Source organism: Lepidochelys kempii, chromosome 2, assembly GCF_965140285.1.
Source record: "Lepidochelys kempii isolate rLepKem1 chromosome 2, rLepKem1.hap1, whole genome shotgun sequence".
In the NCBI taxonomy this organism is placed as follows: Eukaryota; Metazoa; Chordata; order Testudines; family Cheloniidae; genus Lepidochelys; species Lepidochelys kempii.
This window is the reverse complement of record NC_136381.1, coordinates 187,402,971-187,456,839: the sequence shown is the minus strand read 5'-3', so window position 1 is coordinate 187,456,839 and position 53,869 is coordinate 187,402,971. Positions and strand designations below refer to the sequence as shown.

General features: G+C 45.2%; 2 protein-coding genes and 2 non-coding genes across 8 annotated transcripts; all 4 read right to left on the bottom strand.

Moving 5' to 3' along the window:
- Positions 1 to 24,408: 24,408 nt before the first annotated feature.
- On the bottom strand, positions 24,409 to 33,036 carry RPSA (ribosomal protein SA). The gene is made up of 7 exons (XM_073333101.2): positions 32,931 to 33,036; positions 29,985 to 30,153; positions 28,495 to 28,613; positions 26,639 to 26,884; positions 25,465 to 25,593; positions 25,065 to 25,257; positions 24,409 to 24,551 (listed from the first exon to the last, which is right to left on the bottom strand). The coding sequence occupies exons 2-7, from the start codon at positions 30,115 to 30,117 to the stop codon at positions 24,457 to 24,459; spliced, it is 915 nt and encodes a 304-aa protein (XP_073189202.1). The 5' UTR covers positions 30,118 to 30,153; positions 32,931 to 33,036; the 3' UTR covers positions 24,409 to 24,456.
- On the bottom strand, positions 26,281 to 26,440 carry LOC140907989 (small nucleolar RNA SNORA62/SNORA6 family). The gene has a single exon (XR_012157700.1). It is a non-coding gene; the product is annotated as a small nucleolar RNA SNORA62/SNORA6 family (small nucleolar RNA).
- On the bottom strand, positions 28,692 to 28,851 carry LOC140907990 (small nucleolar RNA SNORA62/SNORA6 family). The gene has a single exon (XR_012157701.1). It is a non-coding gene; the product is annotated as a small nucleolar RNA SNORA62/SNORA6 family (small nucleolar RNA).
- Positions 33,037 to 38,616: 5,580 nt separating the features above from the next.
- SLC25A38 (solute carrier family 25 member 38) lies at positions 38,617 to 53,259 on the bottom strand. 5 transcript variants are annotated; one of them, XM_073333096.2, is made up of 8 exons: positions 53,014 to 53,259; positions 52,172 to 52,248; positions 48,918 to 49,039; positions 48,148 to 48,232; positions 47,350 to 47,529; positions 46,271 to 46,439; positions 45,329 to 45,495; positions 38,617 to 39,832 (listed from the first exon to the last, which is right to left on the bottom strand). In XM_073333096.2, the coding sequence occupies exons 2-8, from the start codon at positions 52,238 to 52,240 to the stop codon at positions 39,710 to 39,712; spliced, it is 915 nt and encodes a 304-aa protein (XP_073189197.2). In that variant the 5' UTR covers positions 52,241 to 52,248; positions 53,014 to 53,259; the 3' UTR covers positions 38,617 to 39,709. The 5 variants fall into 5 exon arrangements, with proteins under 5 accessions (XP_073189197.2, XP_073189196.2, XP_073189200.2 ...); XM_073333095.2 differs by having other exon boundaries at positions 52,868 to 53,256; XM_073333099.2 differs by lacking the exons at positions 52,172 to 52,248; positions 53,014 to 53,259 and adding an exon at positions 50,681 to 50,739.
- Positions 53,260 to 53,869: the final 610 nt, after the last annotated feature.

Here is a 53,869-nt window from a genome sequence, read left to right as displayed (position 1 = left end):
TTCTGATGTTTGTTTTCCCAAAGTCCTTTCTGAATTCAGCATTGTGAGCTGTTGGCAAAAGTGAACACGCAAAACTCAAATGCTGAAGGTTTTCCTAATTGGTTGGAAAAGTGAGATGCACTGGGAGCTATCTGGTCACACACCACTGAGCATTTTTTCTGCTTAGAGTGAGCTTCAGGGGAGGCTTGGGATGGATTTGATTTTTCAACAAATACCAGGGCAGGGGGAGGAAATCAGTGCTGGATTCTTAGTCAAGCATTTATTGCCATTACTAAGAATATAAAAATGGGGACTAATCCAAACTCTGCAGAAGGATCTAATTATTTGTTGTTTAACCTCCAAGTGGCATTTGCATAAATGGCAAATAGATTTAAAAATAAATTTTTTGTTCAATAAACGTCGGTTATTTTTAAAAGGGGCTTTCCAAATGGCGAGATAAAATAAATGGCCCATCTTAGAATCAGATTACCAGACTGCTTGTGTTTGCTGCAATCATTGAACAGCTAATGCATCCAGTACAGCCTGAAGGCTCTGTGCTAGCTAAAGATATTGATCAATTAGTGATGGGCAAACCTCAAAAGATTAATTAGTTAATGTGAATCAGGTGCTTTGAAAATGATTAAAAGCTTTGTAACTGCTCTGTTTTTGTTAAAAGGGTTAGCGGCCTGACTCAGGTAAGCACTCAGACATTGGGATGGTTATTCAAACCTTAGCTGAAGTGCTCTAACCACTCAGGTCTGCAGAATTGGGCTGAACACTCAGGAGTTCAAGCATTCTCTTAATACTTCCTACTTCCAGCACTCGGAGAGAAGTGCTGGGGGAAGGAATTTGCCTGAACCTTAAGAAATGGGAGGCGGGGGAGAAGAGGGAGTCTTTCCATTTACTTCAGTGGGCTTTAAATCAAGTCCCTGGTGTCCATGCCACTTCCTTTCCTTATCAAGATTTCCCCGTGGTGAGCTAGCTGGCCACAAAAACTTTGAGCTTGAGACTAGCCTGGTTTAGCTGAATCTACACGGGGTTGAACATGCCATCATTCTATAAAGCAACATGCTGCTTTTCGGTGGGAGAGAGAGATGGGCTGCATTGCTGATTAAAAGAAAAGTGTATTTCTGCCTGGGTCAGAAACTGCCCCAATAAAAAGGAACTCGCTGCTGGCAGTGTAAGAGGAATATCAGAAGGAGAGGAGGAGTAAATAAATGTACGAGCGAGAGAGAGAATATATGAGGACATGCACAAGAGAGACTCCAATATTGCTGGCACAGTATTTGTTGGTTCCCGTGACTGATTTATTGACGACAATAAATCAAGTGGAGCCCCATGCTCTGCTACCATGATGCAGGTCAAACTTAGACCTTCACAGTCAACTTCACTGAATTTCTAGAGTATGTCCCTTCAGAGCAACTCTATTCCTTCTGAGCAGTGACTGGCATGAGAGAGTGGTCAATGGGTAGTTGAAATGGTGCTTGAAAGAGTGCTAGCATCCCTTCCTTTGATTCATGCTGCATTCCTCTGGCAGAGCATCCTGCAATGCTGGCTGGTCTCTGGACTGAAAGCTTAAGGGAATTCTCTCTAACTATGTCCACTTTTTTTGTCCCTTGTTTATATGCTGCAGGAGCTTGGCCTCTGGCAGGTGTTACCCCGTTTTCATCTATATGCCCTGACTCGTTATTCCACATTTGTCTATATTTAACATTCACTATTTCTTAGTCAAAAGGCAGAGCCCATGTGACTCAAGTCTTTCTAGATCACACTCTAACCTCTGCTATTCAGCCTTCTCCAATAATGTGGTCTGAAATATTTAATTTAAATTAAACAGATGTACTGTAAATAAAACATGTCAACCCAACCCTGTGCCCTATAATGCCCTGCTAATATCTGTAGGGTTTTGTTTTTTTTCCCAGATTTCCCACCCCCATCAGTTCTCAGTCGCGTGAACCACTTTCTTCCTACTCTTCTTTCTGCCAATTAGAAAAGATGAAATGATGGTGAAGGTTTCCTCTAAAATCTTGGAGCTGTCCAGTGTGTGAAGTCACATTATGTATCACATGTAGCCAAGATTCTCCATAAGATGATATGCCACATTTAGCCAAAAAAATGGATTGCATTAGGTCTCATGCAGAGAGGTTATTGTAGGTAGCATGATCCAACTCCACCAAAATAAGAGATTGGGTCCAGTATACGGAGTAAACTGCTTCTTTTGAGGAGCTGACCTAGCACCTGAACAATGATCTCACAAATTTCAGAAACTTCTGGAAATAATATTTTATGTGAGCAGACAAACACAAATTGGGTAAGTAAATGTTCAGTCAGAGAAGAAGAAAAAGGAAAAGAAAAGTTACTCTTCTTTCTTTAGCTCATTTAAACTCTCTCCCTCAATCCCTTCTTAGACTCAAATGTGTTTAATTTCATACACATGTAACCCTTCTGCCAGTCAGAGTTGGCAGCAACAAGGGCCAGGTTCAGTATCTAGGGGTTCCATTCCAATAACACAATACAAAACTGGCTCAAGCCCCCACCCAGTGACCTGGGACAAATATATACCACCCCCGCTGGGCGCCTCTAAGAGGCAATACTTCCCCTCTTGCAAGCACAGAGTCTGAGAGTAGCAAGTTCCCCCCCCATCATAACAAAAGGCCAAGTGCAGTTCCACTGTCCTTGATTCACATAATCAGGATAATAACAGTTTATTCTTCCTGCCCCAATAACAAAGAAACTGGGGCTCCTACAGCCCCTAAAGTGACCACCTAGGTGAGGTGGGTGTGCCTATGCAAATGAGATCAGCCCCTGAAGTTCTTTTCTACAACCCACCACAATTCATCACCAGATGTCAGGGTAGAGCTCATCCTGACTCTGCTTACACACACATCTAGATCTTTATTTATGAAAGTGTGAGTGTGAGTGTGAGCGACTGACTCTCTATGGATAGTGATTCCATGCTTGAATAATAAGAATATAGCTGTAAGACTATATTATCGGCCACCTGACCAGAATGTTGATAGTGACTATGAAATGCTCAGGGAGATTAGAGAGGCTATAAAAATAAAACACTCAGTAATAATGGGGGATTTCAACTATCCCTATACTGACTAGGTACATGTCACCTCAGGACAGGATGGAGAGATAACGTTTCTAGACACCATTAATGACCGCTTCTTGGAGCGGCTAGTCCTGGAACCCACAAGAGAGGCAATTCTTGATTTAGTGGAGCACAGGATCTGGTCCAAGAGTTGAATATAGCTGAACTGCTTGGTAATAGTGACCATAACATAATACAATTTAACATCCCTATGGGGGGTGGGAGGGGTAACAACACCACAGCAGCCCACCACAGTAGCATTTAACTTCAGAAGGGGGAACTACACAAAAAATGAGGAAGTTAGCTAAACAGAAATTAAAAGGTACAGTGCCAAAAGTGAAATCCCTGTGAGTATCCAATGGTTAAGGGACTGGATACCACAGGGGGAAGCCTTGGCAGTTGGAGCACGCCTCTCGCTAGCGTTGCCTGTGGCTGGGAGTGTCAGGGAGCCGACCCCTGGTAGGTACAGACAAGACTATCACACACTGAGCACAGGTGGTAGCTTGGTGCCTCACAACACTGGGAGGGGTCACAGAGGCCAAAAACAAACAAAGTTAGTGGACATTTCTATAAACTTTGACCTTAATCATCTTTTGCAGGGCTGTAACCAGAGCAAGGTGCACAGGGCAGAAAAAAAAAATGCCCCCCCTTTTCCTCCCCCCAATTTCTTCTGCCTTCCATTCAACACAGAAATTTTTAAACTATGTGGTGCACCTCACCTAGAGGGGCACAACCCACAGTTTGAAAACTGTGCCCTCCTACCAGGAGCCAGCAGATTGGAACCTGATGGGAGCTGCCCAGCCCTCTTGGGCCCCTGGCTCTCTGTACTGCGGGAGCTGAGGTGCTGGCTAGCTGCCCGGCAGCCCTCCCTGCCCTGCTTCCCGAACCAGGCCGCCTCTCCATGGTCAGGAGCTCCTCAGGCAGGGTGGGCGGCACAGCTCTGGACTGCGCCCCTGACGCGCTCTTGCCTCTTCCCTGAAGGAGCCCGTCACCAACTGGTGAGGCTCCCTGGAGCTGGCCCCTGCCTGCAGAGGCTGGCTGCCATGAAATACTCCCCAAGGCGCTCACTCTCCGCTGCCCTGGTGCTCATGGCTCTGCTGCTGCTCCACAAGTGCCTCAGGGAAAAGGCAAGAGCACGTCAGGGTCGCAGCTCAGAGCTGTGCCACCCACCCTGCCTCAGGGGTGCCCTGCTATGCAAAGGTGGCCTGGCTCAGGGAGCAAGGCAGGGAGGGAGGACAGTCGGGCAGCCAGCCAGCACCCCAGTTCCCACAGTGCAGAGAGTCAGGTGCCTGAGTGGGCCGAGCAGCACCCACCAGCTTTGGATCCCCTGGCTCCTGGCAAGAGGCAATTGTTTTCAAACTGTGGGGAGTGGCCTAAAGCGTCTGTGCTTAATGGAGACAGAAATCTCTTCATTACATTCAAGGGGCCCTAGAGAATTATTTTTCTGTTTTTATATAACAGTTTATAATTTTCTTGTATACAAGCTGTAACCCTAGATGCTTTACAGCGTTAAATACAAGCCAGTAGATGAGAGACCTCAGAAATTACGGAAAGTAGAGGTGTCATGATGACAAAAGCCTTAAGGCTGAGGGCCTGTGGGGAAATTAAAAAGGAACAGTTGAACGATGGTGTTAGCAAAGGGAAAACTGATTATGGATGACAGGAAGGCAAGAGATTTAGGTATTAAAAAACTACAGGTTAAAAAGGTAATCACTGAGAATGAAGAAACAGTCACTTTTCATCTAGTCAAGCAGCAGCAAATGTGACCTAGCTGCTTGCAAACTCTCTTCAGTATGTGTTTGTAAGGGTCTGGTACAATGAGACCTCAATCCCTGTTTGGGGTCTTATGCACTATTATAATATGAATTATTATTAAAAATGAAATACTTTCCCTGGGAAATGAGTGGTAAGCATAGCAAGCTGGAATTCAATGCATGGCTGAAAGTCAATTTTAGGGCTTGAGAGAGAGATTACTGGAAAGACTTGGACTGGGCCTGTCTTAGTTATATTTTTGGGGATGGGGATAGAGGGAGTTGGAAGCTTACTAGGAAATAGCTGCAGGATACAAGAGTTACAAACCAGGACAACTTTTGGAGGCTTGAAGCAGCCCCAGAAGGAGTAACGGCTAGAGCAGGTTTTTCAAAGGAGCTAGGTATCAACGGAACAGTGCTCAAAGAAGATGCCAATGCTAAATTAGATCTCTTCAGGCAGATAGCAGGGGTGGGTGGAAAGCAGCTGAGCTAAAAAGGAAAAGGATATAGATTTGGCTAGACAGCTCCACCATATGGCCTGTCTCTAGGTTGGTGAAAAATTACCAAGCACCAAAGATCAGGTATGCTGAAAGTGCAACAATGTAAGTGATAGTTAGACCTTAATTAAAATGCAGTAGGGCTGAGTAGGCTATTAGCACATTCTATTGGGGAATGACTGCTTCTGAAGCATCCTAAATAGGCATGTTTTCCCCACAAAGCAATGCTGTTTAGTAATACCTTTACACAAACACGTCATTGTTCTAATTAAGGAGCGCTTCACAGATATGATGTTATTTTTATGGTATGTGTAGTAAATAATTCACCAAGTAGATGTTTATGATCTTCAGTATATGAAGGGCTATATAACTGATTCATAAAGCATATACTAGGGGCCATAAACATCCAATCAGAGAGCAACTGCTTTTATAATAAAACATTTTATACAGTAAATGGAGCACATTGTGTATGAAGTTTGGGTATATCAATGTAAATGCTACCTGAATATAAAAGGGAAAGGAGATTGCACTAATACAGCAATACAGACACAGACATGGTGTAGCTCTTGGGATGTTGATATTAAGATATTGGACAGAAAAAAATACACTGATCATATTGCTCAAACATGTCTTTTTTGGGGGTGGGGGAGCAGAGTTCTCAAAAAGGAGAATGGAAATTTTACTTCTGAGGGCTACAAAAGAGGGTATTGCAGTAAAAGGTGCTACACCAAAACATGTTTGCATTTTTGCTAAATTGTATCTTTTATAGACAGTGCACCCTAAGATGATTCACGCAGTTAAATAATGCAGGTATGTAATAATAAATAAATACGTAGATCTTATATTTTGTTTTTCATTAATAAATCTCAAAGCACTTCACGATCTTTAATGTATTTATCCTTTAATGTATTAGTGTTGGTCAGGAAATGTATCGGTTTTCTGATGAAAGATAGCAGAAATTTTTCAACAACACTTAACACCCCCCCAAACCTGATTTCCTACCAGTTCTAATAAAATATATGGTCTTCCCACAATTAATGCATGTATGTACCACTGCCCTCTACTGGTCATGACATGTTAGAACTTCTCACCTATGGCAATCATGTTACCCTCATCAACAGCTGTTATACTCTAAGCCCTGGTCTACACTAGGACTTTAGGTCGAATTTAGCAGCGTTAAATCGATTTAAACCTGCACCCGTCCACACAGTGAAGCCCTTTATTTCGACTTAAAGGGCTCTTAAAATCGATTTCCTTACTCCACCCCTGACAAGTGGATTAGCGCTTAAATCGACGTTCCCAGCTCGAATTTGGGGTACTGTGGACACAATTCGATGTTATTGGCCTCCGGGAGCTATCCCAGAGTGCTCCATTCTGACCGCTCTGGACAGCACTCTCAACTCAGATGCACTGGCCAGGTAGACAGGAAAAGAACCGCGAACTTTTGAATCTCATTTCCTGTTTGGCCAGCGTGGCAAGCTGCAGGTGACCATGCAGAGCTCATCAGCACAGGTGACCATGATGGAGTCCCAGAATCGCAAAAGAGCTCCAGCATGGACCGAACGGGAGGTACGGGATCTGATCGCTGTTTGGGGAGAGGAATCCGTGCTATCAGAACTCCGTTCCAGTTTTCGAAATGCCAAAACCTTTGTGAAAATCTCCCAGGGCATGAAGGACAGAGGCCATAACAGGGACCCGAAGCAGTGCCGCGTGAAACTGAAGGAGCTGAGGCAAGCCTACCAGAAAACCAGAGAGGCGAACAGCCGCTCTGGGTCAGAGCCCCAAACATGCCGCTTCTATGATGAGCTGCATGCCATTTTAGGGGGTTCAGCCACCACTACCCCAGCCGTGTTGTTTGACTCCTTCAATGGAGATGGAGGCAATACGGAAGCAGGTTTTGGGGACGAAGAAGATGAGGAGGAGGAGGAGGTTGTAGATAGCTCACAGCAAGCAAGCGGAGAAACCGGTTTTCCCGACAGCCAGGAACTGTTTCTCACCCTAGACCTGGAGCCAGTACCCCCCGAACCCACCCAAGGCTGCCTCCTGGACCCAGCAGGCGGAGAAGGGACCTCTGGTGAGTGTACCTTTTAAAATGCTATACATGGTTTAAAAGCAAGCATGTGAAAGGATTACTTTGCCCTGGCATTTGCGGTTCTCCTAGATGTAGTCCTAAAGCCTTTGCAAAAGGTTTCTGGGGAGGGCAGCCTTATTTCGTCCTTCATGGTAGGACACTTTTATCACTCCAGGCCAGTAACACATACTCGGGAATCACTGTAGAACAAAGCATTGCAGTGTATGTTTGCTGGCATTCAACCAAAATCCGTTCTTTCTCTCTCTGTGTTATCCTCAGGAGAGTGAGATATAATTCATGGTCACCTGGTTGAAATAGGGTGCTTTTCTTCAGGGACACTCAGTATAGCCCATTCCTGCTGTGTTGTTTGCCTGTGGCTGAACAGAAATGTTCCCCGCTGTTAGCCACGGGGAGGAGGGAGGGTTGAGGGTGTAGTCACGCGGTGGGAGGAGGCAAAATGCGACCTTGTAACGAAAGCACATGTGCTATGTATGTAATGTTAACAGCAAGGTTCACCCTGAAAGAGTGTAGCGACTGTTTTATAAAATGTGTCTTTTTAAATACCGCTGTCCCTTTTTTTTTCTCCACCAACTGCATGTGTTTCAATGATCACAGGATCTTCTCCTTCCCAGAGGCTAGTGAAGCTTAGAAAGAAAAAAAAACGCACTCGAGATGAAATGTTCTCCGAGCTAATGCTGTCCTCCCACACTGACAGAGCACAGACGAATGCGTGGAGGCAAATAATGTCAGAGTGCAGGAAAGCACAAAATGACCGGGAGGAGAGGTGGAGGGCTGAAGAGAGTAAGTGGCGGGCTGAAGACAGGGCTGAAGCTCAAATGTGGCGGCAGCGTGATGAGAGGAGGCAGGATTCAATGCTGAGGCTGCTGCAGGACCAAACCAGAATGCTCCAGTGTATGGTTGAGCTGCAGCAAAGGCAGCTGGAGCACAGACTGCCACTGCTGCCCCTCTGTAACCAACCGCCCTCCTCCCCAAGTTCCATAGCCTCCACACCCAGACGCCCAAGAACGCGGTGGGGGGGCCTCCAGCCAACCAGCCACTCCACAACAGAGGATTGCCCAAAAAAAAGAAGGCTGTCATTCAATAAATTTTAAAGTTGTAAACTTTTAAAGTGCTGTGCTTAAAGTGCTGTGTGGCATTTTCCTTCCCTCCTCCACCACCCCTCCTGGGATACCTTGGTAGTCATCTCCCTATTTGTGTGATGAATGAATAACGAATGCATGACTGTGAAGCAGCAATGACTTTATTGCCTCTGCAAGCGGTGATTAAAGGGAGGAGGGGAGGGTGGTTAGCTTACAGGGAAGTAGAGTGAACCAAGGGGCGGGGGGTTTCATCAAGGAGAAACAAACAGAACTTTCACACTGTAGCCTGGCCAGTCATGAAACTGGTTTTCAAAGCTTCTCTGATGCGTACCGCGCCCTCCTGAGCTCTTCTAACCGCCCTGGTGTCTGGCTGCGCGTAACCAGCAGCCAGGCGATTTGCCTCAATCTCCCACCCCGCCATAAACGTCTCCCCCTTACTCTCACAGATATTGTGGAGCACACAGCAAGCAGTAATAACAGTGGGAATATTGGTTTCGCTGAGGTCTAAGCGAGTCAGTAAACTGCGCCAGCGCGCCTTTAAACGTCCAAATGCACATTCTACCACCATTCTGCACTTGCTCAGCCTGTAGTTGAACAGCTCCTGACCACTGTCCAGGCTGCCTGTGTACGGCTTCATGAGCCATGGCATTAAGGGGTAGGCTGGGTCCCCAAGGATACATATAGGCATTTCAACATCCCCAACAGTTATTTTCTGGTCTGGGAAGAAAGTTCCTTCCTGCAGCTTTTGAAACAGACCAGAGTTCCTGAAGATGCGAGCGTCATGCACCTTTCCCGGCCATCCCACGTTGATGTTGGTGAAACGTCCCTTGTGATCCACCAGAGCTTGCAGCACTATCGAAAAGTACCCCTTGCGGTTTATGTACTCGCCGGCTTGGTGCTCTGGTGCCAAGATAGGGATATGGGTTCCGTCTATAGCCCCACCACAGTTAGGGAATCCCATTGCAGCAAAGCCATCCACTATGACCTGCACATTTCCCAGGGTCACTACCCTTGATATCAGCAGATCTTTGATTGCGTGAGCTACTTGCATCACAGCAGCCCCCACAGTAGATTTGCCCACTCCAAATTGATTCCCAACTGACCGGTAGCTGTCTGGCGTTGCAAGCTTCCACAGGGCTATTGCCACTCGCTTCTCAACTGTGAGGGCTGCTCTCATCCTGGTATTCATGCGCTTCAGGGCAGGGGAAAGCAAGTCACAAAGTTCCATGAAAGTGCCCTTACGCATGCGAAAGTTTCGCAGCCACTGGGAATCGTCCCAGACCTGCAACACTATGCGGTCCCACCAGTCTGTGCTTGTTTCCCGAGCCCAGAATCGGCGTTCCACAGCATGAACCTGCCCCATTAGCACCATGATGCATGCATTGGCAGGGCCCATGCCTTGAGAGAAATCTGTGTCCATGTCCTGATCACTCACGGGACCGCGCTGACGTCGCCTCCTCGCACGGTATCGCGTTGCCATGTTCTGGTGCTGCATATACTGCTGGATAATGCGTGTGGTGGTTGATGTGCTCCTAATTGCCAAAATGAGCTCAGCGGCCTCCATGCTTGCCTTGGTATGGCGTCCGCACAGAAAGAAGGCGCGGAACGATTGTCTGCCGTTGCTCTGACGGAGGGAGGGGCGACTGACGACACGGCTTACAGGGTTGGCTTCAGGGAGCTAAAATCAACAAAGGGTGTGCCTGTACATCAAGGAGTATTTCAGGCAGGACTGCACGGAGGGTTCCAACAAGAAATGGTGCACCAAAGTTAACGTTGTTATTGGAACAAGGAGGTTAGCCTGGCCTCTGATTGATACATGGCTAGATTAACCTCGCTGCGCCTTCTCTGTGACTGACTGCAGTGTGATCTAGACAGGGGAGGAGGAAAATGAGTCCAAAACAAATCTGGTCTATTTCTTGTTCTGACCCACTCCATCGATCCTTTACATCTTTGGCTGGCAGCAGACAAAAAAGGCGCGAAATGATTGTCTGCCCTTGCTTTCACGGGGGGAGGGAGGGTGGGAACGGGGTCCTGACGATATGTACCCAGAACCACCCGCGACAATGTTTTAGCCCCATCAGGCATTGGGATATCAACCCAGAATTCCAATGGGCAGCGGAGACTGCGGGAACTGTGGGATAGCTACCCACAGTGCAACGCTCCAGAAGTCGACGCTTGCCTCGGTACTGTGGAAGCGCTCCGCCGAGTTAATGCACTTAATGCACTTAGAGCATTTTCTGTGGGGACACACACACTCGAATATATAAAACCGATTTCAAAAAACCCGACTTCTATAAATTCGACCTAATTTCGTAGTGTAGACATACCCTAATACTGCAGCACACAGTACCCTTGCAAAAAGAAAAAAGAAAAAAGAAAAAAGTTTAGGCCGGAGAGAGGAAATCTGAAAGTAAATGAGGGGCCGTGAAGGTACAGGAAAGCTGTACCTTCTGATGGCAAGATATGCATCTATAAATTAGGATACATCTTTTAATGCAGCCTTGAAATACTGTCGTGATTTTCTGAGAGGAACTGCAGGTGCTCAACACCTTGAAAAAATCATCCCACAAATCTAGTCACCAACCTTTTCTAGGATTGATAATAATAATGAAAAACCTAACATACCACTTACCCAAGGGGATGGGAGGGGGTGATATTTCTCACCTGGGCAGATAGACAAGTAGAATTTTTTCTAAACTGATTTAGCATTAGATCCTTTCTGCCAGTCACTAGTGGCCATATAGGTGGAAGATCAGGAGACAAGGGTAATTTTGTAAAAGAGAAGAAGACAAAATTCTATCTTTGGGGCATTAGCTGTCTCTTACTTCAAGTGCATATAAGGAGCCTAGCACAAGGGGTCTCTGATCTTGGCTGGAGCCTGTGGGTGCTACCATAATGCAAATAATCAAGAATAATAAATAAATAAATGAACCAAATTGTTTGAGGATGAATCTTACACAATATAACCCAAATACATTTCAGGACAAGAAATGAGCAGAATCCTGAAAACAAGAACAGTTTGAAGAAGAAGAAAAAATAGAAAGATCTCTCAGTAGTGTCTTGAGGGCACCAAGTCCAAGTCTCAGAACAACAAAGTGGAGTGTTTTTAATAAACCAGTGTGCACTATTGTGCTGATGCAGAGAGCATGGGATGAGAATGAGCTACTGGCATTTCACAATAGACTGAGGCTATTATAATCATTCTTTCTCCTCCTAGGATGATTAGCATTCAGAGATGGGACACACACATCATAGTATACAGCACTATGGAAGTTTGCTTCAACTGTTGAACATAAACAATGTATGTTAATGGTGTTTCACAACAGTACTTATCAGTGAAAGGTTAGCTGTTAGCCATGTCTTGACAATAGCACCATAGCACTGTTTGCAGTGCCTTATAGATTGCAGTTGACTTCTAGCTGGCAGGCAGATCTGAATAAAGCTCCAGATACTGAAGCTTTAGACCAGCATCTTGGCAGAATGCCAGTGTTTGGGACCACGTGTATTTGCCTTGGTGTTGTTCAAACCTCATAGATTATACATATAATTCAATCAAATGAGTTCAGAAGCACCGCCATTTCCATTGAACAATGCTCATGAGGAGGCTCATCTGACCGCTTATTTTAGGAAAATTTAGAAATGGTGCACAGGATTTCCAGGTGGACCATATACAGTACTACATGTTAAACGTGACAGTTTATCTGATAAAAAAATAATGCAAAGTAGTAAGAGCTGAAATTCAAGACCCATTGGGCCAAATCCCAGTCCTTACTCAAGCAAAATCCCTATTGATTTAATAAGACTCCATTTACAGATTGGGAAACAAAAGCAGAGGTTAAGCAGCTTTCCCAGGACCACCGAGCAAGCCTGACACAGAGCTTGGAATGATTTTGCAGCACTCCCATCACCAGCTCATACTTTAACCACTACTAGACAATTGTGTACTTACAATAGCCACACAAAGCATTTCAGTAAATCCCGCCCCCCCCAAGTTATGTTAATCAATGGATTTAACTGGTTACACCTTTACTAGTGGAAAGTCACAGGTACCCCAGTATCACCTCATGGGGGTAGAGTAATGGAGAAAGAATACAAAGCTTTGTTCAAATAAATGAATGATGGGAAGGCTGGGGGAGACCGTGCCCTTCTGAATAGATCGTATAAACCCTATTGCCATATTTTAGTGCTGGCTCAGTGCAGCTGCTTCTCCTCTTTGGAGAGAATGCTGTTATGCTTTTGGGAAGGAGTTAGAGATGAATTACAGGGAATCCTCCACAGAGTGCCGGAGAAAATGCTTTACCATAAGCAGGGGATCTTACAGGCTGCTTGGGAGCTGACTGCTAGTCTCCATTTCCTTCCACTGCATACTATATAAGGGCCTGATCCTGAAACACTTATATGGGTAGAACCAGTGGAGTCCATGGGATTGCCTGCATAAGTAAAGACTTGGAGGATCAGTGCCTGTAGCAGAGTGCAGTGATGGAAAGCTGTTAAAGGGCACTCATGCTCAGTGCTTCTGTGTGCTGCCTTAATCCTATTGAGATGCTGAGCATAGCAAAGAGGGCAAAACAAATGTTCCACTCCTTTCTGGGGAAGCCACACATTAACTAGGACTGGATTTAAAATATCAGAAATTTATATCTCCCCATGCCATTCACACCTTTTACAGTATTTACTAGTATCCAGAAAGACCTATTGAAGATTTTCTCTTCCATCACAGAACCAAAATTTAAAGGTAAGCCAAACAATGCCCCTTCTGGGGTGGAACACAGCAGTTGCATACCACCACGAAGTACCATTACAATGCACTTTAGACCAGAAAAAGAAAGCCACACCAAACTGGAACTGCAGGGGAATTTCAGGTAGGCAGAATAAAGTTACCCAAGCTCAAATTTTGCCTGGACAGAACTCACAACTCTAACAAAAAGTACCACAGCATCTTTAAAGCATACATAGGCCCTCCAATTTTACCTTTCTCCCTAAAAACACTCTTCTCCAGCATCGCACTATGCTGGGATGTTCACAGCAGGTACTCTTCCTTCTGAATCAGTGCAGAACTAAGCCACAAGCACAGCTTCCTACGGCAAATGGATATTGCTTCAATATCTAGCTTCCAAATATAGACCCAGCCTGACCCAGTGCTGCCTCTACTCCTCTTAGTCACGGCCCATTTACTAAATGTGTTCAGAATCAGTGTCTTCCATGGGTTAATTGTAGCTGGAATAGAGCCAGCCCTAAGACATCTGTCTTCACAAACCATCTACAGATAGCACAATAATACCTATTTCCAAAGGCATTTGGGCCTCACTCTTAGAACTGAAAATAAGATGTGTACAAATGCAGCCTTACATATTTAAAGTAATGAGTCCCGTCCCCCGTCCCGTCCCCACTACATTAAAGAGGCTGCCAAGGACAAGAAAGGGCTTATCCTGTATTTCTAATGAGAGCTGGCAGGCAGGGCTATTCACCAGCTACCTGAGTTATCAGCCTGAAGCTCAACACATCTCTAAGGAGACAGTTTACTGTACTCAGGAGGAACAAAAACTGTTTGCATGTTGCATGGCTCCCTTCTAGGCTGCAGGCAGGGCCACACAAAGGCTATGGAGGCACCCCCCCGCAAAAAAAATTATCACTGAAGGGAGGCCAAGCAAGGGGTGTGTGTTAGAAAGCAAGCTCTCCCCATGGTGGTAGCTCATGTCCTGGGAGGGTAAGGGGCTGTGGAGCTGGGCCTGGCTCCAGGAGTTGCAACCTGGAATGTGGGGGTCACAGCACCAATCACTCAAATCAATCAAATTTGGCCTGGCTGGTGACGGAGGGGCTACTGGGCCAAACCTGAGTAGAGTTGCAATCCTGCACACTGGATCCCCCTGCCACAAACTCATATTTGGCCTGGCTACCTGCAGTCACAATAAAGGAGTGTTCAGGCCAAACCAGGTGCTGCGACTCCTTTGTGCCATCTTATAACACCATTCAGTTTGGGGGCCCTCTCAAATGGCAGGTCTTGGACAAACTGCCCTTTTGCCACCATTCCATCTGTGTGGCCCTTGCCCCTTATGATCATTCCAGGTACTTCTGCTTAGCTAGAGATCTTGCTCAGATAGTCTGAGTTCACACACTGTAAGAACGTCCTCCAGGTGCTGAAATCAGGAGAGAGCTGGGCACATATATGGAGCTGTTGACAATTAGCACATAGGAGCTGTTGAGAGCAAAGAATCTGAGCCCATCCAGGGTCTGTAAAGAACCTGGGCGTAAGGAGAACTTTTTTAAAGCAACGTTTTAAAGCCCTGGATTCCTGACTTCTATGTTTGGGGGACCTCACTGGTGTGGTAGGTTTTCCTTCTCCTGTAGGAGCAGTGTCTGGCATACAGAATGAGTGAGGGCAAGTAAATCCGCTCCCTAGAGTCTGGAGCGCTGCAGCAGGAAGGCCTGCTGCAGGACCCTGTAGGAAGAGAAATAGAGAGAATAGAAGGAAACAAATGGAAAGGAGGAGAAAGAGTACCAGAGAATTGATTTTTTCAAAGAAGAATAGTCTTGGACCCATTCCTCAAATACACTCCCCTCGCAATACTGAAGAAAATATATAGCTCTTATATGGCTTTTCATCAGTAGATTTCAAAGGGTTTCACAAAGTCAGCCAGCATCATTATCCCTAATTTACAGATGGGTAAATTGAGGGACAGAAAGGTGAATGGCTTGCCCACAGCAGGCCCATAGAAGCTCTGGGAATAGAACCTAGGTCTCGCTAACTCCCAGTCCAGGGCTTGCCCTGCGAAGCCTCCACAGGTATGGCACTGTCTGCCAAACACAGCATTTCGGCCTTCACCTGGCAGTGGCAATTTAGAAAGCTTTGATGAAGGCTCTATGCTGAGCACCAGCTTTTACTGACAGGAGACCTTGTGTGAAAACTGACAAACAAACTTCTTTGTTTTACAATGTGCTTTCTGGCTGGTGACACATGGGCAACCTGATCCCCAAATCCTGCTGTGATGAAAAGACTTTTTGTCCCTTTAACGTTTTTTGTGAAAAGAGCTCCATACATCAAGGACTCCCTGCTTTTACCAGCTCCAGGGAACCCATGAGACTGATTTCAGAGGTAAATCAGATCACATTTACATTTTTAATGTGTCAGTTATAGGCAAGTACTTAAACATGGCACTTTTCCATCATGTCTCAGGAGTCACTAAGCCTTAACTAATGATGATAATAAAACAGTCTTCAGGAAGGTACCATACCCTTTAAAATCTGAATGGTTCCTAAGCAGAGGTATAGCATTGCAGAGAGTGGGGAGGGAATTGAGTATTAGGCTATATTAAGGAGACTACAATGCAGAAAATACATCATAAATCATTCTGCATCTTAAACACCAAGTTCATTTTTAATCACCATCTCTCAGAAAGACAGAGCAGGGTAGGAAAGGAGCAGAAAAGGGCAACAGAACCAATCTGAGATATTTGGGAGAGTAGGAGAGTCCAGATAAGGAGAGACTAACAGCCCATGGAATTAGTTGGTTTAGAAGAGAGCAAGAGGAGCTATAAGAGGCATTGTCATAGTCAGTTCCCTGCAATTACCACTACTGGTCTCTAGATTTTTCCCTGTGTCCCAGGGTGACTACAGTACCTTTAGGGAACAGGTGCCCTTCTGTCCAAAGCAGGGACTTCACCCTCCCCCTGGAGTCAGAGATTTGCTTTCCTTCGCTGTGGAACGACCCCCAATCATTAGCCCCAGAAACAATCCCTAAACCAAGGCTATCTTCAACAAAGTAGCATTCTTGTCCCAAACTAGCACTAGTTTATAGCGCTGTGTTACACATACACATGAAGAACCCTTCCTAATTTATCTGCAGTACCAGGATTTCTCCTGGATAGTATTCAGCCCTATTGAGGGAGATAAAAGTAAATGCTATAAAGAAGGCCAATCAACTATTCCTCAAATATAACAAGAAACACCTGAAATTTTAAAATAAATTATAAATTAAAATGAATACAAAGCCCTGCTACTTACCTATCACCGCTGTAGGAGTTGTGCTGTCTGCTACCACCAGATTCTAAGGTGCAACAGGTTTCAGAGTAGCAGCCGTGTTAGTCTGTATTCACAAAAAGAAAAGGAGGACTTGTGGCACCTTAGAGACTAACCAATTTATTTGAGCATAAGCTTTCACGAGCTACAGCTCACTTCATCCAAGTGAGCTGTAGCTCGTGAAAGCTTATGCTCAAATAAATTGGTTAGTCTCTAAGGTGCCACAAGTCCTCCTTTTCTTAAGGTGCAACAGTCATCCAGAGAGCTAACCCTCCCCACATATTGCAGCCTCACAGGGACTGAAGCCCAGTGCACCCACTTCATAGAACTGTAGCTCCGCTGCAAATTCTCACAATTATATTGTGAATTTCATTATATTTGATTTTTTTTCTTAAAGGCTCAGCTCAGGCTCATGTGATTAGGTAAGAAAAAAAGTGTGTAACCTTGATGGTTGCAGAGAAAAGCTTAACAATATGACTTGACCTGAAGGCTCAAAAAAAAAAAAAAATACCCACAAGACTAATAAACTGGATCCAAAATGGATTCTATTTTTAAAATATCTCATGATTTTTGAGGCCCTATTCCTGGTTTTTGAACACTTGGGATTGTCAATATTGGTTGCTGGAGATGCCAGACCCCCAAAATGAGCTGGTGCCGCATATTTGACTACCTACAATGTCCAAACAAGGAATCTTTAGCTCACCTAGTTTTGCTAACAAGCTAGAGAATCACCACTCCCTGTAGCTATATTAGGATAGCAAGCTAGTACATCTGTTCTGGGGCGACCAGAAGCCAAGTTAGATGGAGAAAAGGAGATTTCTGGAGCCAGAAAAACATTCCACTTCTAGCTGCCAGCTCTCTTCCAAATGGAGAGAAAAGCCACACCCAAGAGAGTGGCTGAAGAGCTACACCCTCAGTCTATAGCCCTTGGAGAGATGTAAATGGCTGTACCCAAACACACAGGGAGAAAAAAAGGCTTTAAAGGAGCCTGCAGGGAGGACTAACTGCACTGTGAATGAAGGCTGTTTACTTGTAGATGGTAGGGCCTAAATGAAAGCTTAACTGCAGACCGTGGTCACCTGAGTTTTGGGGGGGAAAACCAGAAAGCAGTAAACAAAAGAAGATTTGGGTAGCTGTGAGAAGGAAAAGATGCTGCTCCTTTATTCTGCCCCAATGAAGCCACCTCCCTCTTTCCTGTGAAATCCCCTCCCCTTCCAGAACAAAAAGTCAGGACCAGTTACAGCAATATGTGTCTATTCTTTTCTTCTCTTATTTCCCAAGTATTTCACTCCCTCCCTTCTCTTTCATTCACAATCAGTCGTTTTCCTCTCTCCTTTCCGTCCGTTACGGTGGAAAGGAGCCTAAAGGGCCTGTGTCCTGAGTGGACTGAGGCCTGACAAGCAGGCCAAAGAGGAGCCTACCATCATGACTAATGCTCTCCCTTAATTTACAAAGGGAACAATGATCTCCTTCCCCTCCGTTGATATAAAGCAGAGGAGTGACACCTCTGGGGGCAGTCAGCAGGATGAGATTTTTAACTATAAGGCTTGGTAAGTACTGCACTAGGTTAATAAGGTTTGTGGAATCCCCATGATTGGAGGTTTTTAAGAATAGGTTAGATAAATACCTGTCAGGGATGATCTAGGGCACTGGTTCTGAACCAGGGGTCCAGGGCCCCTTGAGGGGGCTGTGAGCAGCTTTCAGAGGGTCCATCAAGCAGGGCCAGCATCAGACTCACTGGGGCCCAGGGCAGAAAGCCAAAGTCCCAGTGCATGAGGCTGAAGCCTGAACAGCTTAGCTTCATGGGGCCTCAGGAAATTGCCCTGCTTGCTACCCCCTAACACTGGCCCTGGCTTTTATATGCAGAAAATCAGTCATTGTGACACAGGTAGGCAATGGAGGTTTTATAGCATCCTGGGAGGGTGGCTCAGAAAGAAAAAGGTTGAGAACTCCTGATCTAGGGGTCCTGTCTCAGCATTGGGGAATGGACTAGATCAGGGGTGGCCAACCTGAGCCTGAGAAGGAGCCAGAATTTACCAATGTACATTGCCAAAGACCCACAGTAATATGTCAGCAGCCCCCCACATCCGCTCCCCTGCCCCACTGATGATCACCTCCTGCTCAGCTGTTTTGTGGCATGCAGGAGGCTCTGAGGGGGAAAAGTAAGGGCACTGCAGGCTCAGAGGAGGTGGCGGAGTGGGGGCAGGGCCTGTGGCAGAGCCAGGGGTTGAGCAGTGAGCACCCCCCAGCACATTGGAAAGTTGGCACCTGTAGCTCCAGCCCCGGAGTCGGTAGCTATACAAAGAGCCGCATATTAACTTCTGAAGAGCCGCATGTGACTCCAGAGCCACAGGTTGGCCACTCCTGGACTAGATGACTTCTCAAGCTCCCTCTCAGCCCTACATTTCTATGATTCAGTAAGAGCCACAGTCAACATCTAAAAACTCCTGTTTTTTTTGTAACACGAGCAGGGCAAGCTGAGGGAAGTATAAGCTTCTCAAGGAGGGAAGTTTTTCTGATCACCCAAGGCAAAAGAGAACAAAGGAGGGTAGACAGTAGGACTGGGAGAGGGAAAACCAAAAAAAAAAGAGCAGTGATTGTGCTGGGGAAGCTGGGACTAGGAAGTATAGGGAAGAAGCTACATAAAAGGGGAAAAAACCTGAGTCAACAAGAAAAAGTATTTGTTTTCAAATAGGCCCCAAAGCAACAATCTTCGAAGAACCAGAGTAGAGTAAACAACAGAGCCTGAAATGCAAGGCAGACAAATGGTGCCAATCAATCCAGGTAGCAAACCGCTGTGCTCAACCTGATGGAAATGGCACCAGAGACCTTCTGCTTCAAGCATTTTCCACCTCAGCTTGTGAGTACTATGGCTACAAGGAACCTGAGAACTGAATCTGGGAATACTTGAAACAAAGCTGCCATGCTAAAGATTTCCATGGAGAGGAACATTTATGAGTTTCTACCCAATTTTTATCATCAACCCTTTGTGGGTTCCACTTTCTCCCGAGATTAGAGAGAACCAACGGTGGCTTAAATTAGGAATGGAAGTGTCAAAGGCTCTCTTCAAATTATAAGGCCAATGACCACCCATGTGTCCTCTATAACGGAAATAAAACAATGTAAATTTTACAGCAGAACACTGAGAAAGTTTAATATTCAAAATGTGTCTAGCCAGAGTAACATCTGCAGTTAAATTACAGTATCACTGAGATGCCCCTTATCAGGATGAGGGTTCTACTGGGAGATGGTACCATTTAAATTTGATAAAGATGCAGAGCTGGATGTAATCTACTTACTGATGGCACTTTATGCCATATTCTCACCAGCTCTCCCAATGGTTTCAGAGATGTTAAGATGGGGAGAGGACTGAACCTTGTGAAGTGAGAGTGTTTGAGGTGGAGAAACTGTTGCCCAAAGCAACTCTCGATTTTCAGTGAAAGAAAAGACCTGAAATATTTCAGGGTGTTTCCTTTCAATCTCTTAGAGGTAAAATGGGATTATATGAAAGTCAATAGTATAAAATGTGACACAAATCCATTAGGATGATTACTGACTGATATACTCTAGCCTGCAGACAGGTCAGCTGCCAGATCAAGTGCTGTCTATACCATGTTCTAGCCCTGACTGAAAGAGACCAGAAGGCTGACAAGCTGGGACTGAAGCCTGTCTTTCCAGCTTCCCAAGTAACTTGCTTAGCTAGCAGTTATACGCTAGGTACTAATGATTGTTTCTTCAGTACTGCTTGGAGAATGGCAAGTTTTAGGATGGGTGATAGTCTCTTGGAGGATGGGAGTCTTATCAGGCCCTTATTGAACCCAGAGACGGATTTACCATGAAACAAACACTGTGGTGGCATGGAGCCCCCCAGTAACAGGGCCCCCCAAAATGCAGGACAAATCTCATCTGACAACCTGCCCCAAGTCCCACCTGGCTGCACAGCAAGGCTCAGGCAGGCAGGCAATGCCGGGTTTAAAATGGCTCCAGTGGCTCCATGGAGTCAGGCCCATGCTGAGAAGGGGCCCGGGCCTGCTCCGCTTGCACTGCTCCCCAAGACCCCCCTGCCCACCACTTGCTCCTCTTGGCCTGCCTGCCGGCTAGCCGAGGACCCCTCTCTGCACGCTGGCCTCACCCCCTGCTCCTCTCAGCCTCCTGGCTGGACCCCAGTGCACCTCCGGCTCCAGGCAGTATCTGCTTCCCACCATCTGTGAGGCCCTGCCTGTCTCCCTGGAGCTGAGCCACCTGGGACTGGTGCAGAAGCCTGGCCAGTCTCAGCCAGGTGTGAGGGGAGACAGTGCAGAGGGCTTAGCTGGGGCCCTCCAGGCAAGTGCATCTTGAGGGAGCCCAGCCAAGGCAGGCCCTGGCCTGGCTGATTGCACCATTCCTGAGGGGCTGGAGCGATTCCCAGCCCTGGGACCAGCCCTGGCTGCGCTGCTGGCTCAGCCCAGCAACAACAGTTGCCTCCCAGCAAGGCTGGTGAGTGTGGCCAAGTACCTCACTTTATTTTCCTTTGCTTCCTTTTACTTATAATATAGAAGGATGAAGGGGGAGAAAATGAAAAGCAGAGGGTGGGTGTCTCCACTGCTGCCTGCAAGCACCACCCCCACAGAGATAAGAGGATGTTCTTTTTCTTGGCTGGGTCCTGGGTCAAAAAGGAAGCTGCATACAGGGCCCCACTAACTCAATCTACCACTGACTGAACCAGTGGAATCCCACTCTCTTCCCCTCAGGTACTGCTTTGTCAAGCACTTGTTTTTCAGTGTTGCACTGCTAGACTCTGAAGCAGCCTAGATGCAACAGCACCACCTACTGGGCTTGCACAAATCAGGGGAAATTATCCAGCTCTGGGGTTCCCAAATTGTGGGTAGTCCACAGGCACAACTATGTTCTCCAGTCAAATCTAACTCCAACTGACTCATGTAATCCCAGTAAGCTATATAAGTAACTTTTGAGCTGTATATGGTGGAGTATAGATTTTTTTTTAAATGCAATGTCACATTTAATTCTCACAAGTACAATGGTGCATTTCACTTTGAATAACCTAGAGCAACACACTGTCCACCATTTACAACAGTATAAAATGACCAGCAGTATTTCAATCTGACATGGATATATTTATTTTTCAAAAAATAAAAGGAGGCACTGGTGGAGAAGATATTTATTGGATCAGATGAGTACCTGTTGCCTCAGGGTTATTTTTATTTACAATATTTGATTTTATAATTAGTAGAAAATAGTGGGGAGTCTTTACTTACATAGCCCACATTCAGATTTTACACTAAAAAATTGAAAAGTATTCAAACTTGAATGATTACTTTAAAATCAATGAATATTGATTAACATGGTGTTTATTTTATACATTGTACATTAATATATGGTGTGCTCCCTCTGAATACATTTTGCTCTCAACTTTAATTTAAGAAAAAGTAGTTTTAGCAGAACCATTTTGTTTCAAAGATCTTGAATTTCTTTGAGTGAATAGTGGTAGGGATTTCTATTACAACCATTTACATTAAAATGAAAAGGAAATGTACATTGTTTAGTTTATATGTAATATTTTTCCTGCAGTGAAGGGCCTCTGGCAAAGTAGTAAGAGTCCTGATCTAGCCGATGAGGGAAACAAAAACCCTCCCAAGCAGCGAAGATTTGAACATGCACCTTCCCCAATCAAGTTTAAGAGTTCAACTGTGTATACGTAAAACTTCAACAGAAGTTAAAAAACTACCTCATCCCTACCTTATATTAAGTGTTACATCCCAACATTATCAAAACTTTATCATCAGGTGAGGGATTTATAGCAGAGGACATGTGGCGAGCTTCACGGTCCACAGAGAAAGGGACAAATTCTCAGCGTCAACCCAGGTTTGATTTACCACAACGGCAATGGAGCCGTCTGAACTGGTTTCATACCAGACATTGTGCTGTAAAATGCCACCAATTCTGCTAGAGACAGTCCATTATGTCAATGTGGGGAGCCACAAACCATGATCATATTGTTGAGGACTGCAAAATGACAACTTCCTGGAGGTCTTCATACCTTGAACTTTGTTGATAACAACACTGGTGCTTGGCTTACAGAATTGCATACATCAAATCATGCACTGTAACCTCACAAGCCTGGTGGCTCTAGGGCATAAGCCACTCTAAACATCAAAGACTCATTGGTTTATCAGAGCACCTAAAATCATCAGCAGCACAGCTCCATATAAACAGTCTTATATCCACTAGACAAGGACTATGCATAGACTTGTCTGCGCTCACCCGTGTGTCTTATAAAATGGTTAAATTTGAAATTAAAAGGCTGGTAGGGTCACCTGCTTCATAGTTGATTTCTAGCCCCTTCAGATTCACTTATAGTACTTAAACATTCAAAACATCCCTCATTCCCACCACCCCCACTCCAACAAAATTAGGCTTAAGATAGGATACACAGCTTGGATCAATGCCCACACAAATATAATCTGAAATGGTGGGAAACAAGCAATCTGAATAATGGTAAAATGTGAGAAAACTGAATGCTACTTAAGTTAAAAACTGCACTTGTTTCAGAAGCATCTCTCACTGCTGGGCATGTAGATATATAACTAAGGGGCACAAGGTCTTCCCAGTTTTTGTGTTAGATACAATTTTCAGTTCTCCTTAGCATCAGGCCTTAAATATCTAACTCCCAGCACAATTTTAATATGCAATTGATGATATTCATGTATGCATTCAAGAAGTGGTCTGAGGTGGTAGTTTGTGCAGCATGCATGGACATATCCCCTTTACTGCTATCATCCATTATTTGGAATTTTTAAGGAGTTACACCTATATGATAGGAGACAAATGCACACTGGCTTCTTTTTATATTGCTTCAGTTTTCCATCTGTCTGGGTTTCAACAGCCCCCATCCTACCAGCCATGGAGTTTAGAATCTATGGCCAGTTAAATGTGAATATAGGCTTTTAGTACTGACAGTCAGTGAACTTCTGTCTTTACTCCTTCTTAGTCTGTTTCTAGATTATTTTTGACTCACTCAACCTAGTTTACTGCCACTATTAACTCCTGGCTCACCAGCCCTGTAAATTGCCTCTTGAAATTATTCAACTTGGCAGGAAATGGCTTCTCTATATTGCTTGTTTTACAGATCCAGTGTACAGATTGGTCACTTACACCAGCCTGAAGGAAAATCAAATCAATGCCCAAATGTACATTTACTTGTTGGCTAGTATTTTATCATAGCTGTAATGGAACCAAGCTAATTAAGGTGACTGAACTTCTCCTTTGTCCTTCTGAAGTATTCTGACTTCTCTATTTCCTTCCACAGTTGCATTTTTTGCCTATGTATAACAAGCTACCGGTTTTGAGACTTCCCATACTGTGGGTCTCTGCTTCATGATAGTCTAGACTCTAGAGAGAGATCAGAAAGGAAAACTTGAGCTGACAGTTGCTGGGGATCTTAACAAAGGGGCCTGGAAGCAAGTCTTTACTCTTCCCCAAACTGTTGTCTTGGAAGGTCTGAAGACCCTTAATATGACCTTAGGAGTGGATTGGGGCTACTGCTTTCTACGGAGTTCTTCTGTCCCTCTTTCCCTTTGGGAAAAAGTGGTCTCACGGGTTGGCTTCTCTTGCCATAAAGGATTTGGGAGTGCTTAAGGCCTCAAGATTTCTTTATACTACCTGGCTTTCCCTGGAGTGGCTCCTATTGTGCTCTGTGAAGCATTTGTGTCTGAAAAAGCACAAAAGACGACTTTACAAAGTGAAAATTATAGGTTATATCTTGGGCATCCCAAATCTTGGCAAGTGCCCCATCTCAAGTTTGCCTATGTCTAAAGAAACTAACTGGAAAGTAACAAATTGAGATTTCAGAAAACACCAACATAAATATACCAGAAAGGAGGACCAGAAATGCAAGGTGTAAGAAACAGATCTTTTATTTACTTCTTTCACTGTACTTGTACGGAAGTTAAGACCATTCAGTGGCAGTCCCAACCCACTCAGTGGCCTGTGCTGTGGGAGCTGCAGACCAGTCTTCAGTGGCAGGCTGGGCACTCCAATCCTCTGAAATAACAAAGTGACTATCAGGAACTTCTACAGCAATTGTACTCATTCTGTGCACCTATTATTAACAAGTTTCACATGCATATCTAATCATGCATTTGAATAGGCAAGAACACTTATGGAAACAAAAGTGTGGTTGACTGTTCATGTATCCCATTGGAAAACAATTGTGATCACTAAAAAGCACTGATCCAAAGGTTTAGGCTCTTAAGACAGGGAAATCTATACAAATTTCCCAGATGAATATATAAAATACTTCCCAATACTCAGCCATGCTAGCCAGAGGACATCTGCAGGAAATGTTTAGCAAATACTATGGAACTGCACCCAAACCTAATGAAAATCTGAGGAAATTCACTCAATGCATACGAACACTAGTCAGAGCTCTATGTACATCTCCAAAGTTTCATACAGTTGACTATCACCAACTCAGATCTTTAAAAAAAATCCCCCACATAAGAAATTCTATATCTGCCATCAACTCTTCCTTCAAACATTTCTCAAAAAACTCACCAGTTGGGAATGGTTGGATAGGCACAGATGGTACCTGCACCCCCTCAGACCAATCTGCAACCTCAGGCTGAGGAGCAGGAGCAGCAGCAGCAGCCGCAGCAGCGGTGAATTCAGGTGCTGGGGCTGTCCATTCACCCTGGAACTCCTCCTTGGTAACTGCCTTCTCAGCTGCAGCCTGCTCCTCCTTTTCAATCTACCAGACACAAGATTGTGAGAATCTCAGAGGGAGGGAGTACATTCCTATATTCGTTAACTTGCACTGATTGAAGACCATTTAAAATTGAGGTTTTAACTATTTTAGTGATTGTATTACAGATGAAACTGCCCTCAAGTGACCTGCAAGGTTGTTTCCATACCCTCCCCTACATGCACACTCCCAACCCAATCCAGAAGTTTTTACCTCCTCAGGATCTCTGTAGAAGTAGAGGTCAGGCATAACCTCCCATGGGTGTTCACGGGAGATGGTGCCACGCATACGCAGGACCTCACGGGCAAGCATCCACCACATCAGACCCACTGAATGGGCCCCCTGAAACACAAACTGGTGTCTAACCTTTGGTTCAAAACCAGTCCTTTAAAAAAAAAAGATATACGTAGCTGAAATCTATAAAGGAAGAGCACAAAATGGACATACCAAGTCCAAACTGCTTAAAAGCACAAGCTCTTGGAACTGACGAATGCTTATTTTTCCCTCAAACCCTTCCTGAGGGTCCTTCACAAAGCAAGATAAAGGCAACTCTTTTGGGCACTGCTCACTTTTCAGATCAACAGTGAAAAGACCACATGAATGTAGAAACAAACAGTTGTACTATTTATGGCAGACATTAGTATGGATCAATCACTAACACCTGGGTAGACTGTACATGGCTCAGTGAGAGTCATCCTCTTGGCTTATGAGGGTCAGACCCCACAGACACCCCAAAAACATCAAGATTTTAAGAACAGACATGAGTAGTATGTTTATGGGGTAACTGAACTGACATAGCTAAGAAAGCCTGACCAAACAGACATAAGTTACAGCATATTCTGAATATGTTCAAGTTTTGACTTAGATATGAACAAATTTCAGAGGTAAGGGTCTAAACATCCTAGGCTCCTGCTCCCTTCAGTCTCACCATTGGGGTAGTTCCAGAGGGAGTGCAGATGTTTCCAGAGCAATTTCTTCATCAGCTGGAAGACTGATCTTGGTGCTTCACTTTTATCTCTCACATTTAAGAAATGTCGCAAGAATCACTATCAAACTCCACTCATTGGACTGCAAAGGCCCTTGTGGCGTTAGCGAAAAATCCTGCTGAGGTTACTGTAGCACACGTCCTACACTTGAGAGTTCATTGGCCAGAAACTGACCTCAGCTCCAAGCTCTAACAGTGTGCAGTTCAATCCCTCCTTCACACCATCTTCCCCACCCCGCCCCATGCCAAAGGCTTTAACTGGTTTTTTTCCAAATTAGATATGCCACTACTTTCTAGCCCTTCTCTGCAGATAGGGTTTTGAAAGAGTGCATACTAAGGTTTCCATACCATGGATCTAGAGTGAGTGCCAAAGGGAAAAGCACTGAATACTAGAGCAATTACCTTATTATTGCATGGGATAGCAATATCCACATAGCGCAGCGGGGAGTCTGTGTTGCAAAGAGCAATGGTTGGGATGTTAACGTAAGATGCCTCAGTCAATGGCTGATGATCAGCCCGGGGATCTGTAACCACCAAAAGGCGTGGCTCACGGAAGGCAGCCTGGATCTGATTTGTGAAGGTACCAGGGGTGAAACGTCCAGCAATTGGTGTAGAGCCAGTGGCAGCAGCAAACTTCAGAACAGCACGCTACCAGGGGAGTAAAAACAAAACCAGGATTACACAGCTGGATTGACAATCTCTGTCGTGGCACTGTGGCAACCAAAGAGGATATGTATTTTTGAATGACACTCTTTCGATCTTAATTTCCACTGTCTGAGTGAACTCCTCTGGCAACTCAGCTCTGGCATGAAACAGAATGGAATTGTATTCAGTTATTCCCAGTTCTGCAAGACTGAAAAGAAGGAGTAAAACTTTATCTGTCAGTGAAATAAGCAGCCAGCTCAGGACTCTGGAAAACAAGGGACCACTTCCTAATCCTAACCATATGTGACTCCCCAGAGGTCTTTTCTCTTAAATGTCACTAAATCTAGCTTTACCATTTACCTTGCCTCTGTATTTACACTGATCCTCTTGTAACAAATACCAGGTGAGGGTGAAGGGTGTAAGGAAACAGAAGACAGACAAAGAGCAAGATATTTCTCCCCAAATTTCTATACAGTATTTCAACTTCCCATATCTGGCTGCAGCAAAACTTTAATCACAGGTTTAAAAACTCAGTTAAATTTACCTGTGACAATGTCTCAGGAATATATGACCAAGTCTAATTTACTGAAAAATTCTTTAAGCCTATCAGATTTCTCAACTAAACTGGCACATGGCAGGGATTGCCATCAAACTCCAGTCACGGAAAGACCGTGTTCTGGTGTTAGCAAAGATCCTGACATGCTGCTTCACTGCAGCACACTTTTGGCACTTGGTGCTGACTCTAGTTTCTTGCCAGTGACCTCTCAAGTTTTAACAGGATGCAGTTGAAGTATACAACAAAATCCATTCATAAGCACAAGAGCATCAGGTTATATCTGGTAGACCTATACAATACCTACTTATCATGGCACTATGAATTTGAACCCACTTTGGTCCATCTCTACCAATGCAGAGAGGCAAAAGCTAACAGTGGCTAGGCTAGACTTAATTTGAAGGGTAAATTCCCTGCTGTATCACATATGGCAGCATCTCTAGATTTGGAGAATGAAAGTAGGTCTTATAAAGAGTTTATTACTAAAATGAAATGTGACAGCACTGCAACGCAGGAAACCCAGAGATACCATCTCATTCAGCAACAACCCCTACCAACATGCAATGTTAACGGATTCCCAAGGGACTTTGGAAAAGTGACAGCAGCAATACTGGGCCTCCAAAAAGGATGTATAATGCAGGAGCTGGTTTTTCCCCAAGATTACAAGAAGTGAAGAAAGAAATGTGCATAATTAGAATGCATGAGAACCCATCTAAAACAAGTGATTTAGTCACTAATCTGTCATTACCTTAATTACTGTCACCTAGCCCTCACATCCAAGACACTTGCTCTAAAAGACCAGACCAACACACTATGAACTATTCAACTTGTATCTGCAAAATATACAGATTTGAAGCTTCTGTGTATGTGTGAAATTTGCTGGAAATGGACACTCACACATTCTTCCCAAGCCCCAAATGCTAAGAGTCTGTGTCCAAAATAAGCATTAGATTTCGGGTCGCCTGCTTCCCATTTACTGAGCCTCGCAGCCCTGCATGCAACATATGTTCCGTGAGCACAACTCTACAAAAGCAGGCCTTATGCCCTGTAAATAACATACCTGTCCAGTATTCCTGGAAGAGATGACGCTCACATCAGCTGGGTTTTCAATGGCAACGATGGCACGGGCTGCCAATAGGAGCTTCTCCCAAGTCCTCTTCAGATTGATGATGTAAATACCTAGTGTTAACATCAGCATCCACAATAACCAACAAGTATAAGCTCTCATTGGAGCTGCACTTTTGTGTAACTAGATTGGCATGTGGCAGCGATTACTATCAAACCCCAGTCACAGAGGGAACACCTCTCCTGGTGTTAGCGAATATCCTGCCATGCAACTCACTATAGCACACCTCCGACACTCAAGAGGTCATTGGTCAGAATCTGGCCTAATCTCTGAGCTTCAACAGCGTGCAGTTCAGACTTATAATGAGGAAAAACAAAACAATGGACCACCACATATGCACAAAACAATTTTGTTATTCAAACCCAGAGCTGTAGAAATTTTCTGAATTTCAGTTCGGTCATTGATTTAACATTTGACAAAAAGCATTTTTGGATCAATATTATAGCTGGGGGAAAAACTGACAATAAAAGCCTCAAAGTTTTGATTTTCAAAAACCAGTTACAAATTTAAAAATCCTGCACAACACTTTCCCCCCTATTTTTGGCCAGCTCTATTCAAGCCATTCCTGCTCGTTTGACACATCATTGTGTAGAGAGATAATACAGTAAGGAAAAAAGATACAAACCAATAGCATTTACTAAGTGATTTGAAAGACAAAAAACTACACTTGGGTCTTTATTTGCCCCTTTTTTGAGGTATAGGTGGAGGCCTGGAATTGAGACATCATACCTACCTAAATCGTGAAAGCTGAACTTAGAAGGGACATGATATGAAGTCAGACTGTTTTTGTTGGCATCTATTTAACTCCAGTATTAATGAGTATTTTGGCTAAAGGACACCTTTGTTGAACATCCCTAAGACCTTCCAGGTATCTTCCAGCATAATCCGGTTAGACTAGACTATTTCTAAGGTAAAACCATAAGCAGGAAATAAAGGTTTGTGAAAGTTTATGTGCATCATAAGCCAGAAAAGGTACAAACCCAAGTTTTAAAATATGCTTTCAGTCATATATACATATCAGTGAGGAGGCTGTAGGTCAGGGGTGCGCAAACTTTTTGGCCCAAGGGCCACATTGGGGTATGGAAATTGTATGGTGGGCCATGAATGCTCACAAAATTGGGGTGGGGTGGGGCCAGAAATGAGGAGTTCAGGGTGTGGGAGGGGGCTCCAGGCTGGGACCAATGGATTCAGGGGGGGATCAGGGATGGGGCAGGCCGGATGTGGCCGTAGTATGCCCACCCCTGCTCCAGGTACTCAATGTTGCACAAGAAGAAATAGAACCCAGCTGCTCTGCCGAGTTGATTCTTCAAGGATAAAACTTAGCTGTGAATGGGTGACATTCTTATGTAACCCTGTTAATCATCATTACCAGTTGCTGCTACTAAACATCCATTGTAAATCCTAAAGCACTGCCAAGTACATACCATCACTTTTCCTTTTGTAGATATACTGTTCCATCTGAAAGTCTAGATTGGTGCCTCCCAAGTGGGTTCCTGCAGCAAGGAATTTGAGGACATCCTCCTCCTTCATCTGCAGGACATCGAGACCTCCGGACATTGTGAAAGTTCCCCTTTTAAAGTAACGGCAGGGAACCTGGAACAACAAATCAGTTCACTCCACCACAAACTTACACAGAAGTAACAGAACATTGGGGAATCCTAGTCACCGGAGGTCTTTAAAGTTTGTACAAACATGTAAAGGATGGTCTAGATCAGCATATCTCGCATGCAGCCATCATGGGCTTTTCTTGCAGCCACAGCCCCCACCCCCCGGGGAGGGTGTGCATGACAACAGCCCCTCCCCCAGGCCCACCACCAGGAGTTGGGCCCTGCCTCCCTGGAGCCAGCCAGAGTCCCCCACCTTCCCAAGTGCAATGGGGCTCAGCCCAGGGGTGTCAGGCAGCAAGCTCCAACCATGGGGTTGCAGGCTTTGGCTGCATCCCCCTGCCAAAGGGCTGTAGCACCAACCCCACGCCCACCTCCCCAGCCAAGGCTTAATTTGTTCCCCAGCTTACCAGGGCTGAGTAAGTCTGCTGTGAAAAGTGATCTGTATGTTTGTTAATCACTTCTCACTGCCTCCCACCTAGCTATCACCTCTGCTGCTAAGAAAAAATGATTTCACAGCAGTAGACTTACTAGCTAACAAGTCGAAAAAGTAGGGCTGTCGATTAATCGGACTGTTAAACAATAGAATACCAATTGAAATGTATTAAATATTTTGGATGTTATTCTACATTTTCATATATTGTATTCTGTGCTGTAAGTGTATATTTTTCATTAAACTTCAGAGCCTATAAGTCCACTGAGTCTTAATTCTTGTTCAGCCAATTGCTAAGACAAACTAGTTTGTTTACATTTACAGGAGATAATGCTGCCCGCTTATTTACAATGTCACCAGAAAGTGAGAACAGGCATTTGCAGCACACATTTGTAGCTGGCATTGCAAGGTATTTACCTGCCAGGTATGCTAAACATTCGTATGCTCCTTCATGTTTAGACCACCATTCCAGGGGACATGCTCATTAATGCATTTTTAAAAAAAATTAAATGTGTGACTGAACGCTTTGGGGGAGAATTCTATGTCCTCTGCTGTTTTACCTGCATTCTATCATATATTTCATGTTCTAGCAGTCTCAGATGATGACCCAGCATATGCTGTTCATTTCAAGAACACTCACTGCAGATCTGACAAAATGCAAAGATACTTCCAAAGTAGCTACAGCACTCGACCTAAGGTTTAAGAAATCTGAAGTGCCTTCCAAAATCTGAGAGGGAGCATGCTTTCAGAAGTCTGAAAAGAGCAACACTCCAATGTGGAAACGACAGAACCCAAACCACCAAAAAAACCCAACCTTCTACTGGTGGCACCTGACACAGATGATGAAAAAGAACATTCATCAGTCCACTATGCTTAAGATCCTTATCGAGCAGAACCTGTCATCAGCACGGACACATGTCCCCTAGAATGGTGGTTGAAGTATGAAGGGACATGTGAATCTTTAGTGCAGCTGGCATGTATATCTAGTGACACCGGCTACAAGAGCGCCATGCGAATGCCTGTTCTCACTTTCAGGTGACATTGTAAACAAGAAGCAGGCAGCATTATCTCCTGCAAATGTAAACGAACATGTTCATCTGAGCAATTGGGTGAACAAGAAGCAGGACTGAGTGGACTCTCAGGCTCTCAACTTTCACATTGTTTTATTTTTGAATGCAGTTTTTTTGTACATAATTTTACATTTGTAAGTTCAATTTTCATGATAAAGAGATTGCACTACAGTACTTGTATGAGATGAACTGAAAAATACTATTTCTTTTGTTTAGAGTGAAAATACATGGAATCAAAAATAAATATAAAGTGAGCACTGTACACTTTGTACTCTGTGTTGTAATATATTTGAAAATATAGAAACATGCAAAAACATTTAAATAAATGGTATTCTATTAACTCTGCAATAATTTTTTAATCGCTTGACAGCCCTACTAAAAAGAAAGCCACCATAAAAGCAAAAGAAACAAAAAAAATGAGAACACGCAAAGCACTTTATTTGTGTTTCTATTCTGTTTAGGCTCAAGACAGACGGACAATACCTTATTTTTATCGTGTTTGCAAAACACCCTACATAAATAAATTACTATGAACTGCACGTACGATGTATGGGCAGAATTAACTTTAGGAAAAACGGTGAGAGCAGCCACAAGCAAGAGTTGGCGTCCACATCCGGAAGCCACCCAGAAATTTGTCGAGAGAACCAGGGGGTCTAGCTTTGGTCCTGCCACAGTACGGGGCTCGACTCCTTGAGGCCCCTACATGCCCACGACAATCCCTAGCGTGGGGGGGGGGGGTGTCACGTAAGGAAGGGGTGACTGAAAACCCACAGTTAAACGGCTACCCCAAAAAAAAAAAAAAAAAGCAACCGGCCCACTCCGCAACCCTGCCACTGGTTTGGCTTTTGCTTAAACCACAGGCAGTACGGCCGAGCTAACCCAAAAGGAGCGACCCCCCCCCCGCCCGCCCAGCACGGGGCACGCGGCGGCTCTGCGCACCATGCAACCGCCGCTCCCCGAAACAGCAGCAGCAGCGACGCCCAACCCCACCTCGCTAGTGGCGGGGGGGGGGGGGGCGGGGGAGAGACACGCGCTCACCGCTCGCTTGGCGGGAGCCGCTTTGCAGGCGGGGTTCACGAAAGGCCCTTGACTGCCTGAGCCGGGCCCAGGCGAGCTGGAGGGGGAGGGGGAGCATGCCGGAGCCCGCCCCGCCCCCGCACGGCCCGGTCCCGAAACTGCCCCAGAAGCTGCCCGATCCGTAGCCCGCGGTGCGGACGGTCCCCCAGGCCGGATCCCGCCCCACTGCTCCTCCACAAGCCTCACCCGGTGACAACGCCGTATGGGGGACCTCGCTAGGCTGAACGAGCGAAAGAGGGAGGCCGCAGCCAGTGACGTTCATTTATATAGTCCCGTCGGCCAATCAGCGGCAGCAACGTCAGCGGAAGTGAGGCAAAGGGGGTGAAGGTGGCCTGGTTCCTAAGGGAAGGGAAGGGAGGGAGGCCCGGGGGCTTAGTAGCAGTCACGTGGGCAGCGGCCGGCAGGTGGCAGCAGAGCGGCGAGTGTTGGGGACTCCCTGGCTAATGCGGCTGGGGCTGGGCTCGGAGGGGGCCTGCCCCTGGGCTTTGCTTGGGGCTGGGCTGGGAGCCAGGCGTGCACGGGGTGCGAAGCTATAGGAGGGCTCTGGGGGCAGGGAGAGGCAGTGCCTGGGGTGGGGCCCTAGAGTAAACACGTGGCCGTCACTCCTCTAGTACAGCGGTTCCCAAACTGGGGTTTGCCAAATGTGACAGGGGGTTCTCAGGAAAAAAATTCCCTAATGGTGGACAGAGCTGTCCCTAGGGACCCTGGGCAGCATGGGGCTGGAGCCCCTGGACTTCCAAGAGCTAAGGAGATCAAAGCATGCATATCTATCACACTGAAGAAAAGGAGGACTTGTGGCACCTTTGTCTCTAAGGTGGAAAGGGAGGAGGATATTTCTTGCTGTTTTTAAAATTAAATAGGCAGCTAGTATTGTTTTTAAAATTATTATGAAGAACAAGTTTAACCTTTGTTGTAACGGGCGTTGTTTGCCTGGACTTTTTGCTCAAGACCTGAATGCTTGTGTAGGAGGAACTCTTTGAGTTGGGTTCTTAAATAATGCTGTTTCACATCTGATACTCCTTGATGAAACATAGGAGCCTTGTCTTACAACAGGCTCATTCAAAGTGATACAAGTTACAAAAGTGAAATCTTGGAAGAGTGTTGCCATTTTCATAATGTAGTAAAAATACTGCAATGATAAATAATGTGCAATAAGCATGTCATAAAAACAAATTTTGTGTTTCTAAGATCACCACTTTTATAATTTATACTCAGATAAAGGAGAAAATCCCTGGAAATATTCATTTTTAGGAAGGGGTTCGTGAGTCTTGGCATTTAATTGAAAGGGGTTCATAGGTTGTTAAAGTTAGGGAACCACTGCTCTAATGTAAATCACCCCACCCCGCACACACACTGCTGCCAGCTCCCACCATTTTATGCCCAGGCCTGCTGGTATTTGGGTTCCAGTCCCAGCTGCTGGAGTCCTTTGTTCTGCCCAGACCCTCAGCTTTCACACCCCATACAAGTAAGGGTCCCAGCCCTCCTGGTTATGGAGAAGAGCTTGGAAACAGGAAGCAACTGCACCCTAACAGCTCAGAAACCACTAGTAGGCAAATTAAAATAACCCAACTGATGATTTGTGAATTATTTGCTATTAGCAGTCCTGCTGTCTGCATTGATCACTGCAGTGCTGAAGTGCTGCACATGAGTAACTCGTAGCTAGGGCCTACCAAATTCATGGTACATTTTCTGGCCAGAGGGTTTTAAAATTGGTCAGTTTCATGATTTCAGATGTTTACATATAATTGTGTGTAACCAGAGGTTATTCCATAGTAATTGATAAATCCTTTGATAATCTTCATAACAGTATTAACAATAATGTTCTGATCTTAAGGAGTTTGTAAAAGATATAGGCAAGGGTTGGGTGAAAATATATTACGGCAATTGGGGAAGAGTTTTAGATGTTACTGCCTTTCTCCCTGCTCCTATTCTGTGTTTTCTGTTTTAGATTGTGAACTCTTCAAGGCTGGGATCCATCTTACGAAGCTGATACTGACAAGCAGCCTTCAGGGCAGTATAGAAATAATGGCTTTATAATTCACATAGTGAGCACAGAGTATTATTGAAATCTGCAATAACCTTGCTTTTACTAAAAAGAAAAGGAGTACTTGTGGCACCTTAGAGACTAACCAATTTATTTGAGCATGAGCTTTCGTGAGCTACAGCTCACTTCATCGGATGCATACCGTGGAAACTGCAGCAGATATTATATACACCCAGAGATCATGAAACAATACCTCCTCCCACCCCACTGTCCTGGTAATAGCTTATCTAAAGTGATCATCAAGTTGGGACATTTCCAGCACAAATCCAGGTTTTCTCACCCTCCACCCTCCTACACACAAGTGAGTTTGTGTGTAGGAGGGTGGAGGGTGAGAAAACCTGGATTTGTGCTGGAAATGTCCCAACTTGATGATCACTTTAGATAAGCTATTACCAGCAGGACAGTGGGGTGGGAGGAGGTATTGTTTCATGATCTCTGGGTGTATATAATATCTGCTGCAGTTTCCACGGTATGCATCCGATGAAGTGAGCTGTAGCTCACGAAAGCTCATGCTCAAATAAATTGGTTAGTCTCTAAGGTGCCACAAGTACTCCTTTTCTTTTTGCGAATACAGACTAACACGGCTGTTACTCTGAAACCTTGCTTTTACTGTGCCAGTTAGATGTTTTCCTTCTCCTTACCCCTTCTATCATAGGTCTTGGTTTTAGATGCACACAGCAGGAGGCAAGGGACATTAGAATAATCTTTCCATAGCCTGAAGGCAACTTTGTGCTTTGGAATTACCTTGACCTTCCATTTTCCCTCTGGTCTATTTCTACATTAGCTAAGGGTTTTGAACCTCATCAAGCAGCAGCTGTGCATAGCAGATAAGAGCCAAACGGTTGACTCCACCCCATCTTCCTTCTGATCCATGCCTGAGGCTGAGCCCTGCAAAAATCTCTTCGTTTTGGGACAGCACTAGCAGAGCTAGGCTGGTAGAACATGTTGTGTGGAGATGGGGAGGTAGGGCCTAACGTAGGCAGACTCTGTAGAATCAGTAGGGCCCTGTGTAGTACACATGGGAATTGAATCATGAAGAGCAGAAGGCTGCTGACTTTTATGCCATAGTAGCATATGTTCATGCTTTTAAGATCTACAGGTTTCTCCTGGTAATTCCACTTACAAAATATACAGCATTTGTAGTAGTCAGACTTGCACAAACCAATTTCACCTTAAGAAGGTTCCATTGTAATTTACACATATTGCCCCCCCCCAAATAAATGGCAGACTATCATTCCTTCCCCCAAGAACTTTAATTCTACACCCCACAAAAAACAACAGCTGCGGAATTTTCAATCCATGAAGTTAGATTAGCTTTCAAAGGGTAAGCAGCCAGAATTGGGGTTTGTACAGTACATTTCAGACTCCAGTTCTCTTAGCGGGGTTGAAGAAGGGGAGTGATGGTGCAAACCTATACATTAGCTGTTATCAGCTTAGCAGCAGGTTACACACAGCTTGGGGTACCAGAACTTTTTTTTTTTTTAAACTGAGCTCAACATCCTGATTCCTACGCTGCTTTGTATCTTGTGCTCCAACTTAGGGGCAATAGATTGGACACACTTTGTGGCAGGGACTTTTTTGTTCTGGTTGTTCACCACCTAGCACTCTGGGGGTCTTGCACTTGTGTGGTCATTTCTATCTGTGCACAGTGAATATCCATCCTAAGGGGAGCATTTCCTCCTCCTTGGCATTGGTGTGAATGACTATGCAGGACCCCGAGCAGTAGAGAACAAGGCCCCAAACACTTTCACACATTTTCTTTGAAAAATGCCTGAGGATTGTTAATTTCCACATGGAAGCCTGGCAAAGGGGGTCTGCAGCTGGTTTCCTATGAAGGCCAATACCATTAACATAGCAGATATCAGAGTAGCAGCCGTGTTAGTCTGTATTCGCAAAAAGAAAAGGAGTACTTGTGGCACCTTAGAGACTAACCAATTTATCTGAGCATAAGCTTTCGTGAACTGCAGCTCACTTCATCGGATGCATTCAGTGGAAAATACAGTGGCGAGATTTATATACATAGAAAACATGAAACAATGGGTTTTACCATACACACTGTAACATCACTTAAGGTGAGCTATTACCAGAGGGGGGGGGATGAAGGACGGACCTTTTGTAGTGATAATCAAGGAACAGGGCAGGGGAATAAACATGGGGAAATAGTTCTACTTTGTATAATGATCCATCCACTCCCAGTCTCTATTCAAGCTTAAGTTAATTGTATCTAGTTTGCAAATTAATTCCAATTCAGCAGTCTCTCCTTGGAGTCTGTTTTTGAAGTTTTTTTCGTTGAAGAATTGCAACTTTTAGGTCTGTAATCGAGCGACCACACCCATTGTTTCATGTTCTCTATGTATATAAATCGCCCCACTGTATTTTCCACTGAATGCAATCAATGAAGTGAGCTGTAGCTCACGAAAGCACATGCTCAAATAAATTTGTAAGTCTCTAAGGTGCCACAAGTACTCCTGTTTATTAACAGAGCAGTTACCTTCCTCTCCTCCCATGACTGCCAAGTTAGGGATTCCATTTAGTGTTGCCTCTAAAGGCTAGAGGAACCTTCAGCAGCTTAAACATGAACATGCTTTATGTCTTGCCAGATGTGGAGCTCAGTGGCAGCCGAATCTGCAAGCTTGGTGGGGAGGCTGTGCACAATAGTAGTTCAAATTCTGTGCCCTGATTCCATGCCAGAGAAACCTGCTGACAATTAGGCCTCGCTGTCCAAAGAGGCACACGCAGATGCCATCGGAAAACAACTCCTGCTTCTATAGCTCTCCCTCCCCAATCCTGGAACATGAATGTCTTAGCAGATAAGGTGTCTGCAAAAGGGCCCAGCTATGTGCCTAGGAGACCAATGCCACAGGAGTGCCTGGTAGACATCAGCTGTAGCAGGTAGTTAATGTTTTTGGCAGCATCCCCTAAGCAGTAGGCTTCCTCCAGCAATAGAAGCTCCTGTTGTGTGTGCCCTTCAGTCAGTATGTAGGCTCTCTCCTCTCTACAAGGACAGTCAACTTAAATAATCAAGAGTTTTTCTTGCTATAAATTTTATTGGAGATAACACACAGTGCCACACGCTTAAACAAGTGCTCAAAGCTAGGGGCACTGAAGGGGAAATTCATTCCTCCCCATACACAGACGGGAAGCTCTTTGGGGCAGGAGCTGTGGTTTGGTTCTGTTTATACAACATCTGGCACAATGGGGTCCTGCTCCGTGAAATTCTCAACAACTCCTTTGAGAGCAATACTATGTGATTCTTCTGTGGTGCACCTGCTTAGGAAGAGATGGTCTGTCTACAGAGCAAAAAAACCAAACCAACAACAAAAACCTGCAGCACCAAGTCTCAGAGCTCAGGTCAACTGACTCAGGCTTATGCTATAGGGCTAAAAATAACCCAGGGAGCAGGGAGGGCCCAGGCTCCAGGAGACGAAGCCCAAATGCCTACACAGCTATTTTTAGCCCCAGAACACAAGCCTGCATCACTTCAACTGGGCTCAAATTCGCTGTGGTGGCTTGTTTTGTTGTTGTTGTTGTTTTGCCATGTAGACAACCTGACTGTGCCTCTCCTGCAGTCTCCCGCAAGGCTGTTTGCCCTCATTGCTTTAGTAGAACTGGTCCCCATGGAAGTCTATTGAGCTGTGTCTCACCTCATCCCCCACCCCACACACCAGGGAGTTTGTTTTCCATCTGTTTCTTAGGTGTCCTAGTGTTTTTAAAAAAAGAGAAAGGCACTGAAACTAAGACCAAAATATTCCCCTCCCTCCCTTGGAAAGAAAGAGAAAGGAGATGCTAGTCCATTTTGCAGCCACAAATGTAAATGACAGTGCAGAATACAACCTTCTTGCATATGTTTTATTATAGACACATTTACATCCATTGCAGTTAAACCTGGATAATAGTCCAAAGCTACAGTTCAATTTAAACAGTGCAAGAAAAACAGCTAATACAGAAAGGCTGCAAATGGAGTTTCAAAAAAGACTCCATTTCTCAAGTCCTTTTTCTGGCCTTCCATCTCTCTTAGCTAAGTCATATTTCAAGACAGTCAGTGCTTTTGCTCTGCCATGGTAGTCATGTGGGTAGGCATAACAAATGCCTATAGACAAAGAATAAAGCCAGTGGAAAATGTCTTCTTCCACGACATTGGGTCATGCTGTGGGAAATACAACCTAAAGCACAAGGGAAGAGACGTAAAGGCCTTTGCTGCAAGCCATAACGGAGATGTCAGTTAGGTTCCCAGCTATGTTATTCAACATCAAAGCTCCTGTGCAAGGTATGGTAAGACTGCATTTCCCAGCATTCCTTTCAGCCATACATTTCCCCCCTCTCTCACTCTAATACATGTATTAATACATTAAGCAAACTCTGAAACAAATGGTTACACTGTGCCCCTCATAGCATTCTCCTCCATACCTTCCCTCTGGGTGCAGAAGCAAACGACACTGACAGATAACAGGATGAGTGTCAGATGGCACATGGCCTGGGATCGTAGACTGGGTACACCACCAGGTTAGAAAGTTGCTGAGTTCTGTAGTCCAAGTCCAATCACTTCTTCTCCAGATGGCTTCTGTGCAAAGGCTTCTCAGGGCACACAGGACTATTCTGAAGGGATTTCTTTCAACAGCCTTTACCGTAACCACGTAGTTCGTAGGATACTGAAACTTTCCCATCTTCCAAGGAAGTTGAATGAAACGGTCCTTCTGGAATGCTTTACTCTGAAGATGCAAAGTCAAAACCTTCTCTCCCCTACTTGCATTTGTGTCAGAGAGGGCGTGTTTTGCAGCCTGGTCCCCTGGATCAGAAATCATTATCGCTTTACCACAGTGGAACAAAGATCCACCCCCGCAGAACTGGGAAATCTTCTGCTCACCTGGATGAGCTGGTGAGACATGAAGAGCTTAGGCTGGTCTCGTCCACTACAAGTCCTTCAGGATTTCAGCCCCATTTTTGCCATCATCTGCTCATATAAAGTCCATGCCATCGCTGCCATCAGAGTGCGCCGCAAGGCACGGGGGACACCGCCACGGAAAAAGCCAGCCAGTCCATAGTCCTGCAGGAGAAGACAAAACAAACACCATATGTCTCACTTCATTTAATTCCTAGACATCTACTGGATGGCATAATCTATGGCTGCACTGAAATACATTCTGTAGTAGTCTCTAGTGCCTGAGAAATCCATGCTCACACAGCACTCAGCCAGAGGGACAGCAGCAGGGAAGGGATCTCTAGCATCACTCAACTGCAGTGACTCCTGCTGATGAAGGAACAGCAGTTACTGGACAGCAGCTATACCATGAGGCACGGTACACAACAGTAAGAAGACGGAGGGGAACCACAGGGCATGCAGGGAAAGCCCCACGTCTGCCAGCAGAAAAAAGGAGAAAAAGACAAGAAACAGGGGGACTGAGTCATCTATCTGCCGCCCCGACCAGGAAATCTGAGAAGTCTGCTGCTTGCCAGGAATTAGGATTCACGATGTGACGGAGAGACTGCCGAGACTCATCAAGCCCTCGGATCGCTACCCCTTCCTGCTTCTCCATGTGGGCACCAATGATACTGCCAAGAATGACCTTGAGCGGATCACTGCGGACTACGTGGCTCTGGGAAGAAGGATAAAGGAGTCTGAGGTGCAAGTGGTGTTCTCATCCATCCTCCTCGTGGAAGGAAAAGGCCTGGGTAGAGACCGTCAAATCGTGGAAGTCAACGAATGGCTATGCAGGTGGTGTCGGAGAGAAGGCTTTGGATTCTTTGACCATGGGATGATGTTCCAAGGAGGAGGAGTGCTAGGCAGAGACGGGCTCCACCTAATGAAGAGAGGGAAGAGCATCTTCGCAAGCAGGCTAGCTAACCTAGTGAGGAGGGCTTTAAACTAGGTTCACCAGGCAAAGGAGAGCAAAGCCCTGAGGTAAGTGTGGATGTGGGATACCGGCAGGAAGCACGAGCAGGAGAATGCGAAAGGGGAGGGCTTCTGCCTCATACTAAGAAAGCAGGACAAACAGCAAGTTCTCAATCATAGAATCATAGAATATCAGAGTTGGAAGGGACCTCAGGAGGTCATCTAGTCCAACCCCCTGCTCAAAGCAGGACCAATCCCCAATTTTTGCCCCAGATCCCTAAATGGCCCCCTCAAAGGATTGAACTCACAACCCTGGGTTTAGCAGGCCAATGCTCAAACCACTGAGCTATCCCTCCCCCCAAGTGCCTATACACAAATGCAAGAAGCCTGGGAAACAAGCAGGGAGAACTGGAAGTCCTGGCACAGTCAAGGAATTATGATGCGATTGGAATAACAGAGACTTGGTGGGATAACTCACATGACTGGAGTACTGTCATGGATGGATATAAACTGTTCCGGAAGGACAGGCAGGGCAGAAAAGGTGGGAGAGTTGCTTTGTATGTAAGAGAGCAGTATGACTGCTCAGAGCTCTGGTATGAAACTGCAGAAAAACCTGAGTGTCTCTGGATTAAGTTTAGAAGCGTGAGCAACAAGGGTGATATTGTGGTGAGAGTCTGCTATAGACCACCAGATCAGGGGCATGAGGTGGATGAGGCTTTCTTCCAGCAACTAATGGAAGTTACTAGATCGCAGGCCCTGGTTCTCATGAGAGACTTCAATCACCCTGGTATCTGCTGGGAGAGCAATACAACGGTGCACAGACAATCCAGGAAGTTTTTGGAAAACGTAGGGGACAATTTCCTGGTTCAAGTGCTGGAGGAACCAACTAGGGGCAGAGCTCTTCTTGACCTGCTGCTCACAAACCGGGAAGAATTAGTACTGGAAGCAAAAGTGGATGGGAACCTGGGAGGTAGTGACCATGAGATGGTCGAGTTCAGGATCCTGACACAGGGAAGAAAGGAGAGCAGCAGAATACAGACCCTGGACTTCAGAAAAGCAGATTTTGACAACCTCAGGGAACTGATGGGCAGGATCCCCTGGGAGAATAACATGAGGGGGAAAGGAGTCCAGGAGAGCTGGCTGTATTTTAAAGAATCCTTATTGAGGTTACAGGGACAAACCATCCCGATGTGTAGAAAGAATAGTAAATATGGCAGGTGACCAGCTTGGCTTAACAGTGAAATCCTTGCGGATCCTAAACACAAAAAAGAAGCTTACAAGAAGTGGAAGATTGGACAAATGACCAGGGGGGAGTACAAAAATATTGCTCGTGCATGCAGGAGTGAAATCAGGAAGGCCAAATCACACATGGAGATGCAGCTAGCAAGAGATGTTAAGAGTAACAAGAAGGGTTTCTTCAGGTATGTTAGCAACAAGAAGAAAGTCAAGGAAAGTGTGGGCCCCTTACTGAATGAGGGAGGCAACCTAGTGACAGAGAATGTGGAAAAAGCTAATGTACTCTATGCTTTTTTTGCCTCTGTCTTCATGAACAAGGTCAGCTCCCAGACTGCTGCACTGGGCAGCACAGCATGGGGAGGAGGTGACCAGCCCTCTGTGGAGAAAGAAGTGGTTCGGGACTATTTAGAAAAGCTGGACGAGCACAAGTCCATGGGGCCGGATGCGCTGCATCCGAGAGTGCTAAAGGAGGTGACGGATGTGATTGCAGAGCCATTGGCCATTATCTTTGAAAACTCATGGCGATTGGGGGAGGTCCCGGATGACTGGAAAAAGGCTAATGTAGTGCTCATCTTTAAAAAAGGGAAGAAGGAGGATCCTGGGAACTACAGGCCAGTCAGCCTCACCTGAGTCCCTAGAAAAATCATGGAGCAGGTCCTCAAGGAATCAATTCTGAAGCACTTAGAGGAGAGGAAAGTGATCAGGAACAGTCAGCATGGATTCACCAAGGGCAAGTCAGGCCTGACTAATCTAATTGCCTTCTATGACAAGATAACTGGCTCTGTGGATGAAGGGAAAGCAATGGACGTGTTGTTACTTGACTTTAGCAAAGCTTTTGACACGGTCTCCCACAGTATTCTTGCCAGTAAGTTAAAGAAGTATGGGCTGGATGAATAGACTAAAAGGTGGATAGAAAGCTGGCTAGATTGTTGGGCTCAACGGGTAGTGATCAATGGCTCCATGTCTAGTTGGCAGCCGGTATCAAGTGGAGTGCCCCAAGGGTCGGTCCTCGGGCCGGTTTTGTTCAATATCTTCATAAATTATCTGGAGGATGGAGTGGATTGCACCCTCAGCAAGTTTGCAGATGACACTAAACTGGGAGAGGTAGATACGTTAGAGGGTAGGGATAGGATACAGAGGGCCCTAGACAAACTGGAGGATTGGGCGAAAAATAATCTGATGAGGTTCAACAAGGACAAGTGCAGAGTCCTGCACTTAGGACGGAAGAATCCCATGCACCGCTACAGACTAGGGACCGAATGGCTAGGCAGCAGTTCTGCAAAAAAGGACCTAGAGATTACAGTGGACGAGAAGCTGGATATTAGTCAACAGTGTGCCCTTGTTGCCAAGAAGGCCAATGGCATTTTGGGATGTATAAGTAGGGGCATTGCCAGCAGATCGAGGGACATGATCGTTCCCCTCTATTCGACATTGGTGAGGCCTCATCTGGAGTACTGTGACCAGTTTTGGGCCCCACACTACAAGAACGATGTGGAAAAATTGGAAAACGTCCAGCGGAGGGCAACAAAAATGATTAGGGGACTGAACACATGACTTATGAGGAGAAGCTGAGGGAACTGGGATTGTTTAGTCTGCAGAAGAGAAGAATGAGGGGGGATTTGATAACTGCTTTCAACTACCTGAAAGGGGGTTCCAAAGAGGATGAATCTAGACTGTTCTCAGTGGTAGCAGACGACAGAACAAGGAGTAGTGGTCTCAAGTTGCAGTGGGGGAGATTTAGGTTGGATATTAGGAAAAAACTTTTTCACTAGGAGGGTGGTGAAACACTGGAATGCGTTACCTAGGGAGGTGGTGGAATCTCCTTCCTTAGAAGTTTTTAAGGTCAGGCTTGACAAAGCCCTGGCTGGGATGATTTAGTTGGGGATTGGTCCTGCTTTGAGCAGAGGGTTGGACTAGATGACCTCCTGAGGTCCCGTCCAACCCTGATATTCTATGATTCTATGAACAAAACCACTTCAGGTCCCTTAATATAGTGAACAGTCTCACTTCAGAATTTTGTGTCAGTTAATATTTACAGAATTGCCCACGAGTGTTTTTAAAGCTCTGCCTAGGATTTACATTCACTGAGCAGAAAGAAAAGGAGTGGCACCTTAGAGACTAACCAATTTATTTGAGCATGAGCTTTCATGAGCTACAGCTCCCTTCATCGGATCAGAAAGAGAAATTCTGAATGGGAGCAAATATACTCTAAGCAGAGGCATGGCTGAAATCCAGATTCAAACAGACTCAAACTTTAAGGAGGAGGATTGATATGGACCTGAGCTGCAAAATTCAGCTCCAGAGCTTTCACTCTGAGTTTGCAGGTTCTCACTTGCAACAAAGAAACAGTCTAGCCAAGAGTCATCTTATCAGCAAGGTAACCCAATGTCAGGACAACTGTAACTCAACTCTGATTTTGTGTAAAATCACAGGAGTTGTGAATCACATACTGGGCTAGCATCCAACGGACATACATCTCTGGGGTCAAATACAGGTCGATGAGTGCTCCACTGGGGTATCCATTCCCTGCATCCCCACCCAGTTCCTTGGATAACAGATCTGTACATTCATTTATTGCTAATGTTCAAAGGACAGATAATTGTTTTATAGCCCATTTATCCTTGACACTCATGTTTACAAAGGAGCATATTACAAAAATCCTCTTTCCTCAGTCTGGCAATCACAGGAGTACTACAGTGATAAGCCATGGGTGCCAGCAGCCCAGGACTGGGTACAACCAGATCCTGCAAGGTTATTTGCTAACACAATTGAAATCAGTAAGTACATTCTATTAACAACAGTCTAAGGGTAAAAGTGCTTTTTATAACGGAGTGAAGAAAGGTGAAGTGAAACCTGTAGTCATACGATGGCTCAGGAGACAAGTTAAGATTATGTGTGAGGGGTGAATGTAACATGCCCAAATGTGTATGACTGTCATTCCCTTTTTATTCACTCACTCCCCATGCTCAGCTAGAGAGAGAGTGTTTGTTTTTCCAAAGGATTTGTCCTATGTACATAGGTAAGGGATGATGGAGCACCAGGAATAACCAGGTGGTGGTGAAGTTAACTGTCTAGCACATTAATTTTCATACCGCTCAGAAGGAGCAAGAAACAAACAGTAGCATGTTGGGAGCTGTCTGCTCCCAAGGATGCGGATGTGAATATCTGCCCAATGGGGTGGATATCTGCCCAATGGGAACTGGACTCAGACTACCAACCAGTCATCAGATGGGAGTAACTTCCGTCACTGCTGACCCAGGCTGTATATGAACCAGTGACTAAGAGGTGACGAGTTCACTCTCCCATAGCATAACACAGAGGAAACATTTCAGAAGCTACATTGTGTTCACAGTACTATACCTAGTGATGACTCATTTGAAGATGCTTTAGAGATGAAGGCAAGAACCTTCTTTTCAAATCTCTGTTGAAGTGACCAGAACTGAGGTTACATTCACACAATCTTCTCAGCCTCACCTTGAAGATTGAGGCAATGGCCTGCCCTATCCAGTGGTATTTTTCAGATGTCAGCTGCATGTGGGTTTTGATTACATCAGCAGGCTGTGTCGCCAACGAAGCCAGGATTCCAGCAAAGATTCCGCAGCCGAAGTTCACTAAGGGGGTGAGCGCTGGATCAAACTGGTCTGGAATGGAAAAAGACGCAGCTTAGTCAGACATAATACAGTACAATTCTGTTCCGTAGATAGTGACTTTCTTATAAACCGTATCCCAGACTAAATAGTTACCAAATTATGAAGTAGATAACTGAGGAAGAGATATCACAGGCATAGAGAAGAGACTTTTCAAAGGAGATTAGAAAATAGACACACCAATGCTAATTTTAGCTAAACAAATCACTTCCACTGGGACAGAATTTGACAGACACACAGAGCTAAAGAAAGGCTGGTTTAGAGGGCAGAAGCTGCAGAGGAGAAGGCTCTCATACCAAAATCAGGCAAGTCTCAATTTAGCAGAGATTGCAGGAATGTTGGGGAATTATACAGTGGGCATGAAAATGAGCAACTGGCAATGTCAGATGTTGAGCAAGTTTTCCTTATACACAGTTCTGCCAAGTCCTCATCCCTAACCCACAGTACCCCGTTTGGTAACTGCATCCCTGAAGTATCTGTCTCATACTTTGCTCGTAGGCAAACTCAACAGATCACCATGAAGTGTGCAATCTAGACCGGAGTCCCCTGAGCACCAACGTGAGGCCCACATCATTTTCATTTGACACGCCTCCAGAACGTGAACATCCAGTTCTCTACAGGTGGAACACTAATACCCCACCTAAGCCCTACAAGGGATTGATTTAACCACCGAGAAAAAGGCCAAAGTAAAGCATGTGGACAGAAACGGAAGGATGCTTGGAGTGAGAACCACCACATTCTGTGTTATTACATCCACATTCAGCCTTACCCTGAGGCATAACTTTTTTGGTCTGGGTGTAGAACATCAGATAGATGCCAGAAAAGGGTGCATCACGCAGGAGTGTCGCAGTCAGCCCACAGAACAAGCCCCGGGCCCCTTCTGTCCGATATATATTCCTCAAGGCTCCATACACACTCTCATAGCCATACTTCCCACTCTGCAGAGGACACACAAAAATGGTTACCTACATGTCAGATATAGGGTCCCTTGTGCTGGGAGATCATTACTGAGCAAGCCTTGAAGTGAAATCACCTCTCTACACACAAAGGAGTAGACACTTACCTCCGACTCCTAAATGCTTCAGATACACCACCACATGGGCAACCAGTCAGATTTCTCCTTTCCCAAGGCCAATCATATATTGTAGTTACAGAATATTTCTAAGTATATACACGAGGCGAGATGACATAGGAACTATTCCAGCAACATCACAGCAGGCCCAGAGAGCAGCTGTCTTGCTACATTGTCAGCAACAGAGCTTCCCACATGTTTTATCACGGCTATTTTATCAGCTACTTCTGTAGCAATTTACTTCTCCCACTCCATCCACTTCCACTGGCTGGAAGATTTAATCCCAGTCTCCTCGCAGGGCTAAGCATGGTGCCTCCCCAGCAACCCCCACCAAGGATGCAAGAGATAAGGAAGGGAATTTGCACTTTATCTCCTGCATGGCAGATCTGTGAAATGGACCTAATACATATAAAATAAATATACACTATACAGACCAGCTTTGCAAGAGTGTTAACAGCCCAAGATACATCCACTCTCCCCCACTCCTGCCATCATGATGATGATAAAAATTTTATTTCTTGCTGAGCAAGTAAAATATAAAAGCTACTTGCCCCAGGTGTGTGAGCGTGGAGAATTTTTCAGCCCATCTAGGTTTCAAACCATACCCATCATTGCAGTATTTAAGCACCTTACGCAGTATAGAAGCAGCAGTCAGGGATCTCAGTTTCTCTATCCCTGATATCCAAGACAGAAGAATTTTTTGTGCTACAGGAGAAGGTATGATGATATCACAACACAACAGAAAGTTCTAGGAGTATGAAAATTGTGACACTCACCTCATACCGTGTCTTCACCACGGTTACGGGCAACATGCAAACACTTGCTACTGTGCGGGAGCTAATGCCCAGAAAGACGGACTCTAGGGCTGTGGGGGAGCGGTCTGAGAGAAAGTACTGTTTCATCTTGTACAAGGTGCTGAAGTAAATTCCGACCCCAGGGATGCATCTTGCGAAGGACTGCAGAAGAGTGAAAAATGGAGAGAAATTAGGAGGGAACAAGAACACACTACAGAACACTAATACAAGGGTGTGTTAAGCCAACTGGGAAGCTTCAGGCCCAGGGGATGGTCACTGAAAAGAAAGAGGTGGCATTCTGAAGAAAGGAGAAGAGGTGAAGAGCAAAATCATGACTCCACTGAAGTCAGAGTTTTGCTATTGACTTTAATGGGGCCAAGATTTCACCTAAAGACTCCATCCCCAAGTACATGCACATTCAGGAACTGAAAAAGGCTTAGGCCAGTGCACCAGTCATTAATAAATATCTATAAAAATCTTGGCCTATATATCTGTAGACATGGCTTCCTCTCAGCACTGCATGGCCTAAGTAACATAGACAGCTACCTCCCAGTTTCAAAAGTGACTTGGGCACTTAGGAACCTTAGACCCACTGCCCTTCAGTGAGAGAGACTTAGGCTCTTAAGTGCCTAAGTCACTTTTGAAAATAGGACAGCCGTCTAAGTCACTTTGGCCTTGCAACACTGAGTGGAGCAACATTTAAATACCTTTTAAAATTCTAAACCATACTTACTAACACATGCTAGGTAAGAAAAAGTCAGGGTTAAAATAGTCACTTACTGGTGAGACCCCTTTCCAGAGCCCTAGGAAGCTTTCAGTGCGAACAACCCTAATGAACAAAGCTACCATCCCAACATGACCTGACCTAGAAGGAAAACAAGAAAGGAATTACATAGATATATTGCAGCAATTAACCCATGGGACCAATCCTACAGCCCTGCCCTAGTCCTCCCTCACCCACCCAGAGCACTCCAGAGATATACCTGTGTACTAGCTATAACACCTTTAGAAGCTCTTTCTCTATTCAGCCTATTCTTCCTTGTTCAGTAAACCTGTCTCCATCCATGGTTTACTATGCCACAATCACTCCCACTGGGATAATCTATGGATTTTGACAGCATAGTTAGCATCAGCCTATGGAAGCAACTATGATATCACAGTTTACTATTTCTGACATCATAGTTCATCACCACCGGAGCAACTGTAGATTAACAATGGATGGGGTCATGGATGAATATATGAGGCAAGAGGAAGAGGTTGGTTAGATATTGACACACCAGTTCCCTATGGGGCAAAGGTATGTAGCAGTCATATGGGATTTTCCAGAGCACGGTGGGCATCAGTGAAACCACATGGGCCTACCTAGGACAGCTGCTTCAACAATGAATGCAGTGCTCTCAGCTATACGCTTCCCAATGCTATGACTGAATATCACTAGGGTAGAGCTCAGGAGAATAGGGTCTCACTACCATCTTTCACTTTGTAGGCTCCTTCAAAATACCTCCCCTCCCACACACATACCCCGAACAATAGAAACTTCAAGCACTTACCCATTGATGGAAGGCTGCAGGGTCTGCAGCCGGGTTTTAAGCAGATCTAGGGGCTGGAAGAGAAGGGTGGAGCAGGTCCCACTGATGGAACCGCACACAAAGGCCTTTAGCACTGGATGCATCTGAAAGAGAAGTCCTGGCTTTAAAAAAAAGTCTCATATAAAGACTTAACTGGAAAAAGCGCAGGAAGAGATGAGTATTCACTAGTTCTGTGGGTGATTTCTGAAGGCAGGGGGAGCATTTGGTGGATGAACACTGAGCAATAGCAGTTCAATGTGCAGGAATAGTTACCTAAAACCTTCTGAAGTGCACATGCACACACTCCGTGAAAGGTGTTACAAGTGCTTTTTAATTTATCTTCATGGATTTCCTCCTCACTGTTGTGCACTCATATACTACAGTGGAGGGTGCAGTATAAGGACCTGAACAGAACAGAACAGAACAAAAGCATGTATTGGCATAAGAACATAAGAGTGGCCGTACTGTGTCAGACCAAAGGTCCATCTAGCCCAGTGTCCTGTCCTCTGACAGTGGCCAATGCCAGGTGCCCCAGAGGGAATGAACAGAACAGGTAATCATCTAGTGATCCATTCCCTGTTGCCCATTTCCAGCCTCTGGCAAACAGAGGCTAGGGACAACACCCTGGCTAATAGCCATTGATGGATCTATCCTCCATGAACTTATCTAGTTCTTTTTTTGAATCTTGTTATAGTCTTGGCTGTCACAACATCCTCTGGCAAGGAGTTCCACAGACTGACTGTGCGTTGTGTGAAAAAATATTTCCTTTTGTTTGTTTTTAAACCTGCTGCCTATTAATTTTATTTGGTGACCCCTAGTTCTTCTGTTATGAGAAGGAGTAAATAACACTTCCTTATTTACTTTCTTCACACCAGTCATAATTTTATAGATCTCAATCATAGCATCTACAGAGGTGAAAGGGACAGCTGCAATGCAAAATATAGAATACACAGCAGGCTAGAGAAATCCAGAAATAATTCTTGCTCTACAGAGCAGATGATAAAAAGTGAGGAGTTACTTGGAGGGTGTTGGGATGTGCTCAAAGCAAAGTACAATGTCTTCTCAGCAGAAGATAAAGAGACTGTGGAAATGCAGAGTTCATTAATTTTCCTCTCTTTCTCCTCACCCCACTCCTTGAGCTCCAAATCTTGCTCCTGAGGCAGGTTCTTTCCCGATCCAAAGAGGACTTAAGCATAAGCCACAAAGCAAGCAGCAGGCTTACTGTAAATAAAACCACCTCACATGATTCCCAAGAGACAAAGAGCTTCTGTGCCCTCTACACAGAGCCACATCAGAGAACACATCCTCCTAACATAACGCCGCCCGGACACACCAGAGAACCTCAGACTAGCATTCATGTTTTCAGCTTCGCTTGACGTGTGTTTAGCTGTAATAATAAGTCGTTTAGATCCCAAGTAGCTTCTAATGTTTACTTTAGTTAGAGCATCTTTCTCTCACTAATGGATATCACCGGACTCCCATGTGAGGCTCCTCAAGCATTATCATCATTAGAGTATTAAACAAGGTACAGGCCATAAACAATAAGCTTTCCCCCATTCTGTCTTGGCAGTGGCCTAGCTGAGGCATTATGATAATTATGAGCTCTTCTGTGGGGAAAGGAAAAAAGACTTAAAAGGCTACACACCCTGCACTTGAGGTCCCTTAAGGACCTGGTTTTCCTGTATACCCAGCACAAGGCACTAGAGAGCAGAGGGATTCTCCCCTCCAAGTACAGACCTACCCACCCCACTTAGCCAGGACAGGAACGTGCCCGGCTGGGCCAGACAGAAGATTACAGCAGGGGTCCCCCATCCACGTCCTGGCCCAGCCTAGCCCTGCTCAGCTTGGGAGGGGGGCTGGGATCGCAGGCACGGGGCAGCGGTATCTTCACAGGCTCCCCCCAGCCACACCAATCACTCTCCTCATCACCACTTGCGGGCCCGCCCGGGACGTTCACAGCAGCGGGAAAGGCAGTGATGTCAGATTTCAGAGTAGCAGCCGTGTTAGTCTGTATTCGCAAAAAGAAAAGGAGTACTTGTGGCACCTTAGAGACTAACAAATTTATTTGAGCATAAGCTTTCGTGAACTACAGCTCCCTTCATTGGAGGCATCTGATGATGTCAGAGGCACCCCTCCGGAGCCCGCCAATCCCAGTAGGTGAGCTCCAGCCAATCAGGAAAAGGGAAGGGCCCAGAGTTCTGTTAACTCTTTCCCCCACCCCGGGTCTGAGCAGGAGAGGCAGCTGCATGCCAGGCTCGCTCCGGGCCGGGCTGTGTTCGACCCTGCGGTTCAGAGCGCCCCGGGGCAACCTGTAGCCGCCTCGCACTCCGCCATACACACTGCGACAACCCTAAAATGCCCCGCACCCTCCTCTGCTCCTGCAGTACCACAATGTGCTGCCCCACCCCTGCACCCATCTGTGTGCAGTCCAGCAGTATGCTGTGTTACCCTCCAGCCAGTACCATGCACCCTCCCCTCTGATCTCCTAGTGCACTGTCCTGTGCATCACCACACAATCCTCCCCATACACCGACACTCAACTAACAGCACATCCTTCCTTTGCGCTACACTCCCATCCATGCTATACCTTGCAATCCCCTATATATCAACTGTACTGCTCACCATGTGCCATGCAGCCTCTACAAGACATTTCATTGGACCTACCCCCATTATATACCATCTACTCCCCGTGATATTGTAACTCAGTGCTATACAACCTCCACTACTCTGCACTGCCCCGCTCTGTATGTCATGCAGTTCTCCTACTGCACCCCAGTACCAGGCACATCCACTGCACTGCACTCCACCATATGACACACGAGTTTTCTGGCTCCAGTCATCGTGCAGCCTTGCACATATCACACTGCATATTGCATATCCTCTACACACTGTGAGACACTCAGCACTGCTCCCCATTGTAAGCCACACAACCTGTAATACCGAACTGTAGCCCCCCACCATGCAACAACCCTAGCGTGATCTCTTCTGAACAGAAAAGACTGGATTTCTCTACATGAACTCGCTCAATTTCCAGTAAGAAAAATCCTGCAATGCCCAACACAGAAGACTTCAGAGAACACGAGCATGGAAAGGTGACTCTTAAAGGGACAAATATACACTGGGTTTTTCAGGATGATAGGACATCACTGTCATTCCTTCACTTCTCCAGATTTTCCATTCCAGGGATTGTGGCAAACAAACAAAACCACACTCATCACCCTTTTCCATTTCCTTACCATTAGTGTTTCCATCTTGTCTCCTACATCTTGAGCCTGGAGCAGCGGAGGCCTGGTTTTCTGGATCATTTAAGAAGCTGGACACATAAATGAGGGGATGATGTTTTATAACTAGTTAAACAGATTTCTCCCCACCCGCTCCTTCCTGGAGATAGGAAAGAATTGGGTCTGAACAGGGGCCAGCAAGCAATCAAAAGTCTGTGACAGTTTAAGTGATCATAATTCTGATTGGCTCCTCCCAGATGCGAAGAGGATTTCTTAATTCCAAACTCAAATCACATTTGGTGATTTTTTTTTTTTAAGTAAAAAGCACATCCGCAATTCAAGAGCAACACAGGAAAACAAAACACTTCGTTTTTGCCAGAAAAATAGAGACTACCCTAAAAAATTGGAATTATTTTACCCTTTGTTAATATTCAAATATATACTCAGCACATGCACGCACACACACAAAGTTCCTTGATTTCTCTGCCTTTTCTGCTCTTTGCAGTTTCCTTCCCATCTGGTTATTTCCTCCCCCTCATTAAGCAGTTTCATCCCCATGAGGTGTCTGCCTTTTTAACAGTCTTTGTATTGACAATTCTTGTAAATCCCTCTTGCTTTTGAATACCTATCTCCCCAAGTGCTCCTTCCCAATCTTTACCAGGCCTTCCCGAGGTCAGATTTTACAACAAACCAAATGGCTTTTATATTCACCTTTAAACTCCAGGAATCCTCGTTTGTCGGATATTACATATGCATTTCCACAGCACCTAACACGGTGGTGGCTGGGCTTTCGTTAGTAGTCCGCACGCAGGCTGCTAGCCTTCAGACAATTTGCACTCCGCTTTCACTTCACTCACCAGATTGCTAGTCTTTTTCCACACTGTGCTTCCAGATTGCTCGCTCTTCTCTTCCTTGTATTGGTGGGTGTACACAGGAGAGTGGTGTTATTGCAGCTCTGTCATGTCAGCCTCCTCTGAATCAACGTAAGATCCTTGACCCAGAGCTGCGTATGGGCGGCCAGTCGGCTTCCGGCGTGAAAAAGTCTGCTTCATGCTCCATGCCAGAGTCACTCCTGCTGCAGCACGGGGATGACGCCAGCTGGTGAACGCTGGGTACTGCAGTCAGTTGTGACAAATACTCAATTTAACAAGAAAATGTTTTAATTTTGTTTCAAAACTTGCCATAACACTAACAAAATGTAATTGAACATTACATTTTCCTGAAAAAAAATAATTTTTAAGACAACCCCATGGTGGGATACATTTTCTGCTGAAAAATTTCTAAACAACCGCTTTTGCTAACTCTGTGCAGAAGCTAAAGAGGAAAAGGGGGATGAGGCATTGTAGAAACATGAGTATTTTACATTAGCTACCAAAGGAAGCTTCAGTCACATCTTTAACATAAGAAATCAGAATGATGGAACAAAATCAGGAATAACATCTTTTGGATAGTTTTGCTAGTGTCCACAGTTCTGTGTGTGTATATATATATATTATCACTAGTAATACTGTTATATATATATATATAAATTTCACATTACAGTATTACTAATGTAAAAACAAATCTATGTTAAACTCGCTCAACCCTCATGATTCAAGGCATAAATCAACCTCTTACCACTGAGCGCTAGGAAGAAATTTCTCCTTTACACAAGTTGTTCCAAGGCAGTAGAAAGGCAAGCAGGCTAAACTACAGATTTATTTGGGTTTTATA

What these genes read in the sequence shown, in the direction of transcription:
- SLC25A38 (XM_073333096.2), bottom strand. Translation starts at nt 52,240, where the DNA reads ATGATCCAGAAAACCAGGCCTCCGCTGCTCCAGGCTCAAGATGTAGGA. An exon ending in ACAAGATGGAAACACTAATG is followed by an intron (nt 49,040 to 52,171) that starts GTAAGGAAATGG and finishes CTTCTCTTTCAG; the next exon opens with ATGCATCCAGTGCTAAAGGC. An exon ending in TGGTGAAGACACGGTATGAG is followed by an intron (nt 46,440 to 47,349) that starts GTGAGTGTCACA and finishes TGTCCTCTGCAG; the next exon opens with AGTGGGAAGTATGGCTATGA.
- RPSA (XM_073333101.2), bottom strand. Translation starts at nt 30,117, where the DNA reads ATGTCCGGAGGTCTCGATGTCCTGCAGATGAAGGAGGAGGATGTCCTC. An exon ending in CTTCCAGGAATACTGGACAG is followed by an intron (nt 26,885 to 28,494) that starts GTATGTTATTTA and finishes CTCCCCTGGTAG; the next exon opens with CGTGCTGTTCTGAAGTTTGC. An exon ending in CTATCCCATGCAATAATAAG is followed by an intron (nt 25,594 to 26,638) that starts GTAATTGCTCTA and finishes TTTGTGTTTCAG; the next exon opens with GGGGCCCATTCAGTGGGTCT.